The sequence below is a fragment of the Procambarus clarkii genome, chromosome 68 (genome assembly GCF_040958095.1).
Source record: "Procambarus clarkii isolate CNS0578487 chromosome 68, FALCON_Pclarkii_2.0, whole genome shotgun sequence".
NCBI classification, from domain to species: Eukaryota; Metazoa; Arthropoda; class Malacostraca; order Decapoda; family Cambaridae; genus Procambarus; species Procambarus clarkii.
The window spans coordinates 30,924,823-30,996,911 of NC_091217.1; the positions used below are offsets into that span (position 1 = coordinate 30,924,823).

At 43.1% G+C, this 72,089-nt stretch overlaps 1 long non-coding RNA gene across 1 annotated transcript; it reads right to left on the bottom strand.

Annotated features, from left to right (window-relative positions):
• Positions 1–29,782: 29,782 nt before the first annotated feature.
• On the bottom strand, positions 29,783–41,251 carry LOC138355583 (uncharacterized). Its single transcript, XR_011223977.1, has 3 exons — positions 41,036–41,251; positions 37,041–37,072; positions 29,783–30,917 (listed from the first exon to the last, which is right to left on the bottom strand). It is a non-coding gene; the product is annotated as an uncharacterized lncRNA (long non-coding RNA).
• Between the last annotated feature and the right edge of the window lie 30,838 nt (positions 41,252–72,089).

Sequence of the window (72,089 nt, forward strand, 5' to 3'; positions counted from 1 at the left end):
AGCTTTCATAACCTAACCTAACTAACCAACCCTAATCTAACCTAACTTACCTAACCTAACCTAACTTAACCTAACCTAACTTACCTAACCTAACTAAACTAAGCTAACCTAACCTAACTTACCTAACCTAACCTAACCTAATTTACCTAACCGAGCTTACATATCCTAACCTAACTAACCAAACCTCACCTACCTATCCTATCTTAAAAAACCCGAACCGAACTTAACATAACTTACCTTACCTAACCTATCTTAACCTAACTTACCTATCCTAACTTAACTTGCAAAACCCAACCCAACCTAACCTAACTTACCTAACCTAGCTTACCTACCCTAACTTACCTAACCTCGCTTACATAACCTAACCTAACCTAACTTACCTATCCTAACTTAACTAACCTAATCTAACCTAACCTAACTTAACTTGCATAACCTAACCTATCCAAACCTAACTTACCTATCCTAACTTAACCTAACTTACATAACCTAGCTTATCTAACCTAACTTACCTAACCTAGCTTACATAACCTAACCTAACCTAACTTACCTATCCGAACTTAACTAACCTAACCTAACTTAACTTGCATAACCTAATCTAACCTAACTTACCTAACCTTAGATACCTTACCTATCTTAATCTAACCTAACTTACCTAACCTAAAATAACTTAACTAACCTATCCTTACCTAACCTAACTTGCATAACCTAACTTACCGTAACCTATTTTAAAGTAAATTACCTAACATTACCTTACATACCCAAACTGACGTAACCTAACTTACCTAGTCCAACCAGACATGACCTAACTTACATAATTATTCCTGCTTGTCTTTTGTGTTTCGTCAGTGTCTCATATTCATTTGTTTGTTTCAATAGTTAATTTCTCAAATGGTCATTTATGCATTTCAAGTGCTATTTGTTAAAGATTAGGTATTTAAGCATTTCAAAGGATTTTTGTTACAAATGGGCATTTGTTCGTTTCAAGGGTTAATATCTCAAATGGTCATTTATGAATTTCAAGTGGTATTTGTTATATATGGGCATTTACTCGTTTCAAGGGTTAATTTCTCAAATGGTCATTTTTGCATTTTAAGGGTTATGCTTTAAAGTTCATCAAGTTACTCATAAGTTGTATTTATTATGATTGTTATAATTGTTCTCATTCCCACCTCTTGTGATCTTAGTGTATTTATAAGGTTTTTTATCATATGTTCTTATTCCCCACCCTTTAACCTAACCTTTCAGATATAGTTTATTTGTTTATTGTGCTTTTGATGTATTTGTTGAATATATTATCCTTATCTTAACCTTTCAAATGTAGTTTTCTTTCTCCTTTTTGTATATTTTACCCAAACCCACCATCCCACTTAACCTTCCTTCCTTCTTGTACTTTGTTTTTCCTACTCCTTCTCTCCCACTTTTTCTCTCTATTTTCCTCCTTCTATCCCCCCTTTTTCTCTCTATCTTTCTCCTTCTCTTTCCCTTCTATCACTCTCTCTCATTCTCTTATTTTTCTTTTTCTCAAATTCAAGTCTTAATGCTCCCATGCTCTCACTCTCCCTCATTCTCTTTCTTCCTCCGACTCGCTCTCACTCCTTGCTCCCACTCCCTTGCTCTCTTTTTTTTTCTCAATTTCAAGTCTTAGTAGATCTGATTCTGTAAAACTGTACTTATATTATTACTAAGATAAAGAATAAACTTATATGTGAAAACAAAGTAAAAGAAGGAAGGAAGGTTAAGTGGGATGGTGGGTTTGGGTAAAATATACAAAAAGGAGAAAGAAAGCTACATCTGAAAGGTTAAGATAAGGATAATGTATTCAACAAATACGTCAAAAGAACAATAAACAAATAAACTATATATGAAAAGTTAGGTTAAAGGGTGGGGAATAAGAACAATTATAACAAACATAATAAATACAACTTATTAGCAGCTCGATGAGCTTTAACGCATAACCCTTAAAATGCAAAAATGACCATTAAAGAAATTAACCCTCGAAACGAGTAAATGCCCATTTATAACAAATAGCACTTGAAATGCATAAATGACCATTTGAGAAATTAACCCCTAAATGAACAAATGCCCATATATAACAAAAATCCTTTGAAATGCTTAAATACCCAATCTTTAACAAATAACACTTGAAATGTATAAATGACCATTTGAGAAATTAACTATTGAAACGAACAAATGCACATATATAACAAAAATCCATTGAAATGCTTAAATACCCAATCTTTAACAAATAGCACTTGAAATGCATAAATGATCATTTGAGAAAATAACTAATGAAACAAACAAATGAATATGAGACACTGACGAAACACAAAAGACAAGCAGGTATAATTATGTAAGTTAGGTCATGTCTGGTTGGACTAGGTAAGTTAGGTTACGTCAGTTTGGGTATTTAAGGTTACGATAGGTAATTTACTTTAAGTTAGGTTAGGTTAAGTTAGGTTATGCAAGTTAGGTTAGGTTAAGTTAGGTAAGGATAGGTTAGTTAAGTTAGGTTAGGTTAGGTAAGTTAGATTAGGTTAAGATAGGTAAGGTAAGGTACATTAGGTTAGGTTAGGTAAGGGGCCATAGTACCAGGATATAAGAAATTGTTGTAGGGTATTCATAATTTATTATCCTGATACATGTGAAAGGTGCTGCACCTAGGCCAAGTTTCAGCATCTCAGCCTAAATAGAAACGGAGAAAAAAAATAAAAAAAAAAAGAAGAATTTTTCAACCATGTTCAATTGATTTCACAGCCCACAATTGTGAACCAAAATCATTTATACGACACTTAGCTATGACCTTACTATATAATAAAGATTTGCATGTCACATCATTATCCCAGATGTATTTAGTGCAATAATACAGATTTATAAAAGTTTCCCAAAAACGTATGCAACAAAATGAAGTGTATCATTATTTATAACATCAATAAATCTACGTAGATAAGAATAATGAATGCGTTTATAGAGGCGTAAACTCTACATATAATGTGCAAGTTTCATGTAAATTGAATAATAAATAAAGGCTGTGAAACCAGATCTAATTGTAAAAGTTGGAGTTGCGTAGCGCGCGCGACAAGTTACTCTACTCGCGGTCACTCGTGACCGCGAGTATGAGCCAGCTCGTACCTTCTATGGAGAGCTCGCATGCATCTAGCTTTCAATGCTTTCCTCTTGTTCGTTTGGTAAGTCATATTGCAGTACAAATAGCAATAATAGCATGAGTTCTGGGAGATATTGTGAGAGCACGTCAGCGATATATCCTCTCTCCAAAAGAGACACAGAGTCAATGAGGGGCCTGAGCCACGTACCACCCTCTCTCTCTCACGATACTGTTGCCACTGAGTGAGTTTATATTCATATAATGCATAACATGTTATTTTGAACGCTATTACGAAAAATAAGACTTTTACAACGTAAGATACAATACCCCGCCGCGAACCAGATTCACGAAAGTTGCAGTGGGAAATTTGACTCTAATTACGTTATTTTTCAAGATATCATTAAGCGGTTTGGACCACAGTGTTGCCAGAACGTTGTAGTATTTTTCGTAATTTTTCGTAAATATTCCATTTTTCTTCGGATTTTCGGTTGATATGGCCCCTAAGTTAGGTTAGGTTAGGTTATGCAAGTTAAGTTAGGTTAGGTTAGTTAAGTTAGGATAAGTACGTTCGGTTAGGTGAGTTAAGTTAGGATAGGTTAGTTAGGTTAGGTAAGCTAGGTTAGGTAAGTTAGGTTATGTAAGCTAGGTTAGGTTAGTTAGGTTAGGTAAGCTAGGTTAGGTAAGTTAGGTTACGTTAGGTTATGCAAGTTATGTTAGGTTACATTAGGTTAGTTAAGTTAGGATAGGTAAGTTAGGTTAGGTTATGTAAGCTAAGTTAGGGTAGGTAAGCTAGGTTAGGTAAGTTAGGTTAGGTTATGCAAGTTAAGTTAAGATAGGTAAGTTAGGTTAGGTTAGGTTAAGATAGGTTAGGTAAGTTAGGTTAAGTTCGGTTCGGTTAGTTAAGATAGGATAGGTAGGTTAGGTTAGGTTATGTAAGCTCGGTTAGGTAAGTTAGGTTACGTTAGGTAAGTTAGGTTAGGCTAGCTTAGTTAAGTTAGGATAGGTAAGTTAGGTTAGGTAAGTTAGGTTAGATTAGGGTTGGTAAGTTAGGTTAGGTTATGTAAGCTAGGTTAGGTTTAGGAACGTTATGTTAGGTAAGTAACATTGGGTGGGGAGGATAGGTTAGGTAGGTTTATGCAGTGTTGTACAGAGAACAGTTTTAAAGGTAAAGTGTCTAAGAAAATATATTTTAACAGAAGTGCAAGCTTGATATGGAAAGGTGAACTAGTTACATTTTGGAGAGAAATTTTATGACTGACGATGTCTTAGAGAACAACATTGATGTTTTAGGAATAACGATGGAAAAAGGAGAGTTTCTTTGATGAACGAAGGAGTCTTAGAGAACAACTTTTGATGAACGAAGGAGTCTTAGAGAACAACTTTTGATGAACGAAGGTGAATTCGAGATTAGCTTTGATGACTCTGAGATTAACATTGATGAACAAAAGTGAGTTAGAGATTACCTTTGATGACATTGAAATAGCTTTGGTGACTTAGAGAACAACTTTGATGACTGAGATTAACTTTTGCTAGCTCTGAGAATAACTTTGATTACTCTGAGAATAACTTTGATTACTCTGAGAATACTTTTCACGACTCTAAGATTTACTTTGATTTCTTAAAGAACAACATTGATGTGTTGAGCAACTTAGAGAACAACTTTGATGACATAGAATGACTATGATGAACGAAGGTGAGCTAGAGATTACCTTTGATGACTTTGAGAATATCTTTGATGACTTTGAGAATAACTTTTGAGAACATGAGTAGTATTTTTTGATAGCTCAGAGAATAACTTTTGATGACTTTGATGTCTTATAGAACAACTTTTGACGAACGAGAGTGAGTTAGAGATTACCTTAGATGACTGAGAATACCTTTGATGACTCTGATGATGATGACTCTGAGGATAACTTTTGGTACCTCTGTGAATAAGTTTTGATGACTCTGATGTCTCTGAGAATAACTTTGATGTATCTGAGAATAACTTTAGATGTTTCTGAGAATAACTTTGATGAATGAAGATATCTTAGAAACTTCTCTGATGAACTGAAGGTTACTTAGAGATTAACTTTGATGACTGTATTTAACTTTTTGATGGCTCTGAGGACAGCTTTGTTGAATGAGGATGTCTCAGAAAGCTTCTCTGAATAACGAAGGTGACTTAGAGATTAACTTTGATGACCAAGATTAACTTTAGATGTCTCTGAGAATAACTCTGATGTCTCTGAGAATAACTTTAGATATCTCTGAGAATAACTTTGATGGACGAAGATGTCTTAGAAAGCATCTCTGACGAACGAAAGATTTCATAGCGAATAACTTTTATGATGTAGAGAACAACTTTGATGATGGAGATTATCTTTAGATGTCTTTGAGAATAAGTTTGATGAGCGAAGATATCTTACCGAAAAACTTTGATGAACGAAGCTATCTTACCGAAAAACTTTGATGAACGAAAATATCTTACCGAAAAACTTTGATGTCTAGAAGAATAACTTTGATATCTCGAAGAGTACCTCTGGTGTGTTTGAGAGTGTCCTTGATGTCTCGAAAAGTGTTTTTGATGTCTCGAGAGGTGTCTTTGGATGTCTTAAAGGATGTCTTTGATGTCTCAAAGGATGTCTTTGAGTATGTCCTTGATGTCTCGAAGAGTGTCTTTGACTATATATCTTACCTAACGACTTATAATTTTAGTTACGAAAGTGCTGAAAAAGTTACATTTGACTATTTTTTAGCGAAGTGAAAGGTTACTTTAGTTAAGAACAGTGTTGGAAAGAGGCTACACTTGACTATTTTCAGTTGAGAGAAGTGATATTTCAGTTAAAAAGTGACAAGGAAAAATGATGAAAGTGGCTATTTTTATTTGATTGGCGAAAGATTTTAGTTAAGGAACGTAAAATAACATGTAAGGGAATGAACACAGAGAACATATGAGGAACACGGCAAAGAACACAGAAAACATGTAAAAAAAGTTGATGAATACAGTTATTTTCTGTTGACTGTGGAATAAGTTTAGCTAAGAAATGATGAAAGTGATTATTTTTTAGTTGATTGACGATGGATAAAGTTAGTTATGAACAGTGATGGAAAGTTTCCTTTGACAATTTTTTAGCAAAGAAAAAGGTCATTTTAGTTAAGAACGGTGTTAAACGAGGCTAATCCTGACTATTTTCAGTTGATTGGATAATAAGTTTAGTTGAGAAATGACGAAATTGACTATGTTTAGTTGATTGGCGAAAGGTTTTAGTTAAGGAACGTTAAATAACATGCAAGGGAATGAACACAGTAAACATATGGGCAACATGGCAGACAACACAGAAAACATGTAAGAAAAGTTGATGAACACAGTGAACATGCTGGGAATATGAACTTACAGAGAACATGAAAACATGATAAGGAGAATAGGAAATACAAAGAATGAACAATGAACTTGTGAAGAACATAGAGAATATGACAAAGAATGTAGAAAACGTGTAAGTGAAGGTGATAAACGAAGTGATCTTGTGAGGAACATGAACTTGTAGAGGAACATGAATATTGACAAAGAACACAAAAATATGGAAAACAGCATGAATATTGAGTATAAACGTTGTAAAGAGAACATGCGATGAGTATGAAAACATAGAAAATATGACTAGAATTTGTAGAGAACATCATGAGACTAAGAGAAAGATCACAGAAAAAATGGAGATACTTGTGAAAATATGAACTGAATGGGCTGTGAACATTTGAAGAACATGGAGTGAACATTTGAAGAACATGGAGTGAACACGGAAAATATGGATGAGAATACGAAGACCACAGTGAATATAGAGAAAATATGCAAATACAGTACGATTATTGAAGGTTTGGATAAGTTGGGGATTAGAAGGTAAGGGAGGGAAAGGGTAAGGTGCGATTTTTGACTGTGTGATTATTGCTTACTTGGGTAAACAAAAGGTATTGAAGGTAAGGTGTTATATGACTGTGTGAATAATACATAGCTGAATACAAAAAGAGTATTAAAGGCAGTGATGTTTACTTTGACAGACTGGAGAGGGGCTTGATCTGAAATAATTTAATGAACATTTAACTAAGGTGGAAGACATGAGCTGAAACTCGGTTAATGTCTTGATTTATTTCACTACGTAGAAATATAGTGATTTAAAATTTCAGGGGAATTAGTCTGATAATAAAGCACATGTACAAATGAGCTAAGGCAGCGGACGTGAGCTAGAGTTTGGTAATTGTTTGGAACTATTTTACTATGTCTGAAAATATAGCAGTTACAAATTTCAGGGAAAATTAGTTAGTTACTAAAGAACTTGTACAAATGAACTAAGGTGGGGAACATGAGCTGGAGCTCAGTAACTGACTTGATCTTATTTACTGTGTGTGAAATACAGCGGGTTTAAATTTCAGGGAAATTGATCTGTTACTAAAGAACTTGTGCAAATGAACTACAGTGGAGGACAAGAACTGGAGCTCGGTAACTGACTTGATCTTATTTACTGTGTCTGAAATACAGGGGATTAAAATTTCAGGGAATTTGATTAGGTATTACCGAAGATACGAGAGGGAATAAAGGCTGAGGACAGGAGCTAGAACTTGGTAATTGTTTGGATCTTATTTATTACATCTGAAATATGACTTTAAAATTTCAGGAGGATTGGACTGTTAGTAAAGATGTTATGATAGAGGGTTAAGCCAGGAACAGGAGCTAAAACTTGCTTACTGAATTTGGGTTGATTTACTACGTCTGAAATATGACGTAGAAATATGATAATAGAAATATGATGTTTAAAATTAGACTAAAATTGCGCTATTAGTAGCGAAAATTTGGTCTCTGACAAATTTGGGTCTTCAATTGGACTGATTAATTTTGGGTAATGAACTGGACTCTGATTATTTTGGGGTATAAACTGGACTCTGAATTTTTTCGGGAACAAACTGGACTCTGGATAATTTTCGTAGATTACATGACTCTGACTAATTTTCGTAGATTACAGGACTCTGAATATTTTTGGGCACAAACTGGACTCTGAAGAATTTTGCTCACAAAGTGGACTCTGAATAATTTAGTTTAACAACAGGTCTCTGTTAATTTTCAGGGTAAAACTCGACTCTGATTATTTTCAGGCATAAACTGGACTCTGATGAATTTTCGGTCTTAAATGTCTTGGCAAAGATGTTTGTTTTCCTTAACAAAACTTCTGTGAACATATTCTCAGAACATATTCTCTTTGAAAAATATGCGATTTGAAAACGGGCAAAAGGTGTCCATAGAGTTTACCCAGAAATGCTGTGTCTTAAAGGGGATTTTTTTCCTGAATTTTTTTATAAGATTTTCCACTTATTTTCCTCATAAGAACTCTTAACAAACTTCTAAAATCTCGGAAATTATTTTTCTCATAAGAATTCCTTAATTCCAAATCAGTGACTGGCCAAATTCACCTAGAAACCATGACGACATATCGACAAATGGGAAATCTACCTGGAAACCCTGACCACATATTGACAAATGGTAGAAAAAAAATCCATTTGTTGATATGTGGTCATCCCTACTACTGTTGAGGTCTCTGTTTGTATTTGTGTAGGATTTTAAGTATTCCATACTCCCACTCCTCTTCGGAGGTGCTAGAGAGTGAATCCTTGTGATCTTCTGTAATTGCCTCCAGGAGGGATTCGGAGACACTTAACTTGGCCTCCACTGGCCTCCTCACTTTCGAGGTCGAGGATTGGTTTGGTTAGGCTTCTCAAGTTCTCTTCGTTCGTAGTATACGCGTCGATCTCCATCTGGCTCTGCAATTCAACGAAACTTCCAACACTTTTAACACTCAAGAATGGGGGAAAGAAACAAAATTATAGGGTTTTTCTTCCTTTTTTTGGCTCATGTGTTTTCCAACAGGAAGACTCTTATGTTTTCTGTTTTTTTTTCGTTTCTTCGGGGTTCCAGGCATGTGCGAAACACGCACAGGGTGTTGTTGGTGGACTATATTTTTTGCTTATGGTTGGGTAGGATGGAGGGGTATGGAGGGGGTAGGGCTTAGGATTTTTGAGGGTACATCTGTCTTATACTGCGTGGTGGTTACATAGATCTTTTCTTAAGGATTTTAGGTACTTGGTTTACGGTGGAGTATGTCAGGTGTGCTGCTTTGGTGTAGGTGCTTTGTTCATGGTGGGTGTGATTGTGTGTGTACTCACCTAGTTGTACTAACCTAGTTGTGCTTGCGGGGGTTCAGCTCGGGCTCTTTGGTCCAGCCTCTCAACCGTCAATAAACAGGTGTACAGGTTCCTGAGCCTATTGGGCTCTATCATATCTACACTTGAAACTGTGTATGGAGTCAGCCTCCACCACATCACTTCCTAATGCATTCCATTTGTCAACCACTCTGACACTAAAAAAGTTCTTTCTAATATCTCTGTGGCTCATTTGGGCACTCAGTTTCCACCTGTGTTCCCTAGTGCGTGTGCCCCTTGTGGTAAATAGCCTGTCTTTATCAACCCTGCCGATTCCTTTGAGAATCTTGAATGTGGTGATCATGTACCCCCAACTCTTCTATCTTCCAATGAAGTGAGGTTTAATTCCCGTAGTCTCTCCTCGTAGCTCATACCACTCAGCTCGGGTACTAGTCTGGTGGCAAACCTTTGAACCTTTTCCAGTTTAGTCTTATGCTTGACTAGATATGGACTCCATGCTGGAGCCGCATACTCCAGGATTGGTCTGACATATGTGGTATATAATGTTCTGAAAGATTCCTTACACAAATTTCTAAAGGCCGTTCTTATGTTAGCTAACCTGGCATATGCTGCTGATGTTATCCTCTTGATATGAGCTTCAGGGGACAGGTCTGGCGTGATATCAACCCCCAGGTCTTTCTCTCTCTCTCTGACTCTTGGAGTTTTTCATCTCCCAGATGATACCTTGTATCTGGTTTCCTGCTGCCTACCCCTATCTTCATTACATTACATTTGCTTGGGTTAAACTCTAACAGCTATTTGTTCGACCATTCCTGCAGCTTGTCCAGGTCTTCTTGAAGCCTCAAGCTGTCCTCCTCTGTCTTAATCCTTCTCATAATTTTGGCGTCATCAGCAAACATTGAGAGGAATGAGTCTATACCCTCTGGGAGATCATTTACGTATATCAGAAACAGGATAGGTCCAAGTACAGAGCCCTGTGGGACTCCACTGGTGACTTCACGCCATTCTGAGGTCTCACCCCTCACTGCATCTCTCTGCTTCCTATTGCTTAGGTACTCCCTTATCCACTGGAGCGCCCTACCAGTTACTCCTGCCTGTTTCTCCAGCTTATGCATCAACCTTTTATGGGGTACAGTGTCAAAGGCTTTCCGGTAGTCCAAAAAAATTCAATCTGCCCATCCTTCTCTTTCTTGCTTAATCTTTGTCACCTGATCGTAGAATTCTATCAAGCCTGTAAGGCAAGATTTACCCTCCCTGAACCTATGTTGATGAGTTGTCATGAAGTCTCTTCTCTCCAGATGTGTTACTAGGTTTTTTCTCACAATCTTCTCCATGACCTTGCATGGTAAGCAAGTTAAGGACACTGGCCTGTAGTTCAGTGCCTCTTGTCTGTCACCCTTTTTGCATATTGGTACTACATTAGCAGTCTTCCATATTTCTGGTAGGTCTCCCGTTTCCAGTGACCTACTATACACTATGGAGAGTGGCAAGCAAAGTGCTCCTGCACACTCTTTCAATACCCATGGTGAGATTCCGTCCGGCCCAACAGCTTTTCTCACATCCAGCTCCAATAGGTGCTTCTTGACCTCATCTCTTGTAATTTCGAACCTATCCAAGGTCACCTGGTTTGCTGCCACCTTTCCTAGTGCCGTGACTTCTCCTTGTTCTATTGTAAAGACCTCCTGGAACCTTTTGTTGAATTCTTCACACACCTCTTTGTCATTCTCTGTGTACCTGTCCTCGCCCACTCTAAGTTTCATCACCTGTTCCTTCACTGTTGTCTTCCTCCTGATGTGACTGTGTAGTAGCTTTGGTTCGGTCTTGGCTTTATTAGCTATATCATTTCATACCTTTTCTCAGCTGCTCTTCTCACACTAACATACTCGTTCCTGGTTCTCTGGTATCTCTCTCTCTACTTTCTGGTGTTCTGTTATTACAGAAGTTCCTCCATGCCTTTTGTTCAGCTCCTTTGCTTTCATACATTCCCTATTAAACCACGGATTCTTCCTTTGCTTCTCTGTTTTTTCCTGTCGGGCTAAGACAAACCTGCTTACAGCCTCCTTACATTTTTGGTTGACATAGTCCATCATGTCTTGTGCGGACTTGGTTCCGAGTTCTGTGTCCCAATGTATATCCCATAGGAATCTATTCATCCCCTGTGTGCGTGTGTGTGTCTGTGCATGTTCTTTTTTTTGGGGGGGTTCCCTCTGGTGGGTGTTTTTGGGGGTCTGTGTGTGCAACCCGTTCTCACACAAGACAGCACATATATGACTTAATGCTTAAAGTCAATATGTTGAATATGAATTAGTAAATATGTGATATATTCCCAGTTACTTTTTTTACCAAGGCCCAAACTCTTCCTCACGTACCAATTTACGTGTCACAGTACCCGTCCGTCAACATAGATAGCAGAATATTCGTGATTGGCTCAATTATAAGGAAAATTGTAGTTTTCAGGTCCCACATGGGTTGTGAAATTTACCTACTATTGTCCATGCAATTAGAATATTACAGATCAGCTACTTCCTATTGAAGGCTCGTAATATTGTTTTGAGGAATATTAGTTGTTCTTAGTAAATTATAATAAGCACTAAAAATTATTACATAGAATAACAGTCCTTCACCAATCAATATTATATACCATAGTTTGTGCTTTACAAATCTTTAAAGGATGTTTTGTAGGAACGCTAACAGAAAACGATGTTACGTTGGAATGTCTATGGGGTAAACTACTGCAAACAGGACGGTATTGTGTCTACTATACCAACTATAGCTAGGATGGGTATATTGTCACCTACCGCCTGTTAGGTGGGAAAGGGGTCCAATACCACCCACAGGATGGGTATGAGGGTCACATCCACCCACAGGATGAGTATGGGGATCACATCCACCCACAGGAAGGGTATAGGGTCCAATACCACCCACAGGATGAGTATGGCATCCACTACAACCCACAGGATGGGTATGGGGCTCCAACCACCCATAGAATGGGTATGGGGCTCCAACCACCCATAGAATGGGTATGGGGCTCCAACCACAAATAAAATGGGTATAGGGTCCAATAACACCCACTGGATGTGTATTGCGTCCATTGCCGCGCGTCGAGCTGAAAACCGCAGCATTCATCTCAGAACCATGCCTATTTCACACAGATTCCTTAATAAACGTAAGAGTTTTATATGTCACAAGAAAGATAGAAATATAAGCTTCATTCTAAATACATTACCATGGGCATATTTAAATTTAAAGCGAAGATACGTGTACTTTTATAATAGCCGAGCTTTAACCCCGGACAGATTGATCGACCGAGCAACTCTCTCTCAGAACAATGTTTATTTCACGTGAATTCGTTAATAAACATATATGTTTTATATGTCTCAAGAAAGGCAGACATATAAGCTTCACTTTAAACACTTTACCATGGACATATTTAAAGTTCTAATGAAGATACATGTATTTTAAAAATTACGGAGCTCCCACCCCGTACAGACTGAACGACAGAGCAACTCTCTCAGAACAATGTTTATTTCACGTAAATTCGTTAATAAACACAAATGTTTTATGTCTTAAGCAAGATAGAAATAAGAGCTTCATTTTAAATACATTACAATAGACATATTTATAGCTCAAGTGAAGATACATATGTTTTTATAGTAGCGCTCAGTAGCTTGTCGGGCATGGAGTGCAGACGCCTACGCACTTGCCGATATATTGTATAATTAACAAAGATACGCTAATAAAGCCTAGAATCTTATATGCCTCCAGAAAGATCGAGATATGAACATTATTATGATTTCACCAAATGAAATATATCATGTTCGAGAACAAAGATATATCAATTTTAAACTAAGTTTCGACTCTTGCTCGGGCGAGAGAGAGGGAGTGACTCTCGCCCCATCTATTGGAGATTCTGTCCACTAAAGACCCAAAGCAACTCAAACCCTCCTAGCATTATTTAAGTAATGAAGTAATATGGTATATTTGCTATAATGTGGGTGCTGAATGCAGAACATGAGAAAACATATATTTACTCCAAACTAATATAATTTCATTATGAAATAAGTAAATAAGTAGCATCAAAGGAAGTCGACGGTCCAAGCGTCAATGTTGTGGAGCGACTTATCCAAGATATATCGTTGTTTGGAAAGTGTTTGTTGGCATATCCAGTTGTCGCACTTCTCTGCACAAATTATCACAAATTTAAATTATAATGTTAACAAGTAGAATACGTATTTTTAATAAAATCTAACATAACTAGCCAGAAAACATTTAACATTTATTAAAAAAATATATGTTTGGAAGTTAAATCGACTTCATAGGACAATTGTTTTGTTATATCAACCAATATATCTTTGTTATATCAACCAATCCTTGTAAAAATTTATTGTATGTATGTACCTTACCTAAATAAAATTGTATTGTATTGTATTGTATATATACTCGTTATTCGTTGACATGCGTTCGCTACTTAAACTACCATGTACTGTACTTATGTAAAATCTCCCATGTCAAGTTCAAGTTCAAGTATGTTTATTGAGATAAGCAATAAATACATCTCAAAGGGATAGAGTAGCTTAGGCTATTTCTACCCCCCCTCTACTTCAAGTCCCTCAAGGGGCGCACAAATTCAGTGAGTACAAATAGACAAATAACATTACAAGAATCCCATTTAATCTCCCATGTCTCTTCGCTCATCTCACCGAACCCTACAGGCTCTGTGATATATTGTTTAATTAATTGAGATTCACAAATAAAGCTGATAATTGTATCTGTTAACAAAAAGGCAGAGCTTAGTTTAGTTCATTTATTATGCACCCCATACCCATCCTATGGGCGATAGTGGAGTGTTACAGAGTTTTATTCAGAGATTAGATCTTATTGGGTGAGGAAAGATATTCATATTTTAAAGAAGGTTTCTTGGCTGATGCTCTCCATTGATGGAAAATATACAACCTTTTGAAAATCAATGTTAGTTTGATCTAGATATTGTAATTAACAAAAGTATGTATGTCATCTGAAAGGTAGAAATATAGGTTACATTTAAAATCCTTTGTCATAAATATAACTGAAGTGAAAACGAAGATATATGCGTTTTGATAGTTACTTGATGGCTAGCTCTGAGAGTGTGAAGCCTTGCACACCAGCCAATAAATTGTATAATTAGTTTCCATATATTTTAATTAATCTTAAAAATCTATATGTCAGAAGAAAGGAAGATGTAGCCGTTAATGTGACAACATTTAAAAATATATATATCTTAAGTTAAATAAATAATACCACCTTATTGCCGGTGTCCGGACACATGAAAATTACCTAGGTATCAGTATCCAGCCAGGCGGGGATCACAGGCTGCACAATACTGATAAATTATGTAATGCACTACTTGTGGTCCATCTCGAACCCATTTATGATGTGACGACTTATAGTGAATTTTGTAACTAGCTCATCAAGATTGTAACTTGCTTAGCTAAATGAATTGTGGGGTTCGGTCCATTCATTTTCTTTCTTTATTATGCACCCCATAATACACATCCGTTGGGCGGTGGTGTAAAGGATTACAGAGGCACATAATCGGTTCAGGAACTGAACCCTCTAGTTCGTTTAGCTAAGCAAATAACAATCTTTTGACGCTAGTTACAAAATTATTAATGTACACATACTTATGCATACATGTACATATTCATACGTATACATATATACATACACATACATATTTAATCACCACCACAAATACACACATCAGTAATCTTTTGTGTCACAAGTGATTCAACAAGAGGCTCACAACAGTCACTATACAAGGCACTTTACATTTATGGTGAGTCACACAGTTACTAGTCTCGCTGCACACCCACCCAACTGGGCGGCAGCTTTACAGTCATGTGCTCCACACCCACCCAACTGGGCGGCAGCTTTACAGTCATGTGCTCCACACCCACCCAACTGGGCGGCAGCTTTACAGTCATGTGTATGCATTACCTACAGTAAGCAAATTTTGGATACTTCGCTAAGATTTCGGGCAGCACATCATTATGAATGAAGTACTTACACATTTCATGGACACTATTGATGTTGTTATCTTTAAATTCCGCGATTTTTCACATTCCATTATATAATGACGCAAAGTATGCGAATAGTTCTGCTGACAGAGTTTACATTTAGTCAAATCTACATCATCAGATGTTACAAACTCCCAGAGGTACTTGTAGCTGAGCCTAAACCTAGCAGTGGTAACATCTAGAAGTCTGCTAACATTATTGGATGACCCATAGACGAGCGATTCATCAAAGTTTATACAATATTGTGAAATTGAGAGTCAGTGTAGTAACATAAATTGGTAAATCATAAATATTGTAAGTTGACCAGACCACACACTAGAAATTGAAGGGACGACGACGTTTCGGTCCGTCCTGGACCATTCTCAAGTCGATAGTGAGACTTGAGAATGGTCCAGGACCGACCGAAACGTCGTCGTCCCTTCAATTTCTAGTGTGTGGTCTGGTCAACATACTTCAGCCACGTTATTGTGACTCATCGCCTGCATAAATATTGTAAGTTAAGAATCTGATGCATGTGTGTGTGTTGGGGGGGGGGGGGGGCGGGGGTTATACCATTGGTAAGCGAGAGTGGAAAGTAACCTTAGACGTACTGCGGTCAATGTGGGGGGAAGGGGGGAGTTGTAGGGAGGGTGGGAGAGTCAAATCCACCCTCCAACATCTGGACATAGTACCAGCAGCCTCCACAACACTCCATCAGCCTCCAACTGAAGCTTGTAGATGCCTCATCTAACCTCACTTATGTCACACATTAACCTACAGTTCCTGTGATATTTAAACTCCTCATCACAGTGGCGTCTCACCAATATAAACTGTATTGGATTTTGTCCCGAAATAGCTATATGCTGACTGGACGTGTATGTATGTATGTATGTATGTATGTATGTATGTATGTATGTATGTATGTATGTATGTATGTATGTATGTATGTATGTATGTATGTATGTATGTATGTATGTATGTATGTATGCATGTATGAATGGATAGATGGATGGATGTATGTATGTACGCATGCATGCATGTATGTATGTATGTATGTATGTATGTATGTATGTATGGATAGATGGATGGATGTATGTATGTACGCATGCATGCATGTATGTATGTATGTAATGTATGTATGTATATGTATGTATTTATATACGCATGTATATACGCATGTATTTATATACGCATGTATGTATGTATGTATGTATGTACTCACCTAATTGTACTCACCTAATTGTGCTTGCGGGGTTGAGCTTTGGCTCTTTGGTCCCGCCTCTCAACTGTCAATCAACTGGTGTACAGATTCCTGAGCCTACTGGGCTCTATCATATCTACATTTGAAACTGTGTATGGAGTCAGCCTCCACCACATCACTTCCTAGTGCATTCCATTTATTAACTACTCTGACACTGAAAAAATCTTTCTAACGTCTCTGTGGCTCGTCTGGGTACTAAGTTTCCACCTGTGTCCCCTTGTTCGTGTCCCACCCGTGCTGAAGAGTTTGTCTTTGTCCACCCTGACAATTCCCCTGAGAATTTTGTAGGTGGTTATCATGTCTCCCCTTACTCTTCTCTTTTCCAGGGATGTGAGGTTCAGCTCCTTTAGCCTTTCCTCGTAGCTCAATCCTCTCAGTTCCGGGACGAGCCTGGTGTCATACCGCTGAATCTTCTCTAACTTTGTCTTGTGTTTAACTAGGTATGGACTCCAGGCTGGAGCTGCATACTCCAGGATTGGTCTTACATAAGTGGTATACAGGGTTCTGAAAGATTCCTTACACAAGTTTCTGAAGGCAGTTCTTATGTTGGCCAGTCTAGCATATGCCGCTGATGATATTCTTTTGATGTGGGCCTCTGGGGACAGGTTCGGTGTGATATCAACCCCCAGATCCTTCTCTCTATTTGATTCTTGCAGGATTTCCCCTCCCAGATGATACCTTGTGTTCAGCCTCCTGCTCCCTTCGCCTAATTTCATCACCTTACACTTTCCAGAGTTGAACTTCAGCAGCCATTTTCTAGACCATTCCTCCAGTTTATCCAGGTCATCCTGTAGTCTCTGTCTATCTTCATCCGTCTTGATTCTTCTCATAATTTTTGCATCATCAGCAAACATCGAGAGGAATGAGTCTATACCCTCTGGAAGATCGTTCACATATATTAGAAACAGGATGGGTCCAAGTACTGAGCCCTGTGGGACTCCGCTGGTGACATCTCGCCACTCTGATGTCTTCCCCCTCACAGTTACTCGCTGTTTCCTGTTGCTTAAGTACTCCCTTATCCACTGGAGCACCTTCCCTTTTACTCCTGCCTGTTGCTCCAACTTTTTTAACAGCCTTTTATGGGGTACTGTGTCAAAGGCTTTTTGGCAATCCAGGAAAATGCAGTCGGCCCACCCTTCTCTTTCCTGCCTAATTTTCGTTGCCTGGTCATAAAATTCTATTAAACCTGTGAGGCACGATCTACCATCTCTGAACCCATGTTGGTGGTGCGTTACAAAGTTATTTCCCTCCAGATGCTCTACGAGCCTTTTCCTCACGATCTTCTCCAGCACCTTGCATGGTATACAAGTTAAGGAAACTGGCCTGTAATTCAGTGCCTCTTGCCTGTCACCCTTTTTGTATATTGGGACCACGTTAGCTGTCTTCCAACTTTCTGGTAAGTCTCCTGTTTCCAGTGACCTGTTATACACCATAGAGAGTGGCACACTTAGTGCTTCTGCACCTTCCTTTAGTATCCATGGTGAGATTCTATCAGGCCCAACAGCCTTTGTCACATCTAGCTCCAGCAGACACCTTTTGACCTCATCACTGGTGAGGTCAAATTCCTCCAAGGTTGCTTGGTTTGCCGCCTCCTCATTTAGTGTAGGGGCTTCTCCTTGTTCTATTGTGAAGACCTCCTGGAATCTCTTGTTGAGTTCTTCACACACCTCCTTGTCATTCTCTGTGTATCTGTTCTCCCCTTTCCGCAGCTTCATCACTTGTTCCTTCACTGCTGTTTTCCTCCTGATATGGCTGTGGAGCAGCTTTGGTTGGGTCTTGGCTTTACTCGCGATGTCATTTTCAAACTGTCTCTCTGCTTCCCTCCTCACTCTGATGTACTCATTTCTGGCCCTCTAGTATCTCTCCCTGCTCTCTGGTGTTCTGTTATTTCTGTAGTTTCTCCATGTTCTTTTGCTCAGTTGTTTCGCTACCTTACATTCCTGGTTGAACCATGGGTTTTTCTGTTGTTTTTCGTTTTTCTCCTTTTGGACGGGGATAAACCTGTCTGCAGCTTCCTGGCACTTTTGGGTGACAATATTCATCATGACCTGCACATTCTTGTCTCTAAGTTCTGTTTCCCATGGTATTCCCCTGAGGAAGTTCCTCATCTCGTCATATTTTCCTCTTCGGTAATTCAGTCTTTTCCCCTCCACTCCCATCCTTGGATAGGTTATCCCTACCTCCACCAAGTACTCAAAGGTCAGTACACTGTGGTCACTCATTCCTATGGGGGCTTCAACTTTGACTTCCCTTATTTCTGACTCATTCAGGGTGAATATTAAGACGAGTCTAGCTGGTTCATCATGGCCTCTCATTCTTGTGGGTTCCTTGACATGCTGGCTCAGAAAATTCCTTGTTGCCACTTCCAAGAGTTTAGCTCGCCACGTATCTGCACCACGATGGGGGTCCCCATTCTCCCATGTATATATGTATGTATGCATGCATGTATGCATGTATGTATGTATGTATGTATGTATGCATGTATGTATGTATGTATGTATGTATGTATGTATGTATGTATGTATGTATGGATGGATGGATGGATGTACGCATGCATGTATGTATGTATGTATGTATGTATGTATGTATGTATGTATGTATGTATGTATGTATGTATGTATGTATGTATGTATGTATGTATGTATGTATGGATGTATGTATGTATGTACGCATGTATGTATGTATGTATGTACGTATGTATGTATGTATGTATGTATGTATGTATGTATGTATGTATGTATGTATGTATGTATGTATGTATGTATGTATGTATGTATGTATGTATGTATGTATGTATGTATGTATTCCCAATCACGTTAAAGACTCCCCGTCTATCATCCAATTAAAGAGAAAAACAACTATGTACTAAATAATCAACTCCTTGTAACTGTAATTATGCTGACCTTCCTATCTGTATTCAGCTTGAGCCTACCATCATTATAGGTGATTATAACGCTAGACATAGGAATATTGGTAATTCGCAGTTCAGTACTCTTAACGGCAACCAATTGGTGTCACTATTAGGTAGTCACGATGATGCACAGATTGTGGGTGACCTTGAACCGACGAATATCTACGGAGGTATTCTTGGTCTATGTCTCGGTTTCAACGTCTCCCACACCGTGTGCGCCTCGTCAATAGTGCCAGTTATGGCGTCTGATCATCTGGCCATATTAGCCACTGTAAGCATTGGAAGCTCTATCCTCCCTGGTGGAGTGTTCAAGCGGAAGAGGCTGGCTGTGCCCATCGATCAACGAGACAATCTTGTTGCTCATGTGTCAGATTGGTGCAGTTCATCTGAGCCTTCATCAGTTGAAGATTTTAACAATGAGCTCACAGGTACTATCAACCAGTTTATAGAATCACTTGATTCATCGTCCAGGCCACGTAACCCAAATTACACTGGTCATAGCACTTATGTTTATTATAATGATTCTAAATTGCAGACACTAAAACGCACTGCCAGAATAATTGGACTAGCTTATAGAAGGACCCGCACTGCTGAAATGCTTCGGCTCTTTCAAGCGGCTCTGGCTAAGGCCAGGGAACGTATGGTGGAGCTGAGGCAGACAGACTGGGAAACTTTTGTCCGTGGTCTCAATTCTCACACGCCACTAAGTCGGGCATGGAAGGATATCAACAAGATCAAAGGGAAAAATGCTGCAGAGATCTCGTACCCTAATCCTCTGCACAGAGCAAATGAGCTTGTTGATGCTTGGGCCACGACTTCCAGCTTTGACAGTCTTCCTCTACCCTCACAGAATGAATTAAATGATAGATATACTGATAGGGCAAGGGTCCTTGACTTCATGCTTCATCAAGAGGATGACTGTGACATGCTTTTACTGAATACGAACTAGATTCTGCTCTACATAAAGGCAAAGCTACATCACCCGGGGAGGATGGAGTTACTGACGGCATACTGCATATGCTTCTGCTAGTTCCAGGGAATACCTTTCTTCAATTGTATAATATGTGCTATGTAACTGGGGAGCTTCCTAAGTCATGGACCAACAGTGTTATTATTCCCATTCCTAAACCAAACCAGCAGAGTGCTTTTCGCCCAATCTCCCTCACTAGTTGTCTCTATAAGTGTCTTGAGAGGATGGTTCTCAACCGTCTCCTTTACAAAATTATTAATATGTTGTCTCCCCAGATATATGGCTTTATGCATGGAAAGAGTGTACATTACTGTATTACCATATTCCTCACCCTGCATACTGATAGGTCATATACCACTTTCCTAGATCTTAAGTCAGCCTTTGACATTGCTAACCCACACGTCATTCTGAGAGAACTTGCTAAAATGAATGTTGGAATGTTAATGTTAAAAATTGTTCAAACTGAAATAAATATATAACACTGTACGGTACAGTTGTGTTTAATTATGTTTTGCGATTCCTTTGGAAAAGGTATTTGTGCACCAAGTACTACTAGGTCATTATGAGATATGCTGAATGTTGTCAATATACCATCTGAATACGCTTCACTTTGCGTTAATCATTGGACGTCCTAATGATTAAGGTCCCCAAAAGGACTTAATCAGACCTCAGTGGATAATTTTACTCTCCCTCTCTCTCTCTCTCTCAGAGCATCCCCTTATGTGTTGTATGTGGGTGCTGAAGTTCAGTCTCTTGTCTATATATAGGTGAAGGAACTTTCCATAATTGTTATTGCTAATGTATACTTGTAATACTGGGTATACATCCGGTGTTCTTACCCTCGACCGCGGCGAGGGTAAGCCGCGGTCGTATGGTCTGAAACCCACAAATATTTACAATGGGGAGGGGGGGTGGATAACATTTCCTCTTCAAGCACGCGCACACAAATGAACTATGTTACTTAACTGGAAGCACTCGTACAACATAATTTACACGATTTCTCAGGATAATTATACTTCTTACCAGCATATATACACTATAGTACCTAGGAGGTTCTCTTCAATGGTATCTAAGATAATTAAAAGAACCCAAGCAAACCACTGTGGAAATGTGCAGGACAATCATATCAATTGTGACACTAGCTCTCCACATATGGCATTTGCTTAATTTAGAAACTGTACTTGTGGTCGATCTCGAACCCACGTTGTTGATGTGACGATGTGTTATGAATTTTGTGGCTACCTCCTCAAGATTGTAACTTGCTTAGATAAATATATTGTGTGTTCAGTCCCTGAACCCATTATGTGATAAATTAACTAAACTAAAAACTATAGTCTGGCGACGAAACCTGAACTGCATAATGTAAATAGGGATTAACCAGAAAAAGATATAGGTGAAGAATAACACAAGGTAACTGCGTTAATTACAATATCTAGATCAAACTAACATTGATTTTCAAAGGTTGTATATTTTCCATCAATGGAGTGCATCAGCCAAGAAGCCTTCTTTAAAATATGAATATCTTTCCGCACCCAATAAGATCTAATCTCTAAATAAAAAACAAAAAACGACTTGATTGTAACCTATCCACCGCTGCCCATTGGATGGGGGAGAGGGGGTTATGTGTAGGATAAACATATCAATTGTGACACTAGCCCTCCATATATGTCAGTTGCTTAAATTATAAACTGTACTTGTGGTCGGTCTCGAGCCCATTGTTGATGTGACAATGTGCATTGACTTTTGTAACTAGCTTATCAAGATTATAACTTCCTTGTCTATATGAATTGTGGGGCTCAGTCCCTGAGCCCATTATGTGCCTCTGTAACACTCCACTATCGCCCATAGGATGGGTATGGGGTGCATAATAAATGAACTAAACTAAGCTCTGCCTTTTTGTTAACAGATACAATTATCAGCTTTATTTGTGAATCTCAATTAATTAAACAATATATCACAGAGCCTGTAGGGTTCGGTGAGATGAGCGAAGAGACATGGGAGATTAAATGGGATTCTTGTAATGTTATTTGTCTATTTGTACTCACTGAATTTGTGCGCCCCTTGAGGGACTTGAAGTAGAGGGGGGGGTAGAAATAGCCTAAGCTACTCTATCCCTTTGAGATGTATTTATTGCTTATCTCAATAAACATACTTGAACTTGAACTTGACATGGGAGATTTTACATAAGTACAGTACATGGTAGTTTAAGTAGCGAACGCATGTCAACGAATAACGAGTATATATACAATACAATACAATACAATTTTATTTAGGTAAGGTACATACATACAATAAATTTTTACAAGGATTGGTTGATATAACAAAGATATATTGGTTGATATAACAAAACAATTGTCCTATGAAGTCGATTTAACTTCCAAACATATATTTTTTTAATAAATGTTAAATGTTTTCTGGCTAGTTATGTTAGATTTTATTAAAAATACGTATTCTACTTGTTAACATTATAATTTAAATTTGTGATAATTTGTGCAGAGAAGTGCGACAACTGGATATGCCAACAAACACTTTCCAAACAACGATATATCTTGGATAAGTCGCTCCACAACATTGACGCTTGGACCGTCGACTTCCTTTGATGCTACTTATTTACTTATTTCATAATGAAATTATATTAGTTTGGAGTAAATATATGTTTTCTCATGTTCTGCATTCAGCACCCACATTATAGCAAATATACCATATTACTTCATTACTTAAATAATGCTAGGAGGGTTTGAGTTGCTTTGGGTCTTTAGTGGACAGAATCTCCAATAGATGGGGCGAGAGTCGCTCCCTCTCTCTCGCCCGAGCAAGAGTCGAAACTTAATTTAAAATTGATATATCTTTGTTCTCGAACATGATATATTTCATTTGGTGAAATCATAATAATGTTCATATCTCGATCTTTCTGGAGGCATATAAGATTTTAGGCTTTATTAGCGTATCTTTGTTAATTATACAATATATCGGCAAGTGCGTAGGCGTCTGCACTCCATGCCCGACAAGCTACTGAGCGCTACTATAAAAACATATGTATCTTCACTTGAGCTATAAATATGTCTATTGTAATGTATTTAAAATGAAGCTCTTATTTCTATCTTGCTTAAGACATAAAACATTTGTGTTTATTAACGAATTTACGTGAAATAAACATTGATCTGAGAGAGTTGCTCTGTCGTTCAGTCTGTACGGGGTGGGAGCTCCGTAATTTTTAAAATACATGTATCTTCATTAGAACTTTAAATATGTCCATGGTAAAGTGTTTAAAGTGAAGCTTATATGTCTGCCTTTCTTGAGACATATAAAACATATATGTTTATTAACGAATTCACGTGAAATAAACATTGTTCTGAGAGAGTTGCTCGGTCGATCAATCTGTCCGGGGTTAAAGCTCGGCTATTATAAAAGTACACGTATCTTCGCTTTAAATTTAAATATGCCCATGGTAAGGTATTTAGAATGAAGCTAATATTTCTATCTTTCTTGTGACATATAAAACTCTTACGTTTATTAAGGAATCTGTGTGAAATAGGCATGGTTCTGAGATGAATGCTGCGGTTTTCAGCTCGACGCGCGGCAATGGACGCAATACACATCCAGTGGGTGTTATTGGACCCTATACCAATTTTATTTGTGGTTGGAGCCCCATACCCATTCTATGGGTGGTTGGAGCCCCATACCCATTCTATGGGTGGTTGGAGCCCCATACCCATCCTGTGGGTTGTAGTGGACGCCATACTCATCCTGTGGGTGGTATTGGACCCCATACCCTTCCTGTGGGTGGATGTGATCCCCATACTCATCCTGTGGGTGGATGTGACCCTCATACCCATCCTGTGGGTGGTATTGGACCCCTTTCCCACCTAACAGGCGGTAGGTGACAATATACCCATCCTAGCTATAGTTGGTATAGTAGACACAATACCGTCCTGTTTGCAGTAGTTTACCCCATAGACATTCCAACGTAACATCGTTTTCTGTTAGCGTTCCTACAAAACATCCTTTAAAGATTTGTAAAGCACAAACTATGGTATATAATATTGATTGGTGAAGGACTGTTATTCTATGTAATAATTTTTAGTGCTTATTATAATTTACTAAGAACAACTAATATTTCTCAAAACAAAACTACGAGCCTTCAATAGGAAGTAGCTGATCTGTAATATTCTAAGAGCATGGACAATAGTAGGTAAATTTCACAACCCATGTGGGACCTGAAAACTACAATTTTCCTTATAATTGAGCCAATCACGAATATTCTGCTATCTAGGTTGACGGACGGGTACTGTGACACGTAAATTGGTACGTGAGGAAGAGTTTGGGCCTTGGTAAAAAAAGTAACTGGGAATATATCACATATTTACTAATTCATATTCAACATATTGACTTTAAGCATTAAGTCATATATATGCTGTCTTGTGTGAGAACGGGTTGGTGTGTGTCTAGGGGAGGGTTGTGTGCGGGTGCTCGTGTGTTGTCTTTGGGGTTTTGTGTGTGTGTTTTGGTATCTTAGGTTGTCTGATTGTGTGGCAGGTGTTTGTGTAGTGTGTGTATTGTGGTATGCGTGTGCTGGTGCAGATGTGTGGTATGTATATCTCTTTCTTGTTGCTACAGTGTGTGTAGGTGTTTTTTCTGTTGGCAGCTGGCCCATCCTCTGTATGTGGGGGTCGGGTTTGTGTGCTGTGCGGCTGTGTTGAGTGTGTGGCCTTTTGTATGATGGCAGTGTGTGTCGGTTCGCTAGTTTTATGTGCTTTCTGTTATGTGTCCTGTTGGCACGCCCCGTCTGGGTGGTGCGGGGATTTTCCATGTGTGTGTTCCTGTGTAGCTTTATACTGTTTTGTTTGCGTTTTTACATTTGTGTTGTATTGCTCTGTTCGCCATGTTTTCTGTGGTTCATTGTTACTTTTTTTTTTGGGGGGGAGGGCTGTGTTACTTTGTATGTTTTGTGTTGTGTTTCTGTATTATGGTGTTTGTTGATGTGTGGTGTGGAGCTTCTGCTTCGTTTTATTTGGTGCTTCGGTGCCTTTTATTTTACATTTACTTTTGGTTTACAATTAAAAGAAAAAACTTGGACGGTCTGAGACTGAACGCCGACCTACATAAAGCGAGATCGTTGCTCTACCGTCCAGCCCAGGTGCCAAGGTGAAAGGGTATGCGCCCAACTATTTTTGTCCCGTCCGGGATTCGAACCAGAAAGTCTCGATTTTGCGTCGAGAACGAACCCGACTGTACTACCTGGACCATTAATTCACCTTCACTACCAGGACCATTAATTCACCTTCACTACCGGGACCATTAATTCACCTTCACTACCGGGACCCTTGATCAATTCACAATGTCTTGTGAACTATGTGAATGTGATTCACATAAATTAATTAATTAACAATTAAAAATATAATAAAAATGAATTAATTTAATCAATTCACATCGATACACAAATCTATGTGAATTGAGAATGTGATTCACGTGGAGGTTCACCGTTAACAAGGTAATGAGGAGTTGCTGCACTTGTACATAGACACAAAATAACCTGTAAGTGTAGATCTTGTTAATGTTGATATTGATAATGCTTGGTGGGGTGTTGTAGAACTTGACCAGAATCGAACCGTCGGAGAGAATATTTAACTTAAATTTAGCAAAGGGACGGACTATTGTCTATTTGAATTTAGCATAGGGACGGACACCAAGACTTAGTGCTGTGGACCTTTGGATAAGTGGCAGGGCTCCTTTCTGTTCAAGCGCGGCTGATTGGCCTTCTATGTTGCTGTCGGCTGCAGCAGTTTTGTGATGGCATGTGTGAAAGGGGTTTGCCGGAGGTCATTGTCCGCATGTTTGGAGTTTGCTCGGCAGATGGACTCTGCAACGCCTGTGTGAAGTCGTTATCAATGACTTCTATATCAAGATAGATTACCTCTGTGTGATTTTGAAGTTACGGAACGGAATGGTGATTTTGAAGATTGGGAACTCCTCGATGTTACGATGCTTCATGGAGTCGCATGTACGTAGGAAAGGCCGGTACTTGGCAGTGTAGGGAATGTGAAAATTGGAGACGCTGGGAAGTACACTTAAGCGTTGAATATGAGATGGACCCTTTGAGATGCAGATAGCGTGCTGAAGGTGGCACTCTCCCAGTATGGTAGCGTCCTAGATATTCATCTGCATTGGTTTACATCGGAGCCTGCAAGACTTCTCACGGGCCAGAGAATGGTGGTAATGAAAATAATGAGGGGATCCTTTCATCACTGAATATCGCTGGCTGTATGGTACATACTTTTTACCAGGGTCAGGAACGGGCCTGTTTTAAGGGCGGAATGCCCGGAGATATGGCTGCTTTGTGTCGAGTTGCCCCAGAAGATCGGGCGAATGTGTTTTCAGAAGATGACTTTCCGCTGATAAAGGAACTGGGTCACAAGATAATAATGGGAAGGTTGGCGAAGCTGTGAAGAAATCAGGTGATGATCCTGTGGAAGAGGGCAGTGTTGGTAGAGTTTTTCTCCGGCCCAGTCGCCAGTCACTGGTATCGTTGAGAATACAGCTCGACACTCTTGTGTAGTGCCGACACTCTGGTGTGATATTTGCTGGTTGTGATGAAGGTAGGTTGATGTTACCAAGATGGTGACTTTGTTTTCTGGAGGTGAATTGCAACATCGAAAAAGTGAACAATTGCGACGAGAGACGCTCGAAAATATGCCACAGAATAGAAAGTATATGGCTGGGGGCTTAGGTGCTGAGGGAGATTTGATTCAGAAGTTCAAGAAAAGAAGAGAGGGTCCCTCTCTCTTGGTTCAGGAGAGAGAGACTCTCGTCCCTCCCGGCTCCTCTAGAAGTAAGGGAAGGTGAGAAGTTAGGTGTGTCCACTGCTGTGGTTAATGTTGAGGCACTTGAGGTTGACATATGTCAGGAGGTTGGAGTGAGTGAGTGTTTATGTGGGGATTGCACGGTGATTGTCTATCGGAATTGCTCTTTGATTGTCTATGGGGATTGTTCCCGGAAGTTAGTGAAGGGTGTGCTATATCGTTATTCAGGGTTTTATGGTGATGGAGAGGCTGATGTGGATGGATGGAAAGCAGATTCAGGGTCTGGTGTGGTGGTTGTGCAAAGTGGGGTAAAGGGCGGAGATGGTGGTGGTGCAGAAGGTGGCGGTTTAAGAGTCAGCTGCTTGGTTGTTTGAATTATGGTGGCGTAGTATCGGTGTTCCACATTGAATGTATACTGTCATTGTGACGCCCGGAATTAAGATCTCTTGAGTGTGTTCTTCCGGTCCCCTCTCTCTCTCTCTTGATGCTCTATAGGTATAGGAACACAATGTTAGTGACTTGAACCGTTTACGATAGTTATCACAATCCTTTCAACTGGCCTTTCAGGTGTATCACCAGTTGAAGAGAGGAGTCTTGTTTAAGAGTCTACCTAGTTCTGGGATGATTTTTGTTGTTGGTGTTGAACTTTCTCTAAAGCAGAAACGGTTTACTGAAAATGAGGTCTCCTGTTTGGATACAATAGTTGAAATGAGCATCAGAGACTTAAACAGTTGTAGAACTACTTACTTTTTCTTCATGTCAATGGTGCTCGTGACTATTCCTAGGGTTTGGTTGGCTTTTAGTGACTAGTGGATTCTGACTCCAAGATCCTTGATTTAATCAATCTTCGGCAAGGAGGTACTATTGATGATTTAGTAGATTTTCGGGGGTGATTTTTATGCCCCAAATGAAAGGCCTTGCACTATTTCATACTAAAAAGAATTTTCCAGTCTTCCGATCATTTGTGGAGTTCACGTATATCTCTGTAAGGTTTTTGTAAGGCCTCAATTTAACTTTCAATTCCCACTTTTCTGTAAGTCCAACCCATGATCCACTTCAAATAGTAGTTGTCGTAACTATGCGGACCACCATATATATTGTATTGACACATTGGACAATTAGGTAAAAGAATTTGGTACAATTCACTTTATAGAGTCCAGAAAATAAGCTAAAATACAAATCTAAAATATTCCTAGCCCTAGTATATCACACATATATCTACTCAATTAGACCTCTTACAGCATGTGGCCTAGAATGGTTAGGTTAGACTACGTTTTGTTAGCAACATAAATACAAAACCTTTTTTTTTGCTTATACAAATTTAGTAGTACCAAATTTTACTGTCTAACTGTTCAGTATGTCAAAATATGTACAATTATCCTCGTCGTTACTGTAAGTACTATCTAAACAGGTGGATGGGCTACATAAAACTTAAAAGTCATCTACAATTATGATAAAGTGGCTTGTAATATTCTCGTCTATGTGGCTCATGAATATGAGAAAAGGGGTTCACCCCCAATAACCTTGCGGCACCCCGCTCACTACATTCCTCCAGTTAGATATATTTCCATTTAACTCAAAGGCAGGGATAGATAGCTGAAAATATCGATTGATAGATAGGTGGATGGATAGATAGGTGAATAAATTGATGGATAGATAGATGGATATTGTGACGTTGTCCCACCCTACATCTTTCCTATCCCGGCGTAAAGAGTCATATCTCTTCGACCCGCACGTTCTCTGATGCTCAGGGAACATTTTGGTGTATATAAAGGTATTCAAAGTATTCAAAGTTCAGCTCAATTCCAACGCAATGTCACACAAATAATTAAATCAAAATGAAAATAAATTAAAATCTATGAAAATTCAATTTATCAATGAAATAGGAAACACTGAAATGGAATCGTAACATAATTGGTTTAGCATGTGTTGGTCTAATGTCCAACAGATGGAACTGTTTTTCAAAAACGCATGTTTTTTGCCTGTCTCAGGGGTGGCATCTATATAGAAGGTATATAAAAAGACGCGCCTTTTCGAATGCAACGTTGTGTTCAAATTTCAAAGCAATCGGTAAAGAACTTTCGAAGATTACAGTGTGTGTTGCTCTTACATTCAACAGATGGCGCTGTTTAAAAAAAAAATAATGTTTTTTCCTGTCACAAGAAATATTGATATTGTATATTGTAGACATATAAAAAGATGCGCCTATTCGAATGCAATGTTGAGTCAAAATTTCAAAGCAATCGGTAGAGGTTTCGAAGATTTCCCTCACATGAAAAACACAGTTTTTCAGAAAACGCATGTTTTTTTAACGTCACAGACGTGACATCTATATAGTATGTATATGAAAACCTACTTGGATGCAAATGGAACGTTGTGTGAAAATTTCAAAGCAATCGGTGAAGAACTTTCAGAGATTAGCGGTTATTTACAAACGAACATTTCCATTTATATTTATATAGATAATGATCTTGGGTCAGATTCGTTCAGAAGAGGACGAGGGCTATGATAACTATATATGCAGAACTTCAATATATTGGTTAACAGGACTGACAATACAGCATCTTATAAATCTATTTATAGTTACTAATCTTCCAGTTTAAATTAAATAGAAATCTCTAAATATTACAAGCAAAATGTTATGATCTAAGCTGAGGCATAACCTAAAGTGACAATATAACACCATGAAAACGTCAAGCCTAACATTAATACAAGTATAATGCAAGAGTTAATACCGCTAGGAATATGTCAAGCTCTCTCTTAATACATATATAATATAAGTGATAGTACTACTAGGAAAATGTCAAGCTTAATCTTTATACAAAATTAAAGGTTTGGATACACAAACTAAAAACTCCACAAATTTTTAAAAGATTATCTTATGGTGGTGTTCTGTTCTACCTTTATTGTGTGCTGTTCTCCATTTATTGTGCGTTTTTTCTGCATGTCTTGTGCATTGTTTTGCATATCTTGATACGTTCATGTCAGTTGGGCCATCTTGAGGTTGATAGTTGCTGGGAGACAACTGTGGAGTCAAGGTGTCAACTCGTCCAAGTGAGCTGAAGCATCTTAGGGTGTTTTCCCTGCACCGGTTCCAAGCACTCTTGATAGATGAAAATATTCTGGACGTGTGTAATGCTGGTTTTGTTAAGGAATGTTTCACAGCGCCTCTACTGGCTGATCTAACCACTTGGGCTGGACGGTATAGCGACGGTCTCGCGTCATGCGGGTCGGCGTTCGATCCCCGACCGTACAGGTGGATGGGCACCATTCCATTTCCCCCGCCCCATCCCAAATCCATATTCTGACCCAAGTGCTATATAGTCATAATAGCTTTGCACTGTCACCTGATAATTCCCTAATTCTATTGGCTGAAATCATTTCATAGATAATATGAAAATGCTCTTACATAATGCTTCTATTGCGTGCCCTACTGCAGTATGCCCTTCTGCCCCTCTTCCAACGTACCCTTTGTTCCTCCTGACCTTAGTTTATGCACTCCTTGTGCACTTATGCACTTATGCACCTATGCACTTATGCACACAGCCAACAACACAACACTTGTGGCCCCTCGGACACTCCTGGTCATAATGACACTCAACGTGGTATTGAATGCAGGCCCTTCCGAACGAGTTGGGATTCGGACAGCTTTTCCTGTGGGAAGTTTTTATTAGAAGATGGAAATGGAAGAAAATGGGTTATGGAAACTGATAATTAGGTTGCATTAAATTAATACTTAATCGAGCGAATTAGTGAAATGCGTTTAATGATTTTTTTCTCAGGCGTTGCCATCTCCAATATAGAACATTCACTGCTGGAAGATTTGACAAGGAAATCAAGTTATTACAAGGACGTGTGATCGTTGAATTCTTTCAAGTTTAGGTCAAACATGCATATGAATGTATTTGGGAAGATATAAATAGAATATGCCTGGAAATAGTCGTCACTTGAACTATTTACTGTGGTGGACTGTATACTCCTCCTGAGGTTGATAGGCCATAAGACCAAAACTAAACTCGCTAGTTCATCAGGAAGCTATTATGGTGGCCTTGCGGGATTATGTGGGGTAAAGTTAATATTTCAGTAATTTATCTTACCTTTAATGGACTGAATAAACGGTTTGTTATGTGTTCCACTCACCTCCGCAGGGTTTTAATTTATTACTGTCATATATTATTAATTTAGAATTAGTCCATTCAGTACAGAATTGTTTAATTAAACCTAAACTTAAGTATTTTGTCTGCTCAGTTGAACGAAGATAACTCTAATGTTATTTAACGTTTTAAGGATCAGCATTTTGCCATTGACTCCTACGTCCTGTATGTATGATTGTCACTGAATGAGTAAAATATTATTTGTGAATTAATAATTACTTAATTATGGTTTAGTTTATGTAAATTACTAAAATAATAGTTAGAACGAGACTATCTGAGCCACAGGCGTGACGCCCCCGGGGTGGTGAAGCGAGTCACCCACAATGTCTACTGTCGGCTGGTGTGGCACTCTGGAACGTGCCAATAACCTCGGACACCACCTGCCGCCAGTTGCAACATTATGCTCACAATATTAATGTGTGATTACTTGTGTTGTAACACTAATTACATAGTGTTTAATAAAGAGGTGAAACACTCTGGTGTGTTGTATTCATGTATTATAACCAGCCCAACCTCACACTTACTCCCAGGATGTACTAACTGCCCAGATGATATAGAACCAAAAGAGCTAGAGGACTTAACGTTTGAACAAGGGTCAGAGAGAAACTGTTTCCGTCCTGGACGTGTAGAACGACTGTAAACTAACAAGCTGAGCTATAGTTACAGTGTAAAATCATCCAAAGTTTAAGCTTCAGTTCTCCCCTTGAACAACGATGAACAATGAACAATGGCATCGAACCATCCTCATTTACCCACCTCCAGCGGGAGAGAGAAGATTTTCATGTTATATAATTAATCGAATCACAAAGCCGCTCCTTTGGTGAGCACACTCACGTAGACACTCACGGGGCCAAAGTACAAAACAGGCACACATGAGGGCAAAGTACTCACATGACGCTCGCTGGAACCAAGTACTAACTAGAAACTCACGGAGACAAAGTACCAACCAAGGCACTCAGGGGGGCAAAGTACTCATCTGGCACTCAAGGGGACTAAGTACCAGCCAGGCACTTATGGGGGGGGGGGGGGCAAAGTACTCACCCGGCACTCACTGGAAGAAAGTACCAAACCAGGCATTCATGCGTACATAATACAAATCAGGCACTCATGGTGGCAAAGTACAAACCTGGCGCTCATTGGGGTAAATTCCCAACAAGGCATTATCGGGAGCAAAGCATCAAGGTACTCACGGGAGGAAAGTATCAAGGTACTCACGGGAGGAAAGTATCTAGGTACTCACGGGAGCAAAGTATCAAGGTACTCACGGGAGGAAAGTATCAAGGTACTCACGGGAGCAAAGTATCAAGGTACTCACGGGAGGAAAGTATCGAGGTACTCACGGGAGGAAAGTATCAAGGTACTCACGGGAGCACAGTATCGAGGTACTCACGGGAGGAAAGTATCAAGGTACTCACGGGAGCACAGTATCAAGGTACTCACGGGAGGAAAGTATCGAGGTACTCACGGGAGCAAAGTATCAAGGTACTCACGGGAGGAAAGTATCAAGGTACTCACGGGAGCACAGTATCAAGGTACTCACGGGAGGAAAGTATCGAGGTACTCACGGGAGCACAGTATCAAGGTACTCACGGGAGGAAAGTATCGAGGTACTCACGGGAGCACAGTATCAAGGTACTGACGGGAGGAAAGTATCAAGGTACTCACGGGAGGAAAGTATCAAGGTACTCACGGGAGGAAAGTATCGAGGTACTCACGGGAGGAAAGTATCAAGGTACTCACGGGAGCACAGTATCAAGGTACTCACGGGAGGAAAGTATCGAGGTACTCACGGGAGGAAAGTATCAAGGTACTCACGGGAGCACAGTATCAAGGTACTCACGGGAGGAAAGTATCGAGGTACTCACGGGAGCACAGTATCAAGGTACTCACGGGAGGAAAGTATCGAGGTACTCACGGGAGGAAAGTATCAAGGTACTCACGGGAGGAAAGTATCGAGGTACTCACGGGAGGAAAGTATCAAGGTACTCACGGGAGGAAAGTATCGAGGTACTCACGGGAGCACAGTATCAAGGTACTCACGGGAGGAAAGTATCAAGGTACTCACGGGAGCAAAGTATCAAGGTACTCACGGGAGCACAGTATCAAGGTACTCACGGGAGGAAAGTATCGAGGTACTCACGGGAGCACAGTTTCAAGGTACTCACGGGAGGAAAGTATCGAGGTACTCACGGGAGGAAAGTATAAAGGTACTCACGGGAGGAAAGTATCGAGGTACTCACGGGAGGAAAGTATCAAGGTACTCACGGGAGGAAAGTATCGAGGTACTCACGGGAGGAAAGTATCAAGGTACTCACGGGAGCAAACTACAAACCTGGCACTCACAGCGGTAAATTACCAACCAAACACTCAAGGGGTCATACAAAGGGACAAAGTACCACCAACAAGACACTCATGGGAAGTCTAACTAATACAAAGTGCCAACTAGACACTCAAGGGATCACGCAAAAGGATAAAGGGTCGACCAGACACTCAAGGGCTCACACACGAGAACAAAGTAAGAAACAGACACGCAAGGAGTAACACAATTGGACAAAGTACGACCAGACCCTCAAGGGGCTCGCACACAGGAACAAAGTACCAACCAAACACTCAAGTGGTAACACACACGGTTCAGAGACTACATTACAGGCACCATGAAGATGGGAGGACCAAGAGTAGTATTAGCAGTGATATATAGCCCTCCACCAAACAACAGAAGACCCAGGCAAGAGTATGACAGAAACAACATGGCAGTCAACACTATAACTGAGAGAGCATCCACTGCTGCCTGTAGAAATAGCTCCCATTTTCTCGTCATGGTGGACTTCAATCATGGAAGGGTAGACTGGGGAAACAAAGAACCACATGGGGATGAGGAAACATGGAGAGCTAAACTGTTGGAAGTGGTGACAAGAAGCGTTTTAAGTCAGCATGTCAGGGGACCCACAAGAATGAGAGGCAACGATGAACCAGCGAGACTCGAGCTAGTCTTCACTCTGAATGTCTCCGACATAAGGAAATCGGTTTCAAAGCCCCCGTGGGAATGAACGATCACTGTGTAATGTTGTTTGAGTATTTGATCGAAGAAGGGTTAATGTACCCAAGGAAGGGCCCAGAAAACAAAAGAATGGCATTCCGAAAGGGCAACTAAGATGAGATAATTCCTAACAGATATAACTTGAGAAACATATCTTAGAGGAAAGACGGCCCAAGGCATGATGGACTACATCACACAAAAGTGTAAGTAGGCAACAGACAAGTCGTCCCAATCCAAAAGCAAAGAAATGAAATGCAGACGAGAAACTCATGGTTTAATCAGAGGTGTAAGCTAGCAAAGCAGCTAAGTACAAGTGCGTGGAGAAACTGTATAAATAATAGGACACTAGTGAGCATTGAAAGATACCAGAGCGCCATGAATGAATACGTCAGGTGAGAAGAGAGGCAGAAAAACAATATGAAAATGACATAGCAACAAGGCAAAGACTCAACTTAAATTGCTGCACAGCCCATCAGTAGAAAAACATCAGTGAATGAACAGGTAATAAAACTGAGGATAGGGGTAGACAAATTGATTACAAATGACAAGAAAGAGTGCGAGGAACTCAATAAGAATTCCAGGAGATTTTCACAGTAGAGTAAGGGGACGTCCTAGAGATAAGAGAGGGAATATCTAACCAAACACCACTAGATTAGTTTATGATTACCAGTGGGAAGATGAGGAAGCATCTGCTAGAGTTGGAAGTGACAAAGGCTTAGCTATAGGCCCGGATGGAATCTCACCCGGATGAAACATCTAGAGCAGACGAACTTTGTATAACAACATCAGCATGGGTTCAGGAATGGCAGATCGTGCCTTACAGGATTGATTGAATTGTATTACCAGACAACTAAAATCAGGCAAGAAAGAAAGGGGTGGGCAGATTGCATATGTTTGGATTGCCAGAAAGCCTTTGACAGAGTACCCTATAAGAGACCTGTGCACAATCTGGAGATGCAGGAAGGATGAAAGGAAAGGTACTCCACTGGATAGGGGAGAACCTAAGCAACAGAAGACAGCTAGCCACTGTGAGGGATCAGGTCTCGGAGTGGCGTGGGGTCACCAGTGGAGTCCTTCAGGGATCAGTTCTTGGACCTATACAGTTCCTGAAATAGGTAAATGATCTTCCAGAGGGAATAGACTCGTTCTTCTCAATGTTTGTTGATGACGAAAAAATTATGAGGAGGATTAAGACAGGATGATAGTAGGAGGCTACAAGATGACCTAAACAAACTGAAGGAATGGTCCAACAAATGGCTACTACCGTTCAACCCAAGTAAATGTAAGGTAATGAAACTAGGCAGAGGAAATAGGAGGCCAGACACTGGATACCGAATTGGAGATGAAGTCCTTCACGAAATGGAAAGAGAGAAAGAGCTAGGAGTTGATATCACGCCAAGCCTGTCACCTGTAGACCACATCAAAAGAATAACATCGGCGGCGTATGCGAAGCTGGCTAACATCAGAACCTCCTTCGGAAATATGAGTAAGGAATCATTCAGAACTTTGTATACCACGTATGTAAGGATAAGCATCTCAAATCCTGGAGTATGCGGCCCCAGCATGGAGCCCGAACGTTTTCAAGCACAAGACGAAGCAAGAAAATGTTCAGAGGTATGCCACTAGGCTAGTCCCAGAACTAAGAGGCATGAGTGACGAGGAAAGGCTGAGTGAACTGCACCTCACGTCGCTGAAAGAGAGAAGAACTCGGAAAGACATGATCACCAAATACAAAATTCTCAATGGAATTGACAGGGTACAAGGATGAATTATTTAACACGGGTTGTACATGCACAAGAGGACACAGGTGGGAGCTGAGTACCCAAAAGAGTCACAAAGACATTAGAAAAAACTTTTTTAGTGTCAGAGTTGTTAGTAAATGGAAAGCACTAGGAAACAATGTGGTGGAGGCTGACTCCATACACAGTTTCAAATGTAGATATGATAGAGCCCAGTAGGCTCAGGAATATGTACACCAGTTGATTGATGGTTGAGAGGCGGGACCAAAGAGCCAAAGCTTAACCTCCGCAAGCACAACTAGGTGAGTACACGAGAACAACGTACCAAACAGAAACTCAAGGATCACTAACACGGACCACGTACCAACCAGACACTCAAGGATCACTAACAAGGACAACGTACCAACCAGACACTCAAGGATCACTAACACGGACCACGTACCAACCAGACACTCAAGGATCACTAACAAGGACAACGTACCAACCAGACACTCAAGGATCACTAACACGGACCACGTACCAACCAGACACTCAAGCATCACTAACAAGGGCAACATACCAACCAGACACTCAAGGATCACTAACAAGGACAACGTACCAACCAGACACTCAAGGATCACTAACACGGACAACGTGCCAATCAGACACTCAAGGAACACTAACAAGGGCAACATACCAACCAGACACTCAAGGATCACTAACACGGACCACGTGCCAATCAGACACTCAAGGAACACTAACAAGGGCAACATACCAACCAATCACTCAATGATCATTGAAAAGGACTACGTACCAACCAGACACTCAAGGATCACTAACAAGAACAACATACAAACAGTGTACTTACCCAGGGTGCGAGGTTGTTCCCACAACAACAATCTGATAAAACAACAAAACATTTAATATTAATTAATATGTCTCGTATAACTGCAAGTGATTTCAGATGATTTGATAACTTTAACATTTGTTAATTGTTTTCAAAGTCTATCTGGTCATACTTACCCAGTCTCTCTCCCAAAGTCTTGTCCAACCTCTAGTCCAGTCTCTCGCCCAGTGTATTGTCTAACCTCTAGTCCAGTCTCTCTCCCAATGTCTTGTCCAACCACTGACCTAGTCTCTTGCTGAATCTCTTGTCCAATCTTTTGCACAATCTTTTCTATAACCTTTTACATGGTCATTTGCATAATCTTTTCCCTCACTCGCTTGTCCCCTTTCATACCTAATCTCTTGAATAATCTTTTCCGTAATCTCTGGCTCAACCTCTTGCTCAATTTGTTGTCACTCTTTTGTTCATTCTATTACTCAATCTGTTGGCTCAGTCTCTTGCAAAATTTTATACCCAGTGTCTTGCTCAATCACTTGCCAATAAATTTCTTAATCTCTAGCTCAGTCTCTCAACTAATTTCTTGCTCATTTGCATAATCCAATCTCTTGTTCAATCGGGTAATCAATCTCTTGCACGATAACTTCCCCTAATCTCCTGCTCAGTCTGATGATCAATCTCTTGGCCAATCTTTGGCTCAATCTCTTGCATATTATTTTGCTTTCTCAGTGGTATAGTGCTGTACCACTGAACTATCACACCACAAATTTGAGTATTGTTCGACTGAACCATCACTCCACAATGGTTGACTGCTGTACCACTGAACCACCACTCCACAATAGTTGGCTGCTGTACCAATGAACCATCACTCCACAATGGTTGACTGCTGTACCAATGAACCACCACTCCACAATGGTTGACTGCTGTACCAATGAACCACCACTCCACAATGGTTCGCTGCTGTACCACTGAACCAGCACTCCACAATGGTTGACTGCTGTACCAATGAACCAGCACTCCACAATGGTTGACTGCTGTACCAATGAACCATCACTCCATAATGGTTGGCTGCTGTACCAATGAACCACCACTCCACAATGGTTGGCTGCTGCACCACTGAACCATCACTCCACAACGGTTGACTGCTGTACCAATGAACCATCACTCCACAATGGTTGGCTGCTGTACCAATGAACCACCACTCCACAATGGTTGGCTGCTGTACCACTGAACTATCACTCCACAATGGTTGACTGCTGTACCAATGAACCATCACTCCACAATGGTTGGCTGCTGTACCAATGAACCATCACTCCACAATGGTTGGCTGCTGTACCACTGAACTATCACTCCACAATGGTTGACTGCTGTACCACTGAACCACCACTCCACAATGGTTGGCTGCTGTACCAATGAACCATCACTCCACAATGGTTGGCTGCTGTACTACTGAACCATCACTCCACAATGGTTGGCTGCTGTACCAATGAACCACCACTCCACAATGGTTGGCTGCTGTACCACTGAACTATCACTCCACAATGGTTGGCTGCTGTACCAATGAACCACCACTCTACAATGGTTGGCTGCTGTACCACTGAACCATCACTCCACAATGGTTGGCTGCTGTACCAATGAACCATCACTCCACAATGGTTGGCTGCTGTACCAATGAACCACCACTCCACAATGGTTGGCTGCTGTACCACTGAACTATCACTCCACAATGGTTGACTGCTGTACCAATGAACCACCACTCCACAATAGTTGGCTGATGTACCAATGAACCATCACTCCACAATGGTTGACTGCTGTACCACTGATCCTTCGCTCCAGAGAGCTGACTGCTGTACCATTCAACTCTTTCAATCTGTCGTCACAGAAAGAGTATTGGATGCACTGCCACACAGGATAGGTGTGGGAAAGCCTAGCTCTAAATATTAATAATAATCAATTTTAATTGAATACAACGATAGCTTCGAAGGACCACCTCTTTTTATACAAAAAAGAGGAAAAATAAATAAAGGAATCTGAAAATATAATCCAGGAATCAGTGTCCTAAGGATCTAGATTAATTCAATAAAATATTAAGAGAGCATTAAATGAACTGTAGTTATAATTAATTAAAGAGCTGCCTTAACACATAAATCTGCGAGGTTACATACTAAAAGATAAATATATCCCTAGTATTATTCCGACGCTGGTAATTCGTCAGAATAATTATTGAATATTAGTTAAGTAAATAGTTGCATGAATTAATAAATGCAGATTTCTATCAGAGTTTTTCTTCACTGTCGAGGGTAATTATGAAATTACCTCTCCAAAGTTCATTACCATTCACAATGCAATTTATGGTTCAATACCATAAATAAAAATGTGAAAATGAACTTTGGAGAGTTAATTTTTCAATTACCCTTGACAGTGAAGAAAAACGTAACAAATATTGAGAAGATTCGTCTTAGAATCATTAATCTAACCCTTTCGGTCATATTCTACAACATATCTTTACAAAAAAGACTGCTACCAAAATATACTAATATGTACATATACATATATAACATTAACAATTGTGTAACTAGCTTCAAAAGATTGCCACTTGCTTAGCTAAATGAACTATGGTGTTCAGTTCCTGAACCCATTATATTTCTCTGTAACCCTTTCTTTTATAGGGAAAGGATAGGGGATCTATAACCACTTAAGAAAAATGGGTATGCATCCCCTCAAAAATATGGTTTTAGAAACCACTGCCACTCACATGATTGGTATGGAATTCAGTACTGCTCGCAGGATGGGTATGGGGTTCATTATTGCACGCAGGATGGGTATGGGGTTCATTACTGCACGCAGGATGGGTATGGGGTTCTCTACTGCTCGCAGGATAGGTATAGGGTTCACTACCGCTCGCAGGATGGGTATGGGGTACTCTGCCGGTCGCAGGATTGGTATAGATTCACTACCGCTCGTAGGATGGGTATGGGGTTCACTACCACTCGTAGGATGGGTATAGGGTTCACTATCACTCGCAGGATGGGTATAGGGTTCTCTGCCGGTCGCAGGATTGGTATAGATTCACTACCGGTCGCAGGATGGATATGGGGTTCACTACTGCTCGCAGGATGGGTATGGGGTTCACTACCGCTCGCAGGATGGGTATGGGGTTCACTACCGCTCGCAGGATGGGTATGGGGGTTCACTACCGCTCGCAGAATGGGTTGACCAAACCACACACTAGAAAGTGAAAGAACGACATTTCGGTCCGTGCTGGACCATTTTCAAGCCATTCTCAAGTCATCTAAATATTTCAGCCGCGTTATTATGACTCCTCATCTCCACAAGATGGTATTGGATGCATAATAAAAGATTCATAGGATGCATAAGTCAACAAACAATATTAAATTATATTGATTGATTCTTTCATTATTATGTACCCCCATACCCATCCCGTGGGCAGTGGTGGAAAGGGTTACAGAGGCACATAATGGGTTCAGGAACTGAACACCATAGTTCATTTAGCTAAGCAAGTGACAATCTTTTGAAGCTAGATACACAATTGTTAATGTTATATATACGCGTATATTCAGTCATTTACACTAATACATATACACATCGATAATCGTTTTTATATCACAAGTGATTCAACAAGAGGCCCACAATAGTCACTATACAAAGAACTTTACATCTAAAGTGAGTCACACAGTTACTAGTCTTGCTGCACACCCACCCAACTGGCCGACAGCTTTACAGTCATTTGAAGGCTGCACTTACAGAAAGCAAATTTTGGATACTTCGCTAAGATTCCCAGCAGTTCATTATTGTGAATAAAGTACTTACACATTTCTTGCACTCCACTGATGGTGGAGTCCAAGAAATGCAAACTCTCAAGAAATGCAACACTGCATTTCTCGAATGTTTAACATTCCATTATACTTATACTAATTATACCATTATTATTAAATCATATTGTGATTGAATACTGACCTTGTCCCACTGGAACCAAGGTATTAAAAAGCTCCACTCACCGTCAGCAACAGAGCTGAGAGCAGCAAGAACTTCATCGTGACTTCTGCTGGAGAGGTGAAGGTGTTGACGACTGCTTGAGAGGAGGTGATACTGACCAAGACCTGTGGCAGGTGAATGGTTCAGTAGGTGTTGCTGGCGGGACACGTGTGGCTGGTGTGGGGTTCCCCGGGCGCTTAAGGATGTATTGAGAGATGTTCCCCAAGGAGAGCGCTGGCACCTCTCACAGTTTCCTGGGTCCTCGCTGCGTAAAAACTGGAGCTGTGTTGTTAAGCCGGAGCCGCAGCTAACCAGTCCAGGACGACGAATATTATGACTCGTTTCCTTAACACATTGGTCGACCTAGCAACCTCTGGGTTCCTGGAACACCGCTGAGTCTCTCCTGAACGTGTTCCTCTTTCACAACACTGATTACCTCACACTGCTTACCTAACGTTGTTTATATAGCAGTGTTACCCTAACAGTGCTTATAGCAGTGTTATCCTAACAGTGCTTATAGCAGTGTTACCCTAACAGTGCTTATAGCAGTGATACCCTAACAGTGCTTATAGCATTCTTTGTATGACAGTGCTTATATATCAGTGTTAGCCTAACATTGTCCATATTGCTGTACTCACCTAGTTGTGCTTGCGGGGGTTGAGCTTTGGCTCTTTCGTCCCGGCTATCAACTGTCTATCAACTGATGTTCAGGTTTCTGAGCCTACTGGGCTCTGCCATATATACAATTGTATGTGTACAATTGTATTATACTGTATATGGAGTCAGCCTCCGCCACATCACTGCCTAATGCATTCAATTTGTTAACTACTCTAATACTGAAAAAGTTCTTTCTAATGTCTCTGTGGCTCATTTGGGTACTCAGCTTCCACCTGTGTCCCCTTGTTCGTGTACCGCCTGTGCTAAAGAGTTTATCTTTGTCCACACTGACAATTCCCCTGAGAATTTTTTAGTTGACTATCATGTCTCCGTCTTACTATTACGTCTTCCAGGGACGTGAGTTTCAGCTCCTCTAGCCTTTCCTCGTAGCTCATACCTCTCAGTTCCGGGACCAGTCTGGTGGCATACCGCTGAATCTTCTCTAACTTTGTATTGTGTTTAACTAGGTATGGACTCCAGGCTGGAGCTGCATATTCCAGGATATATATGGCATAAGTGGTATACAGGGGCCTGAACGATTCCTTACATAAGTTTCTAAAGCCATTTCTTATGTTGGCCAGTCTAGCATGTGCCGCTGAGGATATCCTTTTGATGTGAGCCTCTGAGGACAGGTTCGGTAGGATATCAACCCCCAGATCCTTCTCCCTATTTGACTCTTGTAGGATTTCACCTCCTTGATGGTACCTTGTGTTCAGCCTTCTGCTCCCTTCACCTAATTTCATTACTTTGCACTTTCCTGAGTTGAACTTTAATAGCTATTTTCTAGACCACTTCTCTAGGCTGTCCAGGTCCTCCTGTAGTCTCTATCTATCATCATCTGTCTTGATTCTTTTCATAATTTTTGCTTCCTCAGCAAACATTGAGAAGACTGAGTCTATACCCTTTGCAAGATCGTTTACATATATTAGAAACCGGATGGGTCCAAGTATAGATCCCCCCCCCCTCACAGTTACTCGTTGTTTCCTGTTGCTTAGATACTCCCTTATCCACTGGAGCACCTTCCATTTTACTTCTGCCTGTTGCTCCAACTTTCGTAACAGCCTTTTATGGGGTACTGTGTCAAAAGCTTTCTGACAGTCTAAGAAAAAATGCAGTCTGTCCACCCTTTTCTTTCTTGCCTAATTTTTGTTGTTTGGTCATAGAATTCTATTAACCCAGTGAGGCACGATTTACCATTTCTGAACCCATGCTGGAACCCTCCTGATGTTCTACGAACGTTTTCCTCACGATCTTCTCCATCACCTTGCATGGTAAACAGGTTGGGAAAGCTGGCCTGTAATTCAGTGCCTCTTGCCTGTCACCCTTTTTGTATGTTGGGACTACATTAGCTCTCTTCCAGCTTTCCGGTAGGTCTCCTGTTTCCAGTGACTTGTTATACACCATAGAGAGTGGCACGCTTAGGACTTCTGCACCTTCTTTTAGTATCCACGGTGAGATTCTGTCAAGCCCAACAGCCTCTGTCACATTCAGCTCCAACAGATTCCTTTTGACCTCATCACTATTGAGGTCAAAATCCTCCAAGGGTGCTTGGTTTCCTCTTCCTCCACATTTAGCGCATTGGCTTCTCCTTGTTCTTTTGTGAAGACCTCCTGGAATCTTTTGTTGAGTTCTTCACACGTCTCCTTGTCATTTTCTGTGTATCTATTCTCCCCTTTTCTCAGTTTCATCACTTGTTCCTTCACTGCTGTTTTCCTCCTGATGTGGCTGTGGTGCCGCTTTGGTCGGGTCTTAACTTTACTCGCGTAGTCATTTTCATACTGTCTCTCTGCTTCTCTCTCTCACTCTGAGGTACTTATTTCTTGCCCTCTGGTATCTCTCCCTGCTCTCTGGTGTTCTGTTATTCCTGTACTTTCTCCATTTTCTTTTACTCACTTGCTTCGCTACCTAACATTCCTGGTTGAACCATGGATTCTTCTGTTGCTCTTCGCTTTTCTCCTTTTAGACCGGGATAAATCTATCTGCAGCTTCCTGGTATTTCTGTATGACATAGTCCATCATATCCTGTATATTCTTCTCTCTGAGTTCTGTTTTCCATTAGGAAGTTCCTCATCTTCATATTTTCCTCTACAGTAATACAGTCTTTTCCCTTCCGATCCCATCCTTGGATAGGATATCCGCCTCCACCAGATACTCAAATGTCAATATACTGTGGTCACTCATTTCTATGGGGACTACAAATTTTACTTCTCTTATTTCTGACTTATTCAAGGTGAATATCAATTCGAATGTAGCTGGTTTGCCATTGCCTCTCATTCTAGTGGGTTCCCTGACATGCTGGCTCAGAAAGTTCTTTGTTGCTACTTCCAAGAGTTTAGCTCTCCATGTTTCTGCACCTTCATGTGGGTCCTTATTCTTCCAGTCTATCTTTCCATGGTTGAAATTGTTCATGATTAAGACTCTGGAGCCATTCCTGCTGGCAACTGAAGCTGCTCTCTCTATTATATTATTGGTTGCCATGCTGTTCCTATCACACAACATCATCAACAACATCATGTCTGGGTCTTCTGTCATTTAATGGAAGGTTGTAAATGACTGCCACTATTATCCTCGGTCCACCCATTGTCATAGTTCCTGTTATGTAATCTCTGAAACCGTCAGAGCCCGGAATTTCCATCTCATCAAAGCTCCAGTCCTTCCTTATCAGCTGGGCCACTCCTCCACCTCCTCTCCCTTCCCTAACTTTCCTTACTATATAGTAGTCCTTTGGAAACAGAGCGTCTGTTATGACTCCTGACAATTTTGTTTCCATGAATCCTATTACATCTGGGTTTTTTCCTGCACCCTTTCCGCCAGTTCGCTTGCTTTACTGGTAATCCAATCGATGTTTGAGTACATTACCTTGAAGCTTACTTTCCTATATCCATTTTCACCCTCCCTCCCTGTAAGTGTAGGAAAATGATCCACGGGCATTTCTACTTGGGTAGGGTCCTCCTCCTCCTGTAGGGAAGTGGCCAGTGGTTCAGGAGGAGGTGAGGTGGAAAACAAAAGGCTTAAGTCTTGCCTTGGTCTGTTTGGGACAGGAAGAAGTCCTGAGGGGGAGGGGAAAAGTAGTACTTGGGGTTGGGGGGCAAGGATTGAGGTGAGGGCCTGCCCTCCTATGGAGTAGTTAACAGGGGTTTGGGGGGAGGTGGGGTGGGGTATGGAGGGCCTAATTCTTGCCTGGGCCTGCTTGTGGCAGGAAGAAGACCAGGGGATGGGAAGGTATAGGATACTCGGGGTAAGGAGGAGAGGGAGGATTTGGGTGATATGTGTGTACTCACCTATTTGTGCTTATGGGGGTTGATCTCTGGCTCTTTGGTCCCGCCTCTCAACTGTCAATCAACTGTGTATAAGTTCCTGAGCCTACTGGGCTCTATTATATTGACACTTAAAACTGAATATGAAGGCTGCCTCCACCACATCACTTCCTAATGCATTTCATTTGTCAACCACTCTGACACTAAAAAAGTTCTTTCTAATATCTCTGTGGCTCACTTGGGCACTCAATTTCCACCTGAGTCCCCTAGTGCGTGTGCTTGTGTTAAATAGCATGTTCTTATCTACCCTATTAATTCCTTTGAGAATCTTGTACGTGGTGATCATGTCCCCCCTAACCCTTCTGTCTTCCAGCGACGTGAGGTTTAATTCCCGTAGTCTCTCCTCATAGCTCATACCTCTCAGCTCGGGTACTAGTCTGGTGGCAAACCTTTGAACCTTCTTCAGTTTAGTCTTATGCTTGACTAAATATGGACTCCATGTTGGAGCTGCATACTCCGGGATTGGTCTGACATATGTGGTTGTTACGACCCTGGGTTCCTTAGTTGGAAACCAGAGGTCAAAGTGAACTCTAAATAATTACTATACATTCATAGAATTGGATCATGGGAGGAGGATATTTAATTACAATAACATTTATATCATAGCTCCTTAAAACCGGGGGTATGTCTTATTCCCGTCGCCCTTACCAAACGTAAGATGAATCTTGTTTCTCACAGAACATTCAGACTCTGAGCTCGTTGTTGATTAAATATAATAATGAACTAGTTATCAGCTATTCTTAGAACAATTAAAGTAACTAGTAACGAAGGCCGGTGAAGACTTGTATTGTTTGAAGCTGCACGATCAACTAGGTAGCTTCCCGGCAACAACACCATGAGAGAGCTCGAGGACTAAGTGCTGGTTCCTCCTCCTCTGGTCTGGCTGTGCTTGTGGCAACATCTTTCCTTTGTGGCTCTGTCTCCATTCTCTTCCTCCTTCTCACTTTCCCTTACCTTAGTCTACAGTGATTCTCTAAGGTAAGTATAACCCTGTGTAACCGGTCTCTGGCAAAAGTTGTAGTTATTGAGTATTCTAAGCCAGTGTTTTGGGCATCCCTAAGTGTATTGTGTTGTGACTAGGGTACCACGTGGGGCTTAGCTACCCCAGGCTGCTTCAAGCCTTTCATGTGCCTATATTCAAGTAGACTTTACCCTAGTTTTGCCCAAGTGTAAGCCTTGTATTCTGCCTATGTGGACCAAGGTAGTTAACGTAAGATAGTGTGGTAAAGTGTTGTTATTATAGTAATGTATATATATGGGGGGTTGTTAGAGGGTTTAATACAGAAAGTTACACTTTCTGAGGTGTATCCATTAATCCTGTTGAAGTGGTGTAGATGATTGTATACTAGACAGCAGACCTGTAGTCTAAAGCCTTGAAGCATTAGCAGGAACCTATGTTCCTTGGGGGCTGGGCCTATCTACCCCACTGTTTTTGTTACATCTTGATTCTAGCTATTGGCCCTCTCAGTAATACCTCATACCCCCCATAACAAGTAACTTTTTCATAACAGTGGTATACAAAGTTATGAATGATTCCTTATACAAGTTTCTAAATGCCGTTCATATGTTCGCCAACCTGGAATAACCGCTGATGTTATCCTTTTTATACGTACTTCTGCAGGGGAACAGGTCTGGCGTTATATCAACCCCCAAGTCTTTCTTTCTCTCTCTCTCTGACTCTTTGAAGAATTTCATCTCCCAAATGATACCTTGTATCTGGCCTCCTGCTTCTTACAACTATCTTTTTTACATTACATTTGTTTGGGTTAAATTCTAACAACCAAATGTTCAACCATTCATTCAGTTTGTCTAGGTCTTCTTGAAGCCTCAAGCATTCCTCCTCTGTCCTTCTCTTCCTTCTCATAATTTTGGCATCGTCAGCAAACATTGAGAGGAAGGAGTCTATACCCTCCAGGAGATCATTTACGTATATCAGAAACAGGATTGGACCGAGTACAGAGCCCTCTAGGACTCCACTGGTGACTTCACGCCAAACTGAGGTCTCACCCCTAACTTTAACTGTCTGCTTCCTTTTGCCTAGGTACTCCCTCATCCACTGAATCATCTTACCAGTCACTCCTGCTTCTCTCTCAAAACTTATGTACCAGTCTCTTATAGGGTACTGTGTCAAAAGTTTTCCGACAGTCCAAGAAAATGCAGTCCACCCATCCTTCTCTTTCTTGCTTAATCTTTGTCACCTGGTCGTAGAATTATATTAAGCCAATAAGGCAAGATTTACCTTCCCTGAACCCATGTTGGCAATTTGTCACGAAGTCCCTTCTCTCCAGATGTGTTACTAGGTTTTTTCTCACGATCTTCTCCATCACCTTGCATGGTATAGAAGTCAAGGACACTGGCCTGTAGTCTGTCACCTTTTTATATATTGGGACCAAATTAGCCGTCTTCCATAATTCTGGTTGGTCTCCCGTCTCCAGTGACTCCAGTATGGAGAGTGGCAAGCAAAGTGTGTGTGTGTGTGTGTCTGTATTCATCTAGTTGTGTTTGCGGGAGTTGAGCTCTGCTCTTTCGGCCTGCCTCTCAACTGTCAATCAACTGTTACTAACTACTTTTTTTTCCTACAACACACACACACACACACCAGGAAGCAGCCCGTGACAGCTGACTAACTCCCAGGTACCTATTTACTGCTAGGTAACAGGCGCATTAGGGTGAAAGAAGCACTGCCCATTGTTTCTCGCCGGCGCCCGGGATCGAACCCGGTACCACAGGATCACATGTCCAGCGTGCTGTCCGCTCGGCCACTGGCCCGTGTGTGTGTGTGTGTGTGGAAAAAAGCTAGTTAGTAGTTAGTAATAGTTGATTGATTGACAGTTGAGAGGCGGGCCGAAAGAGCAGAGCTTCACCCCTGCAAGCGCAATTAGGTGAATGCAACTTGGTGTATACAATAGACAGAAATACAGATATTCCATCATTTAGAGATATATACAATGCTTCGCTGATGTATAATTGATGTCTATTGTCTATATCTGTCGTCTGTGTTTCTCAGATAACGTAAAGAAACACAACACAGATAACCAAGAGGAACCCTGCACAGATAACCAAGAGGAACCCTGCACAGATAACCAAGAGGAACGCAGCATAAATATCCAAGAGAAACACAGCACAGATAACCAAGAGGAACGGCACAGATAACAAGACGAACAGCACAAAAAAAAGGAACACAGCATAGATAACCAAGAGAAACACAGCACATATAACCAAGTAGAACACGGCACACACAAAATAAGAGGAACACAACACAGAGAACCAAGAGGAACACAGCACAGCTAACCATGAGGAACACAGCACAGATAACCAAGAGGAACACAGCACAGATAACCAAGAGGAACACAGCACAGATAACCAAGAGGAACACAGTACAGATAACCAGGAGGAACACAGTGCAGATAACCAGGAGGAACACAGTGCAGATAACCAAGAGGAACACAGCGCAGATAACCAAGAGGAACACAGTGCAGATAACCAAGAGGAACACAGCACAGATAACCAAGAGGAACACAGCACAGATAACCAAGAGGAACACAGCACAGATAACCAAGAGGAACACAGCGCAGGTAACCAAGAGGAACACAGTGCAGATAACCAACAGGAACACAGCACAGATAACCAAGTGGAACACAGCACAGATAACCAAGAGGAACATTGAGAATAACCAAGTGAGAATGCTGGGAATGAAAATGTTAGGGAGGGAGAATTTTAGGAAAGAGAACGTTAGGAAAGAGAATGCTAGGAAGTGAGAATGTTGGGGAGTGAGAATCTTAGGGAGTGAGAATGTTCGGGAGAGAGAATGCCAGGAAAGAGAATGTTAGGGAATGAGAATGTTGAGGAGAGAGAATGTTATGTAGTGAGAATATTAGGGTGGGAGCATGTTATGTAGGGAGAACGTTAAGGAGTGAGAATGATTTGGGAGTGAAAATGTTTGGGAGTGTTACGGCCACTATGGGTCGCAACCGGGTTCTTTGCTGGAGGAACCAAAGTATCCGACCCCAAGTCAGTAGTGGCTTTCAAGGAGTGACCTTGGTAATGCAAGTAAAAAAAAACAAGGGGGGAGTTGAAAGGAATATGACAGTTCATCCTTTATCAATATATTCACATATTATCACTTTCCCATCACCTTAAATAGAATCATAAACGAAGTATTACTACACTGATATATACACATGTGTCGCTCTCATAGGACACTAAGCGCTCCTCGATGCTCATACAATGCAGCCTTGTCAACTTCCGTGTTAGCTCAACACACAGTACCGTCCTCAACCAGTACTGGGAAACACCAACGAGTCTACCCTAGCCACGGGCCAGCCTATCTACAGTATCACTAGGTGCTCCTTGTGAATGCCCACAATCACTCTCCAGCCTGGTGCTGGCAGAGAATATCAGCCTCGCGCTGCTGGGCCTCTAAACGAACAAATACAAGGGTAGCAAACCCCTGGCATGAGCTTCTTGCAACTAGCTAGTTACACTCCTCCGTAGCACCTCACTGTCGGTCGTCTCTTCCTCTAGCCAGTCCTGGGATACGCCGAATTCTGTCACTGCCACTTCACAGGCAGACAGCAAAAACTACTCAGTTCCTCTTCGGCGGCAGCTCACTGTTCACGTAAAGCAGAATGGAGTAGAGATATAATAGGGTAGACTCATTGTCTTCGTACCACTGCAGCCCTACGTCGCCTCTGTGGACTCATGGTTCAACCTTGACGACGAGCGGATGTCTGAACACCTCCGCCTGGGAGCCGCCACTTAACGTCCTGTTTCCGCGTTTTGGCTTTGTTACTGCCGTTTGGCATCCCTTTTCACCAGTCCAATTGTGCGACGCCTGGCGCACATATCGCCTTGGGTCACGGGATTGTTGATAGATTTTTTTTTGTGTGTGTGTGTTTGGCTGGTTCTCCCGGCGGGGTGACGGTGTTCGGGGGCCGGCTTGGCCGAGAGGTGCCGGGGGTTGGCGGGTCTTGGTTGGTTCCTGGTGTGCCCTCAGTCGTGGTGGGCGGCCGGCTTCTGCTCTGCCGAAGGACACTGGATGACTTTTTGCATTTTAGTTGGGGGCCGAGTTTTGGTTTTGCTACCTGTTGTTCTCTGTGTGGGGCGGGGCCGGTGCTTGTCACCCTGAGGGACTCCTGGGGTTCCCCAATCATCTGCCTGTCTGTGCGTTTATATGCCGTATTAGTTTATAGTGTTTGGCGTCACTTGTTTTGCGATTTGGCTTCGCGATTCACCCATCACGGGTACGCCAGGGCGCATCCGATCCCACGACCGTCGTCGCCCCTAAATCAACAACAACAACAACGTCGCCTCTGTGGATACTGACACGTCATCAGTAAACTGGCCGGTACTTGTGAAACTAGGACATGCCACTTACGGACTCTGACATTGACATGCAACTGATATCATAACAGATGGCGCTTATTTCGAGGCGCCACCTCACCAAAAGTCAGCTACAGCGACTCTACGGGCTGACCAGGGCAGGAATCTAGAGTCTCTTTCAGGTATCAGTCTGCCACCGCCAGTTGGCGCCGTCAATTTTGTGGGGGTTTCGGGAGCGGACTCACAGATGGCGTTGACGTCGCTGCTCCATGCTCCGACGATGGGGTCGGGTTAGTAACAGGAGGGAGAATGTTAGGGAGGCAGAAAGTTTGGGAGTTAGAATGTTAGTGAGGGAGAATGTTGGGAGAGTGAGAATGTTTTGGGAGTGAAAATGTTTAGGAAGGAGAATGTTAGGAAGTGAGACTATTTAGGAGTGAGAATGATAGGGAGGGAGAATGTTAGGGAATGATAATTAGGGAGGGAGAATGTTAGGGAGTGATAATTAGGTAGGGAGAATGTTAGGGAGTGATAATTAAGGAGGGAGGACGGGAAATATTCCAGCCAGGGTTCACAACGGAGTAGTCGCCAGTCGCCTGTCACCATTCGGACAGGGGAATGGTGAATGGTGGGGAAGGGGGGACAAGGGGACAGATGAGTAGGGGATGGTGGGGAGGACGAGGGGACAGGGGAGTGGGAACTGGTTGAGAGGACGCGGGGATGGGGGAGTGAGGAATTGTTGGAAGGGCGAGGGAACGAGGGAGGGGGAATGGTGGGGAGGACTGGGAGACAGGGAAAGGTTGCTGTGGCTAAGTAACGCACATGCATTGCTGAGCCACAGCAATGTGTGGCCGGGTACAGCTAGTGTTAAATAAGTACTTGATTAACTTACTTTTTAATCTGACTTTAATTGTGTTCCATAGATCTTGGATTTTTCTGATATATTGCAAACTAGAGTTTGGAGCACTCTGATCTTACCGGTTTAAAGATTATGGGTATATGCTTACAGCTGATGTCTTTGATACATTCCCAACAGTTAATAACAGCTTAAAGTACAAACAAGTTCCATTCCTTGTCTAATTTGTACTAAGTTTAGAATGGATGGTGGCAGCTACTTTCTTCAACTACTACTTCTAACTATGTACCTTCTACTTCCCTTAGTGATCCCATTCTCTTCCTCTCTCAAACTTTCCCTTTCCCCTGACCACTCCTTCCTTTCTCCTCTCTCCTACCTCTCTACCTGACCACTCCTCGCTACTCCCATACTCCTTCCTCTTACCTCCCTAATCCTTTCTCTTCCTCCCTCGCCCCAAACATCCACCCATTACTTTATTATTCTTTTCATTTCATCATTCATTTTCCGACCCCCGGTATAATGTTAGCGAATGTGAATATTAGTGAGAGAGAGTGTTGGGGAGTTAGAATCTTAGGGAGTGAGAATGTCAGGAAAGGACAAGGTTTGAATTTGCACCGAAAATGTGTGCAGTGACTACCAGCTGATGAGAGGGGGAGGAGCGCCCCGCCATGGGGCGGAGTTCCTGAGCTCCTGGTACGAGAGACATATGCATCACTGTGCTCTCCAGATTGACGCCATATTTGTGCTTATAACCGCAGAATTGTCTCACTCAGAGGTGCAAATTGTACAGCAGAGTCGTGCCGTCAAACGAATTGCTACATATCGAGCTGTTGCATTCTCCAAGGACGCGTCCCGGTTGTATCTAAAAATCATTTCTTTTGTTGTGAGCTCCTAACATTAGAATTTCAACCGAGATAAGAGGCATAATTTACTGAAAATCCCAGAAAGCCTCTCTCATTTCCTTAGGTATAATTTCCTATGCTATATTATTAATATATTAGACTGTTGCAGTTGGTACAGTGTAATTCCCCGGTAGATCTACATTGGGGACGTAGGAGAGGGTTCTACCGGTTTCAACATATTGGAGTTTTGGCCTGGAGTACTGGACGCAGTGACCCGGAGTCAACATTTACTGCATAACCCACATGATGACTACTCTAGTGTTATTGCTGGTCTAGGAGGAAATCTTCAGTCCACAGTACAAAAGTCATTGGTAGCTGAGGATATATCCCCAACGACCTAACAGCACTTGGTGGTAAGCTTGGGCATAGATATTTCACCGAATCATCTCACTTTGTGGGGCCATGTGAACAACACAAATATGAACATGCTTGAATGGTCCTCAAGCCAATATGCAACTGAAAACTCCACACCCCAGAAGGATTCGAATCCAGACGGCCAAAAGCACTATGCACCTTGGCGTACCTGGTATGCCAAGGTTCATAGCAGAACAGGAACCATTCAAGTTTGTTCGCAGTTGTGTTGCTCACATGGTAACACAAAGTGAGGTTATTGGATGAAATATCTATGCCCAAGCTCACCGCCAAGTGCTGTCTAGCTGTTGTGGATATTGCCAAGGCTACCAACGACTTTTGCACTGTCATGGTGGGGTCGAGTGGTTAAGGTACCAGGTATGCAAAGGCATGCACAAACACACACACATACACACACACACAAACACACACACACACACACACATACACACACACACACACACACACACACATACACACACACACACACACACACTATAAGACTAAACTAAGATAAGACTAAACTGGAAAAGGTTCAAAGGTTTGCCACCAGACTAGTACCCGAGCTGAGAGGTATGAGCTACGAGGAGAGACTACGGGAATTAAACCTCACTTCGCTGGAAGACAGAAGAGTTAGGGGGGACATGATCACCACATTCAAGATTCTGAAGGGGATTGATAGGGTAGATAAAGACAGTCTATTTAACACAAGGGGAACACGCACAAGGGGACACAGGTGGAAACTGAGTGCCCAAATGAGCCACAGAGATATTAGAAAGAACATTTTTAGTGTCAGAGTGGTTGACAAATGGAAGGCATTAGGGGGTGATGTGGTGGAGGCTGACACCATACACAGTTTCAAGTGTAGATAGGACAGAACCCGATAGGCTCAGGAATCTGTACACCTGTTGATTGACGGTTGAATGGCAGGACCAAAGAGCCAGAGCTCAACCCCCGCAAACACAACTAGGTGAGTACACACACACACACACACTGTGTGTGTGTGTGTCCTTTCCAGCAGTTGGCTAGTGGAGCGTGCCGCCTCCTGTGAGGTGGCTGCTTTCATGGCCACCTCCATCAATGCAGTCATTACTTCAGAGTTATTTTTTTACCGGAAATACAAAAAAAAAATAACTCTGAAGTAATGACTGCAGTGATGGAGGTGGCCATGAAAGCAGCCACCTCACAGGAGGCGGCACGCTCCACTAGCCAACTGCTGGAAAGGAACAGATCAGTGGTTGCTGTGGGTATTAAAGAGCAGGAAGGATCTAATAGGACAGAGTGGAATGACAAGGACAAAGCAGCAGTGAATGAAGTACTAAAGGCACTACACATGGAAGGGGCTGAGCATAGCATTGAGAAGGTTTTCAGGCTAGGCTGGTACAACAAAGACCGAGACCGAATGATAAAGATAGTGTTTGCAAACGAGAACACAAAGGAGAAGATCCTATGAAGGAAGAGCTCCCTGAAAAACGTGGGATAATTCAAAAATGTATTCCTCCAGAGAGACATGAAAAGGGAGGAGAGAGCGGTGGCGGCAGAAGCAAGGAAGAGGCGCAGGGCGAGAGGGGAAAACCAGGAAGTCACAGCTCCCAACACAACACCCCCAGAGGTGAGGGGGGAACCCACAACCAGCTACCCAGTAACACCAGAAGGGAGGACAACCCCGCCCCCCTCCTCTGCATAGAAAACCCCCCTACCCCAAACCCTCCCTGCCCCCACTCAAATGTTCAGCCAAATCTCCCTTCCCTCACACCCAGTCCCCACCCTTCTACCCCTCCCCTCCTCCCGAGTCCTCCCTACCCCCCTTTCCTTCCCATCCTCCCTCCCCTTTCACCCCATTCCCTCCCTGTCCCTCCCCCTTCACTGGATCCCCCGCCCCTCATCCCAGTATCCTCTGAGACCCTGTTATCCACCTCACAGGTCCTCACACCCATGGAACAGCCTCCCCCACCAGCAGAACACTCACCAAGGAGGCGATTTGAGAAGGGACAGAAGAAAGTGAGCCTCAAAGCGATGTACACTAACATAGATGGAATTACAAATAAAGGAAATGAGCTTGGAGAACTGGTACTAGAGGAAAACCCAGACATAATAGCCCTCACAGAAACAAAGATCACGAAAACGATAACAAATGCAGTGTTCCCACAGGACTATTATGTTATGAGGAAAGAGAGGGAAGGAAGAGGTGGGGGTGGTGTAGCTATGCTGGTAAGAAAAGGCTGGGATTTTGAGGAGATGGATATTCAGGGCTGTGAAAGTTTCAATGACTACATAGCAGGTACTGTAACAAATGGAGGGAAAAAATTATAGTCGTAGTCATATATAATCCACCACCAAATGACAGAAGACCTAGACATGAATATGATAGAAACAACATGGCCACCATTAACATAATAGAAAGAGCAGCTTCTGTTGCTAGCAGGAATGGATCTGGACTACTAATTATGGGAGACTTCAACCATGGGAAGATAGATTGGAAGAACAGAGACCCGCATGGAGGACCAGAAACATGGAGAGCTAAGCTGCTGGACGTGGCAACAAGAAACTTTCTAAGCCAGCACATCAAAGAACCAACAAGAATGAGAGGAGAAGATGAACCAGCAATGCTCGATTTGATATTTACCCTAAATGAGTGGGATATAAGGGAAGTTAAGATGGAAGCGCCCTTGGGAATGAGTGACCACAGTGTATTGAACTTTGAGTACCTGGTAGAGCTAGGACTTATCTCCCCCCAAAAAGAACTAGGAATCAAAAGGCTGGCATACCGAAAGGGGAATTATGAACAGATGAGAAGTTTCCTAAGTGAAATACCTTGGGACACAGACCTCAGAGACAGGTCTGTACAGGGTATGATGGACTATGTTACCCAAAAGTGTCAGGAGGCAGTAAACAGGTTCATCCCGGCCCAAAGGGAAAAATCCGAGAAGCAACAGAAGAATCCATGGTATAATAGGGCATGTATGGAAGCGAAGAAACTGAACAAAAAGGCGTGGAGGAACTTCCGGAATAACAGAACACCAGAAAGCAGAGAGAGATACCAGAGAACCAGGAATCAGTACGTCAGGGTGAGAAGAGAAGCAGAGAAAAATTTTGAAAATGATATAGCAAACAAAGCCAAGACCGAACAAAAGCTTCTCCACAGTCACATCAGAAGGAAAACAACAGTGAAAGAACAGGTATTGAAACTTCGAACAGGCGAGGACAGGTATACAGAGAATGACAGAGAGGTGTGTGAGGAACTCAACAAGAGGTTCCAGGAGGTCTTCACAATAGAACAAGGTGAGGTCACTGTGCTAGGAGAAAGGGAGGTAAACCAGGCGGCCTTGGAAGAGTTCGAAATTACGAGAGAGGAGGTCAAGAGACACCTGCTGGATCTGGATGTTAGAAAGGCTGTTGGTCCAGATGGGATCTCACCATGGGTACTGAAAGAGTGTGCAGAGGCACTTTGCTTGCCACTCTCCATAGTGTATAGTAAGTCACTGGAGACGGGAGTCCTACCAGAAATATGGATGACGGCGAATGTGGTCCCAATATACAAAAAGGGCGACAGACAAGAGGCACTGAACTACAGGCCAGTGTCCTTGACTTGTATACCATGCAAGGTGATGGAGAAGATCGTGAGAAAAAACCTGGTAACACATCTGGAGAGAAGGGACATCGTGACAAATCGCCAACATGGGTTCAGGGAGGGTAAATCATGCCTTACAGGCTTGATAGAATTCTACGATCAGGTGACAAAGATTAAGCAAGAAAGAGAGGGCTGGGCAGACTGTATTTTCTTGGATTGTCGGAAAGCCTTTGACACAGTACCGCATAAGAGGCTGGTACATAAGCTGGAGAGACAGGCAGGTGTAGCTGGTAAGGTGCTCCAGTGGATAAGGGAGTATCTAAGCAATAGGAAGCAGAGAGTTACGGTGAGGGGTGAGACCTCCGATTGGCGTGAAGTCACCAGTGGAGTCCCACAGGGCTCTGTACTCGGTCCTATCTTGTTTCTGATATATGTATATGATCTCCCGGAGGGTATCGATTCATTTCTCTCAATGTTTGCTGACGATGTCAAAATTATGAGAAGGATTAAAACAGAAGAGGACTGTTTGAGGCTTCAAAAAGACCTAGACAAGCTGCAGGAACGGTCGAATAAATGGCTGTTAGAGTTTAACCCAAGCAAATGTAATGTAATGAAGATAGGGGTGGAAAGAAGGCCACCAGATACAAGGTATCATCTGGAACAGGAAATTCTTCAGGAGTCAGAGAAAGAAAAAGACTTGGAGGTTGATATCACGCCAGACCTGTTCTCTGAAGCTCATATCAGGAGGATAACATCAGCGGCATATGCCAGGTTGGCTAACATAAAAACGGCATTTAGAAACTTGTGTAAGGAATCTTTCAGAACATTATATACTACATATGTCAGACCAATCCTGGAGTATGCGGCTCCAGCATGGAGTACATATCTAGTCAAGCATAAGACTAAACTGGAAAAGGTTCAAAGGTTTGCCACCAGACTAGTACCCGAGCTGAGAGGTATGAGCTACGAGGAGAGACTACGGGAATTAAACCTCACTTCGTTGGAAGAGAGAAGAGTTAGGGGAGGTCATGATCACCACATTCAAGATTCTCAAGGGAATCGACAGGGTTGATAAAGACAGGCTATTTAACACAAGGGGCACACGCACTAGGGGGCACAGGTGGAAACTGAGTGCCCAAATGGGCCACAGAGATATTAGAAAGACCATTTTTAGTGTCAGAGTGGTTGACAAATGGAATGCATTAGGAAGTAATGTGGTGGAGGCCGACTCCATACACAGTTTCAAGTCTAGATATGATGGAGCCCAATAGGCTCTGGAACCTGTACACCTGTTGATTGATGGTTGAGAGGCGGGACCAAAGAGCCAAAGCTGAACCCCCGCCACAACTAGGTAAGTACAACTAGGTGAGTACACACACACACACACACACACACACACACACACACACACACACACACACACACACACACACACACTCCGATTGGCGTGAAGTCACCAGTGGAGTCCCACAGGGCTCTGTACTCGGTCCTATCTTGTTTCTGATATATGTAAATGATCTCCCGGAGGGTATCGATTCATTTCTCTCAATGTTTGCGGACGATGCTAAAATTATGAGAAGGATTAAAACAGAAGAGGACTGTTTGAGGCTTCAAGAAGACCTAGACAAGCTGAAGGAATGGTCGAACAAATGGTTGTTAGAGTTTAACCCAACCAAATGTAATGTAATGAAGATAGGTGTAGGGAGCAGGAGGCCAGATACAAGGTATCATCTGGGAGAGGAAATTCTTCAGGAGTCAGAGAAGGAAAAAGACTTGGGGGTTGATATCACGCCAGACCTGTCTCCTGCAGCATATATAGAGCGGATAACATCAGCGGCATATGCCAGGCTGGCCAACATACGAACGGCATTCAGAAACTTGTGTAAAGAATCATTCAGGACTTTGTCTGAATGATTCTCATTGGCTGAGAAACAGCCAATGCTGGATCTCGACAACCACTGGATGAACTGGATTAAAGGACCCGAGAGCCATGAGGGCACTACGAGAGTCAACAACAACTACAAAGGAAGACTGACAACGAGAAAGTAGGAGACGAAGAGCATAGAGAATAGCATAAAGTTCCGCTGTAAAGATGCTAGTCTCCGGAGGCAAGCGACACATATAAGTGCGATCAGGAAAAACAACAGAGTAGCCAACACCGTGCGCTGACTTAGACCCATCGGTGAAGACAGAAACGGAGCGGGAGTGAGAAGAAAAGTGCTCGAGGAAAAGGCGTTTTAGAACCGTAGGAGGGGTAAAAGCTTTAGTGATACAGGTCAAGGATGTACAAAACCGCGGAAGAAGGACCCTCCACGGGGGCAAAGAAGGAACAACACGAGGAGAAACATCAGAAATACGAACGGAAAGAAAATCCTGCAGGCGAGATAACCGGACAGAAAGAGGGAGGTGGTGAAGAGGAACAGGAACCGCAGGAGGGGTAAAAGTTAAAGCACGACAGAGGCGAGAGGAAGGATGTTGCAAGGACCGCGCAAGATAGCGAAGACAGTAGCGATCACGGCGGTCCTGGAGAGACAGGAAGCCAGTGTCAACATACAAGCTAAGGACGGGAGTCGAACGAAAGGCACCAGAACTGAGGCGCAACCCAGTATGGTGCAAAGCATCAAGACGGCGAAGAGTAGAAGGAGAAGCAGACGAGTAAGCAGGGCAACCATAATCGAGCTTAGACAGGACGAGAGAGGAATGTAAAGCAAGGAGAGTGCGCCTATCTGCCCCCCAAGAAGTATGGGACAAGACCCGAAGGAGGGTAAGGGCCTTAGAGCACTCAACACGGAGGTAAGAGATATGGGGAGACCAAGACAAACGAGTGTCAAGGAATAACCCCAAAAGCTTCGCGGAATCTTTGTATTCAAGGGGATGACCATAAAGTGACAAAGAGGGACGAAGAACAACCCGTTTCCGCGTAAATGTCATGGCACAAGTCTTAGAAGTAGAGAACTTGAAGCCATGATCAGTGGCCCAAGACGACACGGCATCAATTGCAAGTTGAAGCCGGCGTTGAAGGAGAGGCGAATCATCACCCTGACAACAAAGGGTAAGATCATCGACATAGAGAGCGGAGAAGACACCAGAAGGAAGAGAGGAAAGAAGACCATTGAGGGCAACCAGAAAAAGAGTAGTGCTCAGAACACTACCCTGGGGCACACCTTCGTATTGCTGAAAAGAGGGAGAGAGAGCGGTACCAAGGCGCACCCGAAAGGAACGACGAGAGAGGAAGCTGCGGAGAAAGAGAGGGAGATGACCACGAAGGCCAAAAGAATGAAGTTGAGATAGGATATGATAACGCCAAGTGGTGTCGTAAGCCTTTTCCAGGTCAAAAAGGACGGCAACAACGGAGGTCTTCGCAGCAAAAGCAGTACGAATATAGACCTCCAAGTTCACCAGGACATCAGTCGTGCTGCGGCACTTGCGGAAACCAAATTGAGAAGGGGAGAGGAGGTGATGGTGTTCCAGGAACCACATCAGACGAACGTTAACCATACGTTCAAAGAGTTTGCAGACACAACTCGTGAGAGCAATAGGGCGAAAGTCCTTAGGGGAAGTACCCAGAGACCCCGGTTTGCGAACAGGGAGGACAACAGCATCGAGCCAGTCCTCAGGGACTGACGACGACTCCCAGATCCGATTATACAGACTCAGTAAATACTGAGATGTGCTCGGAGGGAGATGGCGAAGCATCTCATAATGAATACCATCGGAGCCCGCCGCCGTAGAACCGCAGAGGGCCAGGGCAGAACGAAGTTCAGAGAGAGAGAAGGGATCATTATAGGGAAGCTGAAGATGAGTGCAGAAATCTAAAGGACGAGACTCAAGGACAGGTTTACGAAGAAGGAAAGATTGGGGAAGATGAAGACCAGAGCTAACAGAAGAAAAGTGGGAACCCAGTTCGGAAGCGACCTGCAACGGGTCCGCCACAAGCGTATCATGGAGGTGAAGGACCGGTGAAACATCGGGAACGAACTTACCCGCTATCTTGCGGATACGCTTCCAGATCTGGGCCAGAGGGGTTTCGGACGTAATTGTTGAGACATAAGATGCCCAACATTCACGTTTAGCCGTACGGATGGCCCTACGGGCCACCGCACTCGCTTTCCGAAAGAAAAGAAAAGAATCGGTCGTCTGCCTACGGCGGTGCCTCTTCCAGGCTGCACGCTTACAGCGGACAGCCCGAGCACAGTCCGCATTCCACCAGGGAACGCACTTCCGTGGACCCCGAGAGGAAGAGCGAGGAATAGAGCGAAGGGCAGCGTTGAAGACAGTGTCATGAAAAAGGAGGAGAGCGCGAGAGAGAGGCAGAAGGGAGAGGTCAGAGAGAGCAGCACTGAGGGTAAATAGGGTCCAGTCTGCCTTAGCAAACTGCCACCTGGGGAAAGAGAGGGAAGGGCGAAAAGAGAAAAAGGAAACAAGGATGGGGAAATGATCACTTCCATGGAGGTCATCAAGAACCTGCCACGTGAAATCTAAGAAAAGAGAAGAAGAGCAGAGAGAAAGATCAAGACAAGAAAGGGTGCGAGTCCGAGAGTCCAAATGAGTGGGCTCACCAGAATTCAGAAGAGACAGGGAAGAAGAGAGGAGAAACGGCTCAAGGAGGCGACCCCGGGTATTCGTCAGAACGTCACCCCAAAGAGAATGACGACAATTGAAGTCACCCAGCAGGAGCACAGGCTCCGGCAAGGAGTCTAGGAGGCGTTTCAAACCAGGAAGAGAGAGCGGGACACTCGGGGGGAGATAAATGGAACAAACTGTGTACCATTTCCCCACAAAGATACGAGCAGCAGAAAAATGGAGAGGCGAAGGAAAAAGTAAAGGAACAAAGGGAACATCTGCACGAATCAAGAGAGCAGAAGAATTAGAAGCCCCAGCAATGGCTGGGGGGGGGGGAAAGAAAGCAATAGCCACGAAAACGACCAGGACGAGCACCAAGCATTGGCTCCTGGAGACAGACACAAAGGGGCGAAAACCGCGAAAGCAGAAGTTGGAGTTCGAGGAAATTGGCGTAATAACCTCGAACGTTCCATTGAAGAATGGACAACGACGAGAAGAGAAAGGACAAAAACAGAGAACAAGGAAGAAACAAAGGCGAAAGAGCAACAGAGCACGTTAAAGAATATCAGGGTCGGGATCAGGGTCAGCAAAGTCAGGGTTAGGGGGCATGGGTAAACTGAGCAAAGACGGAGGGAAGGAAACGGGAGAACAGATCAGAGGTGGGCGGGCGGGGTCCGGAGGAGGAGGAGGAAGAGGAGGAGACAACGGAGAGGAGCAGTCAAGGACAGCAGTAGGAAGAGGGGGAGTAGAAAGAGGGGAGCGCACCCCAGCAAGAGCAGCAACCGAAAGGGAAGCAGGGGCCAAAGAAACCTCCATAGCAGGAACAGGGGGCGCAACCACTGAAACGGGAGGGGAAGGAGCAACAGAGCCAGAAGTAGGAGCTAAGGAAGAAAGCGAAGCCTTCTTACCCGCCGGGGAAGAGGAAGGAGAGGAGCCAGGCTTACGCTTCTGACTTAAAGAGACAGGTGTCCCAGCAACTACGTACCGGGCAACGGATTCCAGTGTCTCAACAGGAGAAGCCGAACGAGAGCACACACGACGGCCGTTAGGAGAGCGATGGACATCCGCCTGCACCGATAGGCGGCGGGGAGAGCCGATAGATGGAGGAAGAGGATGGGAAGGAGGATCGGAGGGGGACGAGGAAGAAGACACAGGAGACATGACAGACCGGGTTGAAAGAAGGGGAACCCCAGACAGAGGACCAGGAGGGGGACCCCTCGGGAAAGAACTCAAAGGAACAGAGGAGGGGGCAGTGGGCGTATCAGGGTCCAAGGCCCGGAAACGGTTGAGAGTCCGAGGAAGGGGGGAAGGACGAGGAGAGGAAGAGCGCAACACGCGAGCATAAGAGATGTTAGTGTAAGGCGGGAGCCGGCGAACCTAGCGCCTCGCCTCAGGAAAAGACAAACGCTCCCGGTGCTTCAGGTTAAAGACGGCCGCCTCAAGCTTGTAATGGACACAGGCACGGGAGAACGTAGGATGGGCCTCACCGCAGTTGAGGCAGCGAGCTTGGGGAGAAGTGCACTCCGACTTAGAGTGACCTTCACTCCCACACAAAGGACAGAGAGAGACAGTCCCAGAGCAGCGGAGGGCACCATGCCCAAACCTCCAGCACTTATTACAAAGTCGAGGAGAAGGAATATACTCCTGGACAGAGCACCTAGCACCAGCAAGAATGACAGAGGATGGAAGGGTCCTACCATCAAAGGTGATCTTCACAACGCGAAGGGGTTGACGGCGACGACCACGAGGGGGACCACGAATGTGCCCCCATACCCACCATGGAGCCACAATTAGAGGCAGGACACCCAACAGGAAGCTATCGCCGATCATGCCGGGGCCCCCTAGGGGTGCGTCGTGAGTATACGCCCCACAAACGCCACCTTAAGAACCGTCAGTCCGTCGAGATCGGGTTCAGCGACGAAAGGGGGATTGACAATAAAAGGTTCCCCTCGCTCGAGACGTCGGGTACTACAGTTCTACGGGTGCAAGAGTATGCCTCCTCAAGCACCCGGGCGTCAAAATAGAAGAAGTCCAAAGAAATAATCCAAAACAAGCAAAAGGTCGGCAGGAAACGACAAGCAGATAGGAGAAGAGGGTGGAGAAAAACGAAACATAAGGAAAAGGAAAAGCGATCCGGCACAATTGGAGAAGACAGCAGCAGGAGTGCAAGGCCAGAAAAGGACAGAGGACTGCCCAACGAAGCATCACACTCCGGCAGCCGTCCACCAAGCCCCTTCACGACGCCAACGGGCCGGAAGGGGAGGGGGTTAATTAACGTAAGGGGCTGACCATTCTCTCATGATCGGAGTCAACTGCGCTCTCGTAAAGCTGTTGTAATTCGTTGGACTGATCGGAGTCAACTGCGCTGTCGTTAAGCTGTTGTAATTCGTTGGACTGATCGGATTTGTCTGCGGGCAGGGTTAAGCACTCGTAGAATTAAGGAGAATTAGCACCCGCCACTTAGTGAATTCAGATGGTGTTGATGATGTTGTTTACACAGAGTATCTTGTAGCCTTGTTTGGTACAGTAGTCTAACCCTCGTTAAGTTAATCTTGTCAGCGAGTGCTGAAAGTTTTGTGATTATAGTAATTGTTCTCCGTGAAGCCGTGACAATATTGATTGCAAGCTTGCGTCACCAAGGGACACCATTTTGTTCAGTTTTTTTTTTTTTTTTTTTTTTTTTATATGCAAGCATGCTTATAAGTACAATAAAAGGAAACAGTTACACCATAACACATAACAACAAGACAAAGCACAAACGGGCAAAACTTAGGAACAAAAGTACTAAACACAATAACGCCGGCCGGAAGGGCCGATCACAAAACAACAATAATTAAGTGATACACAGCAGAATACAAAACAGAAATAACACACCAAAACCTGAAACATACAGAACAAGGCTACCAGCACCGCAAACACACACGGAGAGGCACCAACATACAACAAAAAAGTAAATAATAACTAACTAACAATACAACAACATAATTATACAATAAACAAAAGGAAAAGCTCAACGGCAAAACTCGACAAAAAGCATAAACCCAGACCAGGTCACGCCAACAGCCTGAAGGGCACTCAACACCACAGAAACAAGCGCACAAACAGCATCATACAACCATAGAACCACAAAGCATAACATAAGCACATGACACCCACAACCAGACACACACAAACCAAACCCCGGACCGCACAGGAACCGGACACATACACACAAGCCACACAAAAAACCCACAACCACAAACCGGAGCACGCAGGAACCGGAAAACAAACTCGCCCCGCCCACTCACACACACCCGACCCGCACCCCACACCCATGCACACTAATGGAAACAACCCAAAACACACAAAGGAATCACGAGTGAGGAACACATTCCTCAGAGACAAGACCATACGTCTTCGCAGCCCAGGGATATCGTCGCTTGTAGGCCTCCCAAATCATGTATTCCCTGTCGGTAGGGGGACAATCCCCCTGCCGCCGCGGGCCCTTCATAAACTCGGGAACCACCAGATCAGGTGGAAACGGCCACTCCTTAAGCTCACTGACGCAAGTCGCATAACGAGGCTGGGGAGCGCAACCCATGTCCTTCGAGGTAGCAGATGACACCGCTGAAGCGTACGAGGGCTGCCGAGACGGCCGCGTCGCCGTACGCACAGGAGCAGGGGACAATCGACGAGATGGCAACTCCACCGAGACCGCAGGAGACACTGAAGAGACGGCGGGAGACGGAAGAGGCGTCGAGACCGCAGCCGATGAAACGGGGACCGAGGAAGGGGTTGCAGATCCCCCAGAACGAGCAGTTTTCTTCAACACCATCACCAGGCCACCCCGCTCACCACGAACCTCGGCAGGGGGAACCACCCCTAATGAAGAACCGGAGCCATCCGATGCAGGCGACGCACCCGAAGCAGGAACCTCAGTCACCATATCTGCAGTGGAGGCCGAAACACTGGCACGGGCATCCTCAGGCAAATGCACCTCCGCCGTCACCGTAGTACGCAACATAACCGGAGCCACCCCTCCGTCGCCGGCAGATTCACAAGCGACGAAGTCGCCAACATCTGTCCATGCTGAGGACGAACGCCGAGAACGCTTAGGCTAGGGCCGCACATCATCCGACCCGGAGGCAGACTCCGCGACACACGCGCAACACAAGCAGGGCGAACCGATGCACGTCGCAGAACGGCAGCATCCTCAACCACATGGGGCACCAGGCCAGGCAAAGGATTAAGCGCCGGATCCACCCCAACACCCAGCACAGCCGGAACAGACGGCGAGGCTGCAGGGACAGGGTCAGACGCAGCAGAGGACGAACTGGAAGATGGGGGAATCGAGCAGCAGGCAGTCTGAAGAACCCCAGGGACACAAGTCGGCGCAGGACGATCACCCTGCGACGCCACCACCTCTTTAGGAGAGGCGACAACAACAGGGGGCGCACCAGGCGGCGCAACAGGCGACACAGGGGGCACACCCGGGGCTGAAGAGACGGCCACATCCACTGAATCCTCCTCCACAGGAAGCGGCGGAAAATCCACCTCACTGAAGAGGTTCACGGGTGCAACGGCAGGCGCAGAACAGTCAGCAGCCTGATGGCCCAAGAGGCCACAACGATAACACGTCCGAGGCTGGCGGGCATAAAATACCCGAACGTTGTAGCCCATAAGCCGCACAGAGGACGGAATATCTTCCCGGAGCCTCATGCCCAGGGTGCGAATGTTGGTCCTCACACCCTTAAGTGGATTGGAAGACACCACGTTCACCCGCACACTAATCACTGCGCCATACCGGCCGAAGTACCGCCGTAGCAGACTCTCTGGAAACTCCAACGGAGCCCCATGCACACTGACGTATGTGAGGGCACCACTCCGATCAGATAGTGACACAGTGCCCGCACCATCCGGCAGGGAAAATGTCCGCCCCTCGTAACGACGGAGAAACTCGCGATATGCCAATTCCTCGGTAAATTTCAATATCGCTCGACGAGCCGTCACCAGCTCGACACCATAAATGTCGATCACAGGGACATGAAGCACCTCACACACCAGCGCTATCTCTGGGTACCCAGCCCGGCCGGAAAATTCGAGGCCCACAGACTGAGCCCGCAGGACAGGGGGAAGGGGGACCCCCATCGTTAACTCCACGTCAGCACAGGCAGGCAGAGACACACCCGCCCTCAACCGGCCAAATTGGTAAACACCACCAACAGCCGGAGCGCCGATTCACCACGTCCTTCCCCTACCGAAGCTAGGGCTAGACTCCTATTTTGTTCAGTTAGTGTCATTATTCAGTCAGCGACGACGGGAAGGATCTCGTTGGCCCATCAGGCTGTTGAATAGCTGTTCTTGCATGTGCCACTGAGTTGACAGTAAAGTAACGTAAAGTCGATGTTGTATTAGCTCTAGTTATGTTGAATAAACTGTTATGTTTCTAGAAGACGGTCGTTTAAGTCAAACCTCCCAAGATTATTGTCCCACATTTCATGTTCTGCAACACTTTGCCTTTTTATGTCAATTAAGTCTGTATCTAAAGCTAGAGTCCATTGCACAGCATCATACATCAAATTTACAAATTTGGTGTGAGAATCCGTCGGCTAACCTCTATTAGTTTTTAACTAGGAGGAGCCAACGACCTAAGTGTCAGGTTCCACCCATGTGGTGGCGCCTGGCGGTTTGCTCCCGCTTGTCCTATGATCTTAGGCTTTAAGTTAAAACATCTGCCACTGGCAGTTCTTGCTGTTTAAGGTCTGCCTCTCTTGCTAGGTAGTTACAATTAACATAACATCAGTAGGAATCAATTCTTTTGACTACGTCAAAGAAAAAAAAAATCTCACAATCCATCCAGGAGCACAACCGCCACTTGCTCCTAATCTATCGCAGGAGAGAAATCCAAACGCACCGTATTCACACGGCAGATGCAGCCACCACCAGGTGCCACCATAATACTAGCCACCGCCCCGGCCAGCAGGCGCTCCACACCAACGGACAACCATCACTATGCAGCGTCAAACAGCCACTGGCAGCCCAAGCCCGACGTTCACCCCCTTCGGTGACAGAGGAGCTTGCAGGTTTTTTTTATTGAGATAAAGATCCAAAGTACAAACCACATATCAAGGAAAGAACATAGAAAATAATACAAAATCGGCATATGACATAACACATGGCACAGGAAACAGACAAAATACATCATGGAAAAGGCAAAAGGAATAACAGCAAATTGGAACATAAAGACAAACACCCATATAACATAAAGGGGTGGAAAGCAAAACACAATCCAAACCTCACACAGAGAAGCACAAGAATACACAAAAGCATGCACCAGATACATAGGAGCAATAAGCACACATGATATAAGTAACATAAAAAGGAATAAATAATAAATTATGTACAGAACAAATTAAGGAAGCACACACACACAACCCACGTAACAAACACAGGGAAGAACAGCAGACACAACCCACAACCATACTACCACACACCAACACGCTCGTGACCCTAACATACGGGGCACGAGCAAGGCAAACCACACCAAGACGCACCCATCCAAGCAGAAGCCCATGCAGGAGCCAGGAAAGAAACACACCCACACACGTCCACACCAAACCACCCCGAAGGAAACGGGGAGAACAAGCACACAAGCACAGGAGCAGCCTCAACATAAACAAAACATACACCCCGCCCAGCCTCCGCCTAGGAGGCCCCCAGGAGGGACGGAGACCCAAGTTTAACCGGAACAGACCCACCCCCACCAACCCACAGCCAAGATCCCAGGACCCAACCCTAACAAACCCCCACCTTGCAACACGAAGACCCCCCCTTGCCTCACCCGAGTCCATCCTCCCCAAAAAACACCCAACTATTTACACAAAGGCAACCCCACGAACATAGGCATCAGTAAACCAACCACAAAAGGCCTCCGGAATGGCGCGCTGCAGCCACCACCAGGTGTACCGCATGCGGCCTGCAAGAACTCCAAAACCCTAGCAACCCCATAACCATCCCTCCGACCAACCCACACACACAATACACATAGTCAATTAGACACACTTAACGATTCTTCGCGGCAGGGGATCGTATTCCAGGGACCTGCCCGAAACGCTACGCGTACTAGTGGCTGTACAAGAATGTAACGAGTCTTGTATATATCTCAAAAAAAAAATAGTCAGCTACGAGAAGACATAAAGTATTCCGCATCCGTCTAGAACCCCTCAGAAAGACAGAAGCAAAAACCGCAGAAAACCACACTGATTCCCTGGCCCACAAACCACGTCCAACACATCTCGAAACCAATCAACCAAACCACGCAAACGCTCACAAAAATAAAAGACATGCAACTGCGATTCAGGTAACTCACAGTGCACACATTCCGCAGAGGCGCGCAATCCCAGCCTGCACAGCCGTTCATTCGTCACCAACGACAAATGCAGCATGCGAAACAACAATTCCCGCTGCTGTGGCGCCAAAAACCGCACCCCCAAGGTGCTCCCCACAATCCCAACACGGGAACAAGGCCTCCACTCGCGGCCGGACACGACAAAACAACACCCCATATACTGCCTTAACCGAAAGAGACATAGCCAGAACAACGACAGAGAGCCCGAAGATTGTCCTCCACACAAGAGTAAACAGGAGGGGTATACAGAGCCAACTACCGTCAAACCCCCAAATCCACCAAGAAACTAAACCGAATCGAGCAATAAAAAACACACAAAGCATTAAGGCTCCCACCCAACTCCAACCCCTGTCGCAACTGTTATGAATCTTACTAGGATTCTAACATTACTCTTGATTCTTATATTACTTTATGGTCTTGTTCTATAATTAATGTAGCATCCAGTTGTATGATATGAGTTTCTTGTATGCTATATATTATAGCATGCGGTAGTGTGCCTGAGCTGCATTATATTGTATGAGGCTTTTGGGCTAGATTTTTCATGTTGGTTTCTCCGTGTGAACGGATGACCATATTTGGAAGTGGCTAGTGTGGGAACTTGATGTCAAACGAGTGCCTATAGTTCAACTTTGACTAATTCTTATTATTGTTTGCCATTATATTATATTGAGTATTGTACCAGTATTTAATACTCTTAAGATTAATAATGATTTGAATATTTGTACTACATTTTGTTAGTAGAATTTCCACAATGTTTTTGTGGATGTTTAGTTGTTATTATGGTAGACGCTTGGCCTGCGTACCGACGCGTGGGCAGAGGCGTGGCGGCTATGGTCGAGAGGAGTCATGTTTTTAAGTTAAGTCATTGGTCACTGTTATTTTAGCTCATATTAGGTTAATTATCTGGTTAGATGATTGTGTATATCCCATTTATTAATCCTTGTGCTGGAGATATTGTTCATGGCTCAATAAGGAGTTTTATTTATGATATTGCATGCTAAAGAATATTTCTGGCTATTATATTTACCATTTAATTGTTATGTTTGTCCCCCTTAGCGTAAATATATTGTTCTCCATTTTATGCAGTGATGTATCTATCCAAGTACAGTAAACATGTAGATTTACCTAAGATTAATGAAGAAGATCCAGAAATATTTTTTTTTGTATTTTAAGAAATTAGCAGTCAGCATGAACTGGCCTGTCGATCAATGGGTTAGCATTTGACAAGGACAATATAAGGGTAAAACTCAAGAGGTATTTGCATCTTTGCCTGCTGAGAATTCTTTCGATTTTAAATTTGTTCAGCAAAGTATTTTAAATGCCTACCAGCAGATCCCAGAGGCACATAGAATAAAATTCAGAAGTTTAAAAAGAGCACATGACCAGACTATTTCTGACTTTGTACAATTAAAATTTAATCACTTTGACAGATGGATTAAAGCACTTAATATTACAGAGTTTGAGACTTTGAGAGACCTCATAGTATCTGAGAAAGTAGTGGGATGTCTACCAGAGAAATTAGCTTTGTTTATGGGTGAAAATAAACAAACCACTGATCTTATAAAACTAGCCAAGCTAGCTGATGAGCATGAACTACTTACTAAAGTGCCTTTTAGAGCACCAATTAATCATTTTAATGCTAAAACTAATCATTATGCTCATAAAAATCATGTTTTCCAGACTCGACCAGCTACTTCACCTTCTCCCCTTGCAACCCATTCTCAACTCGAGTCCATTACATGCAGCGGTCAACCCCACAGACGCATTCATAAATTTTAACCTGCTGTTCATTCAAAACGCGAATTTTCTCAAGTATAAATTAATATTATAATATATTAGCATATTGTGTATAAATAGGCATAGGTTAGGTTAGGTCAGGTGTTTAGGTTCTGTTGGCGATTATTTGTATTTGCAGTACGTGGGTGAAGCATTTACAGCGTTGTGGTCGAACAAAATTCGTCAGTGAAGCACTTGTTCCGGATATGTTCGAACGTCAGCAGTTGTGAGTCGTGTGTAAAGCGCTTTTCATTCATAAACAGGGGGTTTGGCGGGTGCATGGAATCACTTTTGGATCTTTGTTTGGAGGACGGGCTGCCCCTTAACCCTTCTCCTGTAAAGCCTAAATCTGAGACACAACAGACAGGGTTGTCAACCTCAAGTAATGTAGTGATTAAGCCTACAGTGGTTTCGGCTGTTCTGACCACTGGCAGATATTGCACGCATTGCAGGAGAAGAGGTCATGTGGTAAATTCATGTTATGCTTTGCACCCTGAGTTGAGACCAACTGGTCTGATTATGAGTAGGGGTTTGTAAACCATTAATGCCAATGTTGCTCCAGTCATGCCCAAGTGGATGACTAATTTTGATCCATACCTACATTCGGGAACCCTATTATGTACTAGTGGAACCTGGAAACCAGTCCAATTGTTAAGGGACACTGGTGCTTCCAAGTCTTTAACTTCTCGCCGTGTTCTTACTGATGTTAGCACAGAAGACACTGGAGAGATAGTGTTATTGCAGGGACTTGGAGGGCATATCAAGCGTGTACCATTAATTAAGGTTAACCTGAATTCTTCTATTACACCAGGTTGGTGCACTGTAGCAGTCAGTGAGCAGTTGCCCATTCCTGGGATTGATATCATTGTAGGTAATGATTTTGACAAGTGTCAATTTAGTGGGACCGGTTGTCCTGTTATGTATACTAAACCTAATGCAGTACTGGCTCAACCAGATGCGGATGACGGTGTCATTTATCCAGCCTGTGTTGTGACCAGATCCATGGGTAAGCAGAATGTGGTAAGTCCTGCTACTACCAAGGTGGATGTTCTCGAGGCCAGGACCCCTTCAGACAGGGAGGTGGAGGAGGACCTTGAAAATACATTTTTAGCTCACGTGGATGTCGAGAGTGAGGCCGGTGCCAAAGCCCTAATTTATTCTGACCCAGATGGTCTGGAAGATGTGGCCCAGGTACCAATTCCTTGCCCGCTCGCTCCAGTTGTAGAGTTCCAGACCTTGCGTAAGTTACATAGTACTGATCCCAATCTAGCTGAGTGTTATGCAGAAGCAGCCGACTCCATTGATACTTTGGAGGAGAGTACGGGTTGTTATTTCAAGGATCAATGTCTGATGAGAAGATGGAGACCATCAGGAACTCCCTCATCAGATGATTGTGAGTCTAAAACCCAGCTCGTTGTGCCAACAGAGTATAGGGAGCATGTATTGCAAGCTGCTCATGATGACCTCATGGGAGATCATCAAGGCAATACCAGTATGTATCATAAGATCTGTAAACTTTTTTATTGGCCAAAACTTAAAAAAGATGTGGTCAGATATTGCCACAATTGTGTTGCGTGTCAAACTGTTGGTAAGCCTAATCAGACTGTGCCTCGAGCACCATTATATCCTATTGTAGTGCCAGAGGAGCCTTTTACTCATATGGTACTGGATTGTGTCGGACCTTTACCCCGTACCAAATCCGGAAATATGTATATGTTTACAATTTTATGTATGACCACCAGGTTCCCTGAAGCGCATGCTTTACGTAACATTAGAGCTTCTACCATTATAAGGCAGTTGGAACGATTTTTCTCACTATTTGGTATGCCCCGTATAATTCAAACTGATAATGGGAGTAATTTTTTTTCCACCACCTTTAAACAATTCTGTAATTCATTTGGTATAAAGCACAATTTTTCCAGTCCTTACCATCCTCAGAGTCAAGGGGGAATCGAGCGGTTCCACCAAACTCTCAAGAAAATGTTGAAGGCAACTGGGAAAGATTCACCCAGACATTGGGATGATAATTTACCATTTGTTTTGTTTGCGGCTAGAGATGGATTGCACAGTGCCCTAGGTTGTTCTCCATTCGGACATCAGGTGAGAGGACCTTTAAAGATGTTATATGAGAAATTGTTAGGAGATGTTACAGCCAGGCAGAGTGAGCGTTACCTGACGGATGTCAAGAGCAAGCTGTGCAGAACGAGGGAGTTGGCCTTACGACATCTAAGTGAACAACAACAGTTAATGAAGCAGAAACATGACCAGAGGTTCAAGGCCAAACTCAGAGTTTTTGAGCCAGGAGATTTGGTATTGGTCTTGAAGCATCGTATGGGTGCGTCTATGTCTAATAAATTTGCAGGACCGTATCAAGTATT